This window comes from Lissotriton helveticus, chromosome 1_1, assembly GCF_964261635.1.
Source record: "Lissotriton helveticus chromosome 1_1, aLisHel1.1, whole genome shotgun sequence".
NCBI lineage: Eukaryota > Metazoa > Chordata > Amphibia > Caudata > Salamandridae > Lissotriton > Lissotriton helveticus.
Genome location: NC_136057.1, coordinates 1,045,932,550 through 1,046,004,638, shown reverse-complemented (window position 1 = coordinate 1,046,004,638; position 72,089 = coordinate 1,045,932,550). Strand labels below are relative to the sequence as shown.

Sequence of the window (72,089 nt, the reverse complement as noted above, 5' to 3'; positions counted from 1 at the left end):
CAGGGCCGGCTTTAACACTGGTGGTGCCCTGTGCAACATGTGTTGTTGGCACCCCCCTATGACCACCACTGACACGGATTCCCTCACTAGCACCCTTTAACAGTACCCCTCAAGTCTCCGTAACCCCTGTCTCTCAGATTAATTTAGTTTTATAGCACCACTCATACCAGTGTAAGGTGAGAATTTATAACGTAAAACCATTGTTAGGGGTTCTCTTTAATAACAAGAATTGTTTTCTACCCAAATGAACCCTTTTAGGAAGATTAGGATAATGAAAGACTGGGCAAAAAAACATAAAGCTCTAACAAATACCTTGCAGTTTGCATGCAGTTATTTGATGACAGTTAAAAGATCAATGTTTATATTAGGATTTTGACTTATGAACTACAAGTAACACAATGATCTCTCTTCCAGAAGCAGTAACAAACTGACCTATTTACATTATATGCACTTTGTGTCTCCATGGTACACATTCTCTGTAGCGGGTATTTTAACCCTCTGTGCTACCTTATGATGAGCCCTAACTTCCACTAGACAAACCGCTGTTTCTTTCCAGGAAGACAATTAAACACTGGAGTTATCTTGACATTTTAATTGATGCCTGAAAATTGCTGGAGGCAAGAAACGCAGCAGCAGGTGGTTTTAAAACGATAATATACTTGCAGAAATGACGCCTCCAACACCAAGTTAGTGCTCAGTGTGGTTGCACCGATTGCACCACCGTAGAGCCGGCCCTGGTTGATAGATATTTGACTGGTCAGAGGTTGAGTGTTACCCCCTCCAGTGTTCTAGCTCTAGTTTATCTGTACCAGGGTACTTGGAATGTGTGAATTGGTACTGCTAGCCCTGAAAATATCCCATGCAATCAATGATTCTCTATTTGCTCATTTCAGAGGAACACAGAGCAATACTTCCTTTTTCATTTTGAGTACAAGGGCCTTTTTTTTAGTTATTTCTCAGCTATGGTAAAAACATTTTACCCATAAAAAGAATAATAATAAAGTAAAAAAACGAAAATAAGCATGTTATATTCTTTTGTTTGACTTTATGTTCCAATACGAGGTTTGTGTGTCAGCCTCTGGGACATTCTATTTAAGTCGAAAGAAATATTTTCTTTTGATTTTCCATTTAACAAGATTAATTGTTGGCACTCCAAGAATCTAGTTCGCCTCTTGTGTAATGTTCTGCATCTAGTCACTTATTGTTTTAATTGAACCTCATCTTCCTCCCTCCAGTTTCGGTCTGGACTACTTACTTTTTGAACAAATTGACAGGTTACTAAACCTGTAGTATTTAACATTTTCCATAATTATTATATTTCCACTGCATATTCATTTTTATTGATTTATTTGAGTTTTATTTATCGCTGCCTAGACCCAGAGGTATCAGAGCGCTTTACATAAGGATCCACAAAATTACATCAGTTACAAGTTACATCAGTTACAAGAAAACATTTCAAGAGCGTCCTAAGACTAAATAAATGGAGCTTAGAAGGGTAAGGGGGTGGGCTAAAGGTGTAGGAGGGAGAAAGGATGGAGATAGGATGGATGGAGAGATGAAGGAGCGTCTGCCCAAAGTCTGGCTGGGTAGGTGACAGCCGACAGGGGAAGTCCACAGCCGATCTCCACTATAGCTATCAGGTAGCTCCACTGGGCATCAGTGAAGCGGCTAGGTCTCAATGAGAAAAGAATTAGGGAGCAAAGAGGATGGATAAATGGAGCGCAAAGGAGAAAGTGGGTGGAGTAAAGGGGTAGGAGGTCAGAGTACGATGGAGAGATGAAGTAAGGTCTGCCCAATTTTCGGCTGGGTAGGTGACGGCCGAAGGGGTAGTCCACAGCCCATATGCTCTATAGCTATCAAGTAGCTCCACCAGGCATCGGCCAAAAAGCTAGGTCTCCACCGTCAGAGGTAGGTTCACAGATTCGGTGTCCTGTGGGGTAGGCCGGATGGGGGATGTGTTCGAGGTCTGGTCTAAGTCTGTTTTTTTTCTCAGAGGAGTAGCACGATGTGGTAGGGAACACTGTGGCAGCCATCTTCGGTTCAGGCGAGGGATTAACAGGTAGCAACAGGGAGACATTAAAAACTTGCTTGCCAAAAGATCATGGTGGCCCTCATGCCCCTCATTACAGACCGGACCTTGGAGAGCATTCATAGAAAACCAAAAGTATGTGGCAGCAGCTCAGTGTGTGAAACACGGACACGCTCGAAATATGTAAATTAGATGGGAGTCATCGCCATTTAAAGATTGGCAATTATGGAGAAGCAACCTCCACAGTGGCATACACCGACACACGCAACCTCATCTATTTATCAAAAGTCGGCATTGGGCTGGAGATCTAGCAACAATGGGCAATTTTAAGGCATGCTCGGTTCACCGCGCATAAAATCCCAGGCTCGGGGTGCCCCGTAGACTTAGTTAAAGGCGCTATTTTAGGGTCAGGCAGCTCGAGGTGTAACACCGTTGCGGTACATTCTATTGTTTTAAGCAAAGACAAAATTACAGATCTTACTGTATGAAGGTCGGTATTGCTTGACGCTTGCTTAGCGTACCAACATATTGGTCTGTACAGGAGCCCTGGATGGCACTGCTCCCGGCCTATTGTCTCCGATAGAAGTCTCGGCTTGCTTTAGGCGCCATATTGGGTCATGGGTGCTCGAAATCATTGCGGCTCATTTTTTGGTTTTCCGCCATCCCAGAACAGCGAAGTCGAGTTCTAGAAAGGCTGCAGATGTTCCGGTTGCGGAATTCGCTCTCCAGGTGGGTTTGATGCGGCGAAACACCGCTACGGATGTTGAGGCGCGGCTACACCACGGAGCATCGGCTTCAAACGGCCATCATGGCCTATGGCTCTTTATGATCCCTAAGACTGTCTACGACTTCTAACATGAAGAAATCTAGTTTATCTGCCTACTTTTGTACAGGACATCATAGATGTGGCTGTGTATTCCATATTTTCTGACAAATTCCTAGATGATCTGGCTTCCCCATCAAGGAGTAAATCCTGGTGCTAGCACTAGACACCTTTGCTGTTCAGGCTCTTCTTGGGCTATATTCTTTAGTAGGAGATTCTAACTCAATTGCAGAGAGACGGGATATTATTTGCTCTTCTTCACTAAAGAAGTAGTTGTTAAACTCAGAGACAAAGTTATCTGAGACAGATGCTGCTCAAGATGGATTGTTTTTTCACAATATGCTTTTCAATGCCATAGAAACACAACAAGATGATGGACCAAGTGCTGAAACATTTGACACCCAGTCAAGAGATCTGAGTTGGATCCATTGTTCTGTTGCTCACTATGCCACCTCAGTTTGACCCAGCCATATGCAAATCAGTCTTGACCCAGCTCCTCATGGGAACAGTTCAGCTCGTACTGCCAAGTCAGGTCCTCCCTGGACTGGAAACAAACATTCTTGGACTAGTTTCGGGGTATTAACCCTTATCAGCCAGGCAAGAGGCATTACATTTGCTTCATCAATCTAAGTTTTTTTTTAATGCCACAAGATTGCTAGCATGTACTCCAATACAGCCTTTACTTGGAATGGAGTCTTCCTGGCTGGATCAGTCTATTGGCATCTGGGCTAGCCCCCATTCTGTGCTATCTAAATCACATTCCCTGGCTATATAAAGATGAGCTCTTTGTGGTGATGGGTAATATGCCCCTCCCTCAAGAGCCGTTATGGTCCCCTTAGGAAAGGAAAATGGCCTCATGCCTGTCCTATGCTCACTTTTGGACACTGTAGAGAAGAGAAGACATACACATTCTGCACTAAAACCTCCTGATTTTTTCTAAAAAGAACAAATTTATCTTTTTATTTATTTTATTTATTTTTAGAGTTTTGTATAGCGCGAACAAGACCCGTGGGTATCAGAGCGCTTAACATCGAGGTAGGTTACACAATTGACAGTCCAATATCCCATCTAAAAACAAACAGATATAAGGTAATAGGCACTATGGCTATAAGGGTGCCTAAATAAATCTATTCAACACATGTGCAGTTAGTAATAAAGGTGAGAGAGGCCTAGTACATAAACACGATCCATATCAGTAGAAAAGGTAGACCTTGCAAGACCCCAATTGCATGAGGACAAGGGGTTGCGGTTACTTGGTAACCCGGACTCATTGAGTACTGTTGCTTAGGAATGGATTAACCCTCTCAGCACACTACATCACATTACATCGCGGTAGGTTACACATTGACAGTCAGATATCAATTCCAACAACCACAGATATAAAGTAGAAAAAGTTGTGGCTATAAGGGATGCCTGAATAAATATATTCCAATCACATGTGCAATTAGTAATAAAAGGTGAGAAAGGCCTAGCTTATAACACAGTCAATATCAATTGATAGGTGAGGTAGAAGTTATATAGTTTGGCTATGAAAAACAACCTATTGCGATTCCTTGATTAACCCGGAATCAATGAGTTCTATTGCTTAGAAGCGAATTGAGCCATCTCAGCACATTACATCACATAACATCACTGTAGGTTACATATTGGCAGTCAAATATCACTTCTCAATATCAATTCTAAAAACCAACAGATATGAGGTGAAAGAGGCTGTGGCTATAAGGGTGCCCAAATAGGTATATTCCAAAACATAAGAGTAATTAGTAATAGAAGGTGATAAAGGCCTAGCTTATACGCGATCCATATCAGTAGATAAGATGAGGTAGAGGTTATATAGTTTGGTTATGAAAACATCACTTGGTTTACATTGTGGTATCAATCAGGGTACAGCCGAGGCTTGCGAGTGGTGTCAGTCTCTTGACAGTGTTAGTATTCATGAAGGGGGACCACTCTTCAGCTGGTGTAGTAGTTCTTATCCGCGATCCGTCGGCTTCCCTATGCCAAGTATTTACTCATCATATGGCTTTTCAATTCCCGTTTGAATGTTGCAATATTTTGTATCTTCCTGATACTTGGAGGGAGTGAGTTCCAAACTCTGGGGGCAGCTCCAGTGAATGCTCGATCATAGGTCTTTTTCTTTCGAAAAAAGGCCGGCCTCAGCAGCAGCTCCTTGGCGCTTCTCGTTGGTCTGTTTCCTCCTGATAGCTTTATTTTCTTGCTTAGGTATCCTGGTGTGTTATAGTGCACCGCTTTGTGAGTAATACATGCTGTCTTCATTTGTATTCTGGCCTCAAAGGGTAGCCAGTTTAGTACTTTCAGGTGAGGAGATATATGATCAAATTTCCTCGATCCCGTGATAAGTCTTGCCGCAGCATTGAGGCAGGCTTTTAGTGGTGCTGTAGATGTTTTAGGTAGACCAGTTAGTGTAGAGCAGCCATATTCGATCCTGGATATGACTAAGGACTGTATAGCCAATTTCAAGTCTGCTTCTGAAATGAATGGTTTTAATTTTCTTAAGTAGCTCAGATGGAAGCGGGCATTTTTCGCCATTGAATTAATGTGAGCTTTCATGTCGAGGTTCTCATCTAATATGATTCCTAATGATTTCGCTGAGTTAACTAGGGTTGGTGTGCAGTTAAGTGCAGTCACCAATTTGGTCCATTCCTTTACTTCCGGGTGGCTCCTTGGGGGTGCAATTAACATGAATTCTGTTTTCTGGGCATTTAATTTCAGATGATTCGTCGTTAACCATTGCATAGCCATCTTTAGTGTCTTATTCATTAGATCTATGTCATCAAGGGAGGCGATCTTTAAATATATTTGCGTGTCGTCAGCATACATGTGGTAGGATATCGTTGATTTCCGAAATATGTCTGTAAGAGGTTCGACATATAAGTTGAATAAATCTGGGGATAGTGTTGAGCCTTGCGGGACCCCAATTGCATTAGGACAAGGGGTTGAAATTGCTTGGTTAACCCGGAATCGTTGTGTTCTGTTGCTTAGGAACGATTTGAACCATCTCAGCACGTTACCGGCCAATCCCATCCTGTCCTGTAGCCTGGACAGTAGTGTTTCGTGGTTTACCGTGTCAAAAGCGGATGACAGATCTAGGAGAATCAATAGGCATGCTTGATTTTGATCTAGAGCTTGTAGCGCGTCATCCACAATATGCAGGATCGCTGTTTCTGTGCTGTGCCCTGCTCTGAACCCTGATTGGCATTCGTCTAGTAGGGAGAACTTGGTGATGTGTTGCTTCAATTGGCTCTGCACGCATTTCTCAATTAGTTTGGCCAGTAAAGGGATGTTGGTTACTGGTCGATAGTTATTCGGATCTGATGCGTCCGCTGTCGGTTTTTTGATTATTGGCGCTACTTGTCCTGTTTTTAGGCAGTCGGGGAGGATCCCTTGTGTAAGTGAAGCGTTTATTAATTTGGATTAATCTTAAAGTAATTCTGTGTATAGTATGCAGAATTATGAAAATCTTGGCTATTGTGCAGAGATCCTCTCTACACATTCTGTGGAAGAATTGTTAAATGAGTATAAAGACAAGTTTTCAAATCCATTTGAATCCTTATAGCTATCTAATGGACAACAGAGTTCGGGTAGGAAGCATGGAGTTCCATACCATAGTTCTCTTAATCAGTAACTAGGAACCAGTTCAATTTATCATGATGCATGTAAAGACATATGTTTATCAGACCTCCAGATACAGCAGAGATGTCTGCATTTAGATTGTTGGTCTTTTACAGATTAGCTATTCCACTGGGATTATTAGGATCTTGTTTCCTTTTCCTGTGATATCCTCTGACATGCACATTTGGTAAAGTCAATGGATTTAGATGAACAAGCCTGAACACAAATTTAGTTCAAGAGTTTGATCATAAATTATTAAAATGATAAATTGTTCCCCAAGTACAGTTCAACACAATTGACTATGCAACTGCATTTGAAGGTATACTTCAAAAAGCACTTAGTGGGTCATTTAGGATTCAACAGGTTGGGAGTACTGTCATAAGCTGCTGTATGTCAGAATATCAATATCAAAATATTGTGCCCTCAATTGTGCTTGCAAAAATATCACTTAACTGGAGTAGCTTTTTTGTTCTTAAATCCAGTGAGATTATATTTTTTTAAGGATATTTAGGACAGTATGTTTTTGCTATTGATATTTAGGTCATAATGTTCATGTACCACACTACATAAGCTGATCATACCCCCACCCTAATTAACTTGCCTCCACTGGGCTTCTGCCAGCTTTTCTGCCAACACAGTCTCAGATGGGTCTGTCATTGGAAACCCTTGACCTGTCAGACCGTCTGCCACTGGGCTGCCAGGTAATGGCAACAGTAACCTTGCCCTCTTCAGAGGCGGTTGAGCAGCAATTTTTCCTGCCTCGGTCCGCCACTTGAAAAATGGTGGTGTTTGCATTGAAAAGCAAGAATGGCCTCCTTATGCATGGAGGAAGATCAGGGACGTGGCCTTTTTTCCTTCAGAGATAAAGTCTTCTGCTTTAGGAATTTGTTCCACTAAAGCAAAAAGGTATGTAGAGAGGGGCCACAAATATTACGCTCCATCACGAATCTTTTCTGCTTTCAATGCATCCCCTCACCAGAGAATGCTCTGAAGGCAGTGAGATCCTGGTCAGGAAGATCAACTTTCCATCAGGGGAGCAGGAATTAGGGTCTCCACTGACATGACTACAGAGTCACTTTATCTAATGAAGAGATGGACAATGTTCCCAGTTGAGTAAAAGAATCTGCTGTACACCACAACAACTTCATTGGGCCAATGAGAAGCTGACTCATCGAAGAGTAGCAAAGATGGAAGGAGCGAGCACACCCACCTGCATCCAGGTTTGTCAGTGTCTTAGAAAATCACTTTGACTGCTGGAGCAGGACTAGAACCTTAAATTAGAAGGTGTACAGTCCAGTAGTTAGTCACTTCTCTTTTGAGACTGAACAAATACCCTTTTCCAGTTGAAGAGAATGGGCCAAGGGTTTTGTTTGTGCGAAGAGCCCTGCAACACCACAGAATGACTCCCCTGACCTATTGGGGATTCAATTCATCACATAGCAGAGAGACTGAGAGAAGGTGTTATGCTGACCTTTATTTAGATTTGTCAGTAGCTGCAACAAATTCATTTTGGCCATTAGAGTGGTGTGACGGTGGTGTGGGCATAGTGTTCAAATTAGTCAAATTGCATTCCCTTCATGTTGTCTGCCGATGTCGTGGGCAAGCCAACTGGTGCTATTGACCAATACCATTGGTACTTTCATTTGATTTTGAGAATCCTTGTCATGATGAGAATAAGGTATAAAGGGCCATATGTAGGTAAATCAAGAATACCGAATCCTTAATACCGAATTTTACCGATTCGGTATTAAGAAGTCGGTAAACGCGATGTAGATAAAAAATCGGTAAACATTACCGATTCGTTAAAATTCGGCAATAAATACCGAATGTGAACGAATCGCAAAAAAATTTAAATACCGAAATACAAATATCGAATCGGAGTTACAGAATACATTACCGAATCGGTAAATACCGAATCGGTAATTAAAAAAATCATAATTCGTTGAATCAGCCAATCCTGTTTCACCCAATTACCTCCCAAACAGGAAGTGGCCACACCCAGGCAGCTGCACAGGACCTGGAACTCACTGTGAGGAAGGCAGGCAGGCAGGTGAGCTGAGGAGCCAGCAGCAACAGAGCCTCACAGCTACAAACAAGAAAAAAAAACAAGATAACAAGCATTGAAATGGCAAGCCGGGACAGGGAGAAGGAGGGAAGTGAGAGAAAAAGAAAACTGAAGTTCAGTGACAAGGAGCTGGAGGTACTGATCCAGGATGTCAGCCAAGACCATCACAGGCTTTTTGGAGCGCAGTCCCACCAAGTGCCCGAGTCACAGAAGAGGCAAATCTGGAGTGGCATTCGGGACAAAATCAATGCCATAGGTGTGACCCAGCGCAGCATAGAGGATATCAGGAAGAGGTGGTACGACCTCAGGAAGACTGCAAAAGTAAGGATGGCAGAGAGACAGAGGCAGGCTGCCAAAACAGGTAGAGGAAAGAACCGAGCACCAGCACCAACACCACTTGAACAGATGGTGGAGTCCACCATCCAGCCGGAGAGTGTGAGTGGCGTGGGAGACGCAGACAGCTCCGCCAGTGCAGCAAAGAAACAAGGTAAGAAGCATGCCCAGCATGCTGTGCTACCCCCTCCCCCAACCCCAATCTCCATAGTGGCATAGGGGCTCCCACTCCACTCCATGTCTTACTCATTACCTGCAATGCATTATGGATGATGCAGTCAGAGGGAACTGATGTATAGGACAGTCAGGCTAGCAAACACAATAGCATGGTAAAGTAATTGGCTACGTCAGGACAATCACTGTGCTCTGTAGGCATGATGTTTAATGTAATTCTATTGCAGACAGAGCAGTGAGTATATCTACATTTGTGTCATTACAGGTGAGTCATCTCGCAGTGCTGCTGAGGGCAGCAGATCAAAGTCAGCCAGGCCAGAGGGGAGGCAACATGAGGATGAGAACATGCCTGCAGGGACCACAAGCTCCGCGCCATCACTGCCATCAAATCATCCACCACAGCCATCACCACAGCGCCAGGGAAGGCCGCCATCCCCTCTCACCCAGTCCCCACTGCGACGATCACCAACACCACCACCACCACAGTCAGGCAGGAGGCATGCCGTGGCCGCCCTCCAGCAGATGGAGGAGTCGTCAGAGGAGGGCACAGTGGGTGAACAAAGTCCAATCCATGAGGGAGCCAACAGGGAGAGGGCTGGTACTCCATCCGAGGGCGCCCACAGTTCACCCCGACGCCGCAGGGCAAGGCCAGACAGTCCTGAAGCATCCGAGCAGGGTGAAAATGTGTTTGCTGGACTTGAAGGCAACATGCTGAAGGTCCAGCGCCTGCAATGGAGGGAGATGAAATCAATGCACAGGGAGGTGGCACACATCAACAAGCACATGCACAGGATGGAAAAGGGCATCAGTGCACTGGGAGACAACTTGTGTGCGGGAAAGGAGAGAGTAGCAACCTCTGTGGGCAACCTCTGCAGCCAGCTGGAGCAGGACCGTCTTGGCAGGCGCAGGGAGAGGCAGTGGCCTATACCAAGTCCGTGAACCGGCTGGTCACTGCAACATCACTGATGTGTCGCAGGTCCATCGCCATGCAGGAGGAGATGGCGCATTGCAGCAGGGATGTGGCCAGGGGGATGGTGTCTATGACCTCAGCTTTAGAGCTCCTGCAGAATGCAAAGGCGGCCACAATGGAAGGGGGGGGGGGGCAGTGAGGAGGCTACCAGCCGTGGTAGCATTACGCCCTCACCCACCGAGTGCAGGAGGCGCAGTGAACGCCACGGGGGTGCACAGGAACAGTCCGACACAACAGACAGTGTTGCTAGGGAACGTGCACGTGCAGCGCGTGGACGCAGGAAGTAGAGACCTATGCCTATTGGCATACATAAGATGGGTGATGTAACCCATGTCCGATTGGACACTGATCACAATACTGGAGGTGTGCTTAATAAACACCTCAACATATAACTGTTACTGGCTCTGTCTCGTTACTCACTCAGAAATAGTTTGACGTAATCTCTGCCCGTCTCTGTCTCCCATCATGTTAATTTGTAACACCAGCTGCGCAGGGTTCTGGCTGAGGGTTGTCCTCGTCCTCATCCTCTGAGTCAGTTAGTTCCACTGCTGTTCCTTTTTTTGTGGCCAGATTGTGTAGCATTGCACATGTAGCAATTATCTTGCAACATTTGATGGGGCTGTACAGACGTGCACCTCCAGTTTTGTGGAGGCAACGGAATCTGCTTTTAAGCAAACCAAATGTGCGCTCCACCACGTTGCATGTGCTCCTATGTGCCACATTCTATCTCCTCTCCCTTGGGGTGGTTGGGTTGAGATATGGTGTGAGTAGATAAGGCCGGAGGGCATATGCGCTGTCACCTATGTACAGAAGAAAGTGCCATTAATTTGTGTGACCAACAGCTTGAGCCAGGGTGTACATCAGGGTGTGTCACATTGACTTACCCAGTAGGTATCTGTCTTCAAATTCACCAGCAAGCAGACGTGTATGGATGCCACTGTTCCGGAAGATGTACGAGTCGTGGCTACTCCCGGGGAATTTGGCCACGATGTCTGTTATAATGTACTTGGCATTACATATCACCTGCACATTGATGGAGTAGGTGGATTTGCGGTTTCTGTAGATGTGTTCACTTGCTGCAGGTGGGCAGATGTGTATATGGGTCCCATCGACGCAGCCAATTACGTGTGAGAACTGCGCAAGTTGGTAGTACTCCAGCTTGGTCCTCTGCAGCTCCGCCTGTGTACTGGGGAAGGTGATGTAATGTTCCATTCTGTCCATCATGGCATCCAGGAAGGTGTTGAGGAAACGGGATAGACAGCTCTGTGACACACCACCCACTGCGGCTATCACACCCTGGAAACTTCCTGATGCAAGGAGGTACAGGCAACAGAGTACCTGGACATGGGTGGGGATTGCGTGCGCCCTTGGTGTCTGATGCTCCAGATAGGGTTTGAAGTCCCGTATTAGGTCAAGGATGGTGTGTGTGTGCAGTCTGTACCTTTCATGGATTTCAGGTTCAGTCAATTGGAACAATGTGATGCGTAGTCTGTACACCCGCTCTTCCCGTCTCCAGATCCTCACTCCTGCTGCTCTCAAGCGTAGCCGCCTTGCTATGAGGTAGAGGCCCGCCATTGTGTTCACACAGATGCATTTTGGGCCTGTTTTTATGCACTGCACCTGATTACCACCTGTTCAGGAAAAGTGGTAAATACCGATTCGTTATTCCCGAATTTGGTCACATTCGGTAATAACGAGGTTTGATACATCGCATTTTTGGGGTTTTTACCGAATCGTTATTTCCGATTCTATATTCATTGTTTCGGTATTCTCCGATCGGTCAATAAGGAATCGGTAAATATTTACCGATTCGTCATTATCGATTCTATTCGGTATTACGTACATCTCACATGGCTAAATACCGGTCGGTAACGCCGAAATCAACCCGTTTTCGGTTTTACCGACCGGTATTTGGCCACCTACATATGGCCCTATGTGTTTTTTCAGGATGTATGACCAGATTGCAGGTAGGAGTCCCGCAGGGCTCCTCACTAAGTCCAACTCTGTTTAATCTATACATGTCACTGCTAGCTTCATTGACAGGGCGCCAAAATAATCTCCTCTGCCAATGAAACGCAGTTGATCTTTACATGTAACAAAGGCTCAGATTTCAATGGGGATGTAATTAGATTCTGCCTCACAGAGGTTTTTAGATGGCTGAAAGAAAATCAGCTTAAGTGCAATCCCGACAAAACAGAGTGTCTCTCTCAGCCAACCTGCAGTGAGCAATTGGAGCCAGTGGTGGCCTGTGGTTCGCTCCCCTCCCAGCACAGTCCAATTCACAGTCAAGAACATGGGTATCTACATCGAAAATGAGGTTCAGGCTCTAGTGGGCACCTGTTTTGGCCTACTGCGGATGCTGAAGACATTTTTACTGCTTCTTCCCAGGGATTCCAGGAAGATACTGGTACAGGCGGTGATCACATCAAGATTGGACTATGCCAATGTCCTCTCTATGGGACTACTGGAATAACTTCTCCAACGTCTCTAAGTAGTGCAAAACTCCGCAGCAAGGGCGAATCTCAAACTGAAACGAAGGTCACATATGACCCCTCATCTTAAGTCCTTACACTGGCTCCCAGTGAGGGAACTGATAAAATTCAAGGCCATGGTTATTTTTTTCAAAGCTTACTTTAGCGTGGGCACCACCTACCTTAGGAAACAAGTTCACCGATACTCACCTACTAGAGCACTAAGGTCATCCTCTGCAGACCTGGCCTGCATTCCCAAACTCGTCTGGTACACAGAGGGGGCAGATCCTTCGGCTCCTTAGGAGCCCATGCTTTTTAACCAACTGCTGGCAGCTCTCAGAGCAGAAACAATTCTCCTGCTCTTCAAAGAACAGTTAAAGACATGGCTTTTTAAGAGCTAAACCTTCTGGGTAAACAGCCATGTCTGAACTGTTGGCACTGGGACACTCCAGCCAGAGTAGTTGCGTGCTATATAAATACTGGACATTCATTGGTTCATAAAGCACAGAGTGGTCACTAGATGACTGACACAGACTGGTGGTGACTCCCACAGGTTAATTTTGCCTGCGCTAAGCAACATTAGCGGGCCTTAACTTTTCTTCCCATTGTGTCTATCAATCAATCAATCAAGCATTTATAAAGCACGCTACATACCAGTAAGGGTTCCAAGGCGCTGGGGGAGGGGGGAGCTGCAGCTAGTGGTCGAAGAGCAAGGTCTTGAGTAGTCTCCTGAAGGTCTGAGGGTCTTCCGTCTGCCGAAGGTGGAGAGGGAGGGAGTTCCATGTCTTGGCGGCGCGCTAGGAGAAGGACCTGCCTCCGGAGTTGGTCCTGTGGATGCGTGGGACGGCGGCCAGGGAGAGGTCGGCAGGGCGGAGTCTTCTGTTGGGTGCGTAGAATGACAGTCGGTTGTTGAGGTATGACGGCCGGTGTTGTGAAGGGCCTTGTGTGCGTGGGTGAGGAGCTTGACGGTGTTTCTTTTGTCGATGGGGAGCCAGTGTAGGTTTCTCAGGTGGGGGGTGATGTGGTCTCGGCAGGGGATGTCGAGGATTATGCGTGCCGAGGCGTTCTGGATTCTTTCGAGTCTACTGAGGAGTTTGGCAGGGGCTCTGGCGTAGAGTGCGTTGCCGTAGTCGAGCCTGCTGATGATGAGGGCGTGTGTGACAGTCTTTCGTGTGTCGGTAGGGATCCATCTGTATATCTTGTAGAGCATGCGGAGGGTGTAGAAGCAGGTTGAGGAGACAGCATTGATCTGGTTGGTCATGGGGACTTTCGAGTTCAGGATGACTCCCAGGTTGCGTGCGTGGTTGGTAGGTGTAGGGGCGGTGCCCAGGGAGGTGGGCCACCAGGAGTCGTCCCAGGCTGAGGGGTTGGGTCCGAGGATGAGGATCTCTGTCTTGTCTGTGTTGAGTTTGAGCCAGCTTTCTTCCATCCAGTCGGTGACCGCCTTCATGCCTCGTGGAGGTTGGCTTTGGCGGTGCGGTGTGTGTTGGTGAGGGAGAGGATCAACTGGGTGTCATCGGCGTAGGAAATAATGTTGAAGTCGTGGAGTCTGGCGATGCGTGCGAGCGGGGCCATGTAGACGTTGAAGAGCGTCGGGCTGAGGGATGATCCTTGTGGGACACCGCAGATCGTCTTGGTGACTCTGGAGTGGAACGGGGGGAGGCGCACTCTTTGGGTTCTGTCGGAGAGGAAGGAGGTGATCTAGTCCAGGGCCTTGTCGCGGATCCCTGCGTCGAAGAGGTGTTTGCGCAGTGTGTGATGTCAGTCCGTGTCGAAGGCCGCGGAAAGGTCGAGGAGGATGAGGGCCGCCGTCTCCACGTTGTCGAGCAGGAGTCTAATGTCGTCTGTGGCGGCGATGAGGGCGGTCTCGGTGCTGTGGTTCTTGCGGAAGCCTGACTGGGAGGGGTCGAGGATGTTGTTGTCTTCCAGGTAGCATGTTAGCTGGGTGTTGAAGATCTTTTCAATGACTTTAGCTGGGAACGGAAGAAGGGAGATGGGCCGAAAGTTCTTAAGGTCGCTCGGGTCTGCCTTGGGTTTCTTTAGTAGGGCTTTGATTTCGGCGTGTTTCCAGCTGTCAGGGAAGGTCGCGGTCTTGAAAGAGAGGTTGATGATGTTGCATAGGTGGGGTGCGATGGAGCTGTCGGCCTTGTTGATGATGTGGTAGGGGAGAGGGTCGGAAGGGGTGCCTGAGTGGATGGAGCTCATGGTTTTGCTGGTGTCTTCGGTGGTTACGCTGGCCCAGACAGTGAGGTGGTCGTGGTTGGAAGGTATCGGTGGGGCCGGGCTGGTGAGGTTGGCGGGGTCCGTCTGTGGATTGAAGCTGTCGTGAATGTCTGTAATCTTGCGGTGGAAGAAGGCAGCGAGGGTGTCGCACAGGGCTTGTGATGGGGGTATGTCGTTGGTGCAGGAGCTGGGGTTTGAGAGTTCCTTTACGATGTTGAAGAGCTCCTTGCTAGTGTGTGCGTTGTTGTCTAGGCGGTTCTCGAAGGCGGGTTTCTTGGTGGTCCTGATGAGGTGGTGGTAATTGCGGATGGCGTCTTTGAGGGCAGCGTGGCTGTCGGGTGTTTCCTCCTTGTGCCAGGTGTTTTCCAGTCTCCGGCAGCTGTGTTTGGAGGCTAGGAGCTCTGGGTTGAACCAGCTGGCTCTTTGACTGGTATCTCTGGAGGCGAGTTGTCTTGTTGGGGCTAAGGCATTGGCGCAGTCTTCCATCCAGAGTCTGAGGGTGCGGGCCCCTTCCTCGGGGTCGGTGGGGTTGGTCGGGGGGTTGAGTGCGAGGTGTGTTTGCAGCAGTTCCTTGGTGATTTTGCTCCAGTGGCATCCACGGATCTGTAGGGTGCGGTGGTGTGAGACGGGTTTCTGGAAGGTGAAGTGGACGCATCGGTGGTCGGTCCAGGTGAGTTCGGAGGTGTGGCTGAAGACAACGTGGGGACTGGAGGAGAAGATAGCATCGAGCGTGTGTCTGGCGATGTGGGTAGGTGTCGTGACGATCTGCGTCAGTCCGAGGGAGGTGAGGTTGTCGATCAGGGTGGTGGAGTTGCTGTTGTTGTTGTTTTCCAGGTGGTAGTTCAAGTCGCCGAGGAGGATGTAGTCGGTGGACGTCAGTGCGTGTGCGCTGATGACGTGGGCGATGGAGTTGAAGAATTGGAGGCGGGGTCCTGGTGGTCGGTAGACGAGGATGCCTCTCAGGGTGGTCTTGGGGTCCGTGTGGATCTGGAAGTGCATGTGTTCGGCGGTGCTGAGGGTGTCGGCGGTGGGTGTGGAGACCCTGATGGTGTCCTTGTGGATGATGGCGATTCCTCCGCCGACGCCATTGGTGCGGTCCCTGCGGGTGATCTTGTATCCATCGGGGATGGCCACTGCGATGTCTGGGGCGGAGGTTTCGTTCATCCAGGTCTCGGTCAGGAAGGTGATGTCAGGCGATGTGGAGTCGAGCAGGTCCCAGAGCTCGACGGCGTGTTTGATGCAGAGCGGGTGTTGAGCAGGATGCATCGGAGCTGGTTGGGTTCCGTAGTGGCGAGTGTCTCGGCAACTACGATGCAGGAGAAGCTGCAGTTCCGGCAGGTGAAGGGGCCATGGGTGCGCTTTGGGGCGGCCTTGTGGCAGCTGGAGGGTCGTCCGGGGTTGAGTGCGATGAGGGTGTTGGCGTCATACCGGACGCGGGCTGCCTGGATGCTGCGTGGTCCAGGGGTCGTGGTGCTGGGCGCGGTCCAGGCGCGGACGGGCGCAGACGGGCTTGCTTTAGGCTGCGCGCGGCGCCATAAATGTGGGAGTGTGGTGGGCGTCACAGCTGGGAGGCGAGGGGCGGAGGTGGCCGGCAAATCAGGAGCAGGGGGCGGGGCCACAGGCGAGTCAGCGGTGGGAAAGAGAGCGGGGCACGAGGGAGGGGGCGGGGGAATAGAGGCGGAGAGTGGGGCAAGGGCAGCGAAAACGGGCACAGCGTCCCGGGCATCAGCGGGATGAGCAGGCAGAGGCGGGAGAGCCACTGGAACTGGCAGGCGGCAGCGGTGGGTCACAGAAAGTCTCAACAGGAGGCAATCAGCGGCGGCGAGCTGTAGCGGGAGGGGGAGCGACCAACCAACTGGTCAAGTGTCGCCTTGACCAGGCTTGATGGACAATTAAGGTCTGGTAGAACAGATAAATATTTCACCCCAGCCAGTCATATCAAATTGGGGACAGACCGAGTAGAGAATGGAATCCTCACCCCAAATACACCTGGTTTTTGGACTTATGAAAGAAATGTACTGCCATCTTGGAAGCCAGTTTTGTTACACCTAATTGACAAACTGCCAAGCTAGAACCACACATGATAATTTTTAGTTACTGGTGGTAGTCATTGATTCAGAAACTTTAATGGTTTTGGACCAGATCAATCTCACTGATAAGAACATGAGAATGTGGTTGTGGCTCAATCACAGATAAATTAAGCATGATTCCAAATATTTTACATTCTTTACTCCTGAAGAGTAGGCATAATAAAGGGATTAATGCAGAAGAGGTTTCTATGTGCAATTGAACCAAGCAGAATATTATGTGAAGCACAACACTTGCACAAGAACTAGCTTTGCCCCTTAATAAGCTTTCGGTATTGTAAGGTTTCCCTGTCAACAGAGGTGGGTGATTTTCAAAGAAAAAATTAAGAATATTGAATAAAATGCCTAAAGATGAAAAAGTGGTTTATTACATCCAGGATATAGTTTGTATTAGAGTCTGGCATGCCTGACACCCTTTTCGTCATCTCAAATATTGACTGGAAATGCCATACTTTCCAAATGTCCTCAGCATAATGTCCAATTAGGGTGATCATCCACTCTACTGCTAAACTCGTTGCTGGTACCATAATATATGATTGTGTCATCCGTGTGAGTTCAAATTCACACTTGCTTCTGCTAGAAACCAGAATTGTTTTTTTAAGTGGCTTGAACTACCTACAATGCCAAACACAGTTGAAATCTGATCATCTACGCTCCACCATCTGGTTATCAGACCCCAATAAAAATCTGAAAAGTATCCTAAAATATACCTTGGGGATGAAAAAAATGTATTTCCCGATTTCTGGTGTTGACACTTCCACCTGGAACACCCTCACAGTGTAGATCAGAGCCTAAGAGATTTTGTTGATCTTTAGGAAAATACTCCAAACCCAAGTTTATCACTTTTATCTAAACTAGACTTTCTGGCCTTTATGTTCTTGTCAGTTTCCCATATGTGCAATCTCTGTTATTTGTTAACCCGCTATATATATTACTGCTGACCCTTTTTACCTCGTCTCCATTCCTACCACCACTGTCAGGGAACCTGTTTAGATCTATTGCCTTTCTTCTTCTTTTGAATCCAAGGTATTACCTTACACTTTTGATTGTTCCCTGCCTGGACAGTTTCAATCTAGTATGTTGTCTACTTTGTTTTATCTAGTTTTTTGTAAGTGATGCTTACTTACACATTTGTTTACTATAAAGTGTGCTGATATCACTGGGTGGAGTGTCCTATATATCAATGCACATAAAAAAAAGAAATTAGTGCAAAGTTAAAGGCCGAGTGACAGGGGAATCAATCTGTTAACTGCAATGTTGGATCTTAACCTAAGACAGCTAAAAGTGTGATTTCTGCCTCCCTCCTCTAGACAATTTCTTAAGTGTATGTGTACATGCGGAGCAACACTAGATAACACTTTTGTTAGATGTGACTTATTTCATGAAGTGGAATATGTTTTTGCAGTGGTCAGTTTCAAAAGCTGGTTCTTCTGGTGTCTCAAATTTCTCAGTTGGAGATTTTGGGAATTGTGTCAATCTCAAGACTGTTGCCAGGTTGCATAAACCTTGGGTGCAAGATCCAATAGGATACTCTTTTATATCTCTCACCACTCCCAACAGTGAACACAAATACAGGAATATGAGAAACAGTGATACAAGCGGGGAAAGAGAAATGGGATAAGAGAGAAAACAGAGATAGAGACTCAGATCTCTCGGATTTTGACATACAGGCTTCAGTTATGCGAAAGAAGTTTTTAGAACGTGGGTATCCACATAGGCTCATTAGAAGCTCATACAAGAGAGCGCGCTTCTTTGATCGCGATGCCTTATTGACCCCCAAGGAGAAAATGATAAAGGATCAACTAGTCTGTGTAACCACACACTCGACATTAAATGAGCGCGTGCGACAGATAATTAATGCCAGTTGGCATGTATTGAACTGCAATCCCACTTCGAACAGCAAGCTTCCAAAACCGTTGTTTGCTTACAAAAGAAATAGAAACCTAAAAGATAAGATTGTCCACTCTAGATTTAATTCCAAATCCCAGAACAAAGGCTTGAATCAAAGATCTTTACTGAATAATCTCCCATTACGCGGAACCATAAAATGCTCCTCCTGTAAGTCCTGCAACAATATTATCAGCGGTGAACATTTCACCCACAATGGCTTCAAAACAAGAGCAAACGATATCTGGAATTGTAAAACCACGAATGTGGTTTACTTTATAAGATGTACATGCGGCTTAGGCTACGTCGGCGAAACCGGCAGGTCCATCCAGGTACGCCTAACTGAACACAGGTCTGCGGTGAGAACCCAAAAACTAACAGCGCCCCTAGTAAAACACCTCCTTGAAAACAATCACAAACCTGAAGACTTCCAATGGCGCATCCTGGAAAAGATAAGAACACCTGATAGCAAAGGAGGATGCGCCATTAGGAAGAAAAGGGAAGTTTTCTGGATTTTTGTTTTTAATACATTCAAGAAAGGGTTGAATTGTGACATTCCGTGGGAGAACGCGATTATATAGAGATGTATTAAACTTATAGTATTTTGTCATATTAAATGACTTAGGGTTCTGTTATGGAAGACGTCATCTCTGAGGAAATTAATACCCCTCTATAAATACCAATATTCAATACTGAGTATTTTGACCACCTAGAATAGATGATAAAACTCCAATTGCCAGTTGAGTGGGCCACCTGACTTTTTCGTATTATAATATATTATTATTATTATTAGTCTTTGATAAGATCTTTTTCATAAATCTTTTCCACTAGTCTATTCAAATTATCCGACCGGTGCCGCAATGATTTGAAAAGATTGGATTTTTATTTTTGTCAGATGGCCGTTTGCTTTAAATATAATCGAGGATGGACCGATATATGAAAAAACATATTGGCGTCGTAAGAACTAGGAACAATAATAAAAAATAGATTTATAGGTCGAATAGAAAGTAATGAAATTGACAGACCTGTACATAGAAGGTCTGTATTAGTCAGACTTCCCTTAGCACAAGCCGATCTAGTGAACTGCGGCTTTAAATATATAAATTATTGGTTCTAAGATCCTATTTGTTGAGGTGCTCACGTGGGCGATTTGAACGCAGAATGCGGGAACCATTTAAGAAGGTCCGCCCCAAGCGTACAGATGATATTAGATGCAACGGTCGGGAGACGCCAGTCATATTATCCTGCAGCTCCGCGGCCCCAAACAGTCCAGCCCCTTGATTATCGTTTTAAAGGTAAGAAGAGTGATGGAACCTATAGAATAACTCGTAGTAGATACAGGTTCGTCGAGCAGTCGAGTAACAATAATATTAAGAAATATACTTTATTGTGTCTCTATAGGGAATACTGGTAAAAATCCATATCAAAGGACATACCAGTTTGGAAAGTCAAGTGTAAGAATTATCGACTGTATATGTATATAATATAACACCAGTGAGAATTCACAAGTCACTGTGTCGGTGGATGGTTTTCACAAAATAGAGGAAAACTCTTTTTCTTAAAAACCCCTCACTCATCACCTAGTGATGACATGCTTCATCATCGGGGTCCACCCTAATGACCTAGCGTCATCAGGGTGTGCTTCAACACCTGATTGCAGTGGAGCAGGTTGTGAGTGGTGGTGCGTGAAAAATGAAAAAAATCAGTGAGTTAAAAATTGTCCTGGTTTGAACTTGTAAAATAAAGATTTTTTATTGGCAAGCAACTGGACAATATTAAAATCGTGGCGAGATAAAATAGGGCAACAATGAGCCCGTGTATCTCTATAATTAATAGGGTCTATGTGTTAGGTCTACATGTTTCAACCTTAATGGTTAAGGTTAACCAGGTTTTCGTCAGGACCATACAACCAAGTGGTGGACGGTCTGCGTCCCCTAAAAGACGCACCCAATCCTACCACATGGGACCACTGGATGGCGAAAATGCGCCCGTGGTGTAAGCTCGCTCCACACTGGGTGATCTAAAAAATCAAAAAACCTGTAAAAGAAAATACCGACATTTGTCAAAGTATTGAACATATTTACAAGCCTGTAACGTAGTGCAGTGCTTCAACGTTGTGTCAGCATGCTGTCACACCCAGTTACATGGTGAATTCAGTGGTAGCATCATACGTCTAGCGTTACCAGTGTTGGGCTCTACTCCAGCATACTTCTAGAGGAGGGAAGTGCAGGTGCGAAATGTGGGACAGTGTAGATTACCCACAACTTTCACACAGAGGGAATATCGTAATTTTCTCTATTCACAACTCACACGTGGTTCATAAAATGGTCACCGCGTGTTACATCCTCGCATACCGACTAGTTGGTGCGAGACTATATCCAATTCGATCGTGCATGCATTGTCAAAGAGAAACTGTACAACACAAAGTAAGACACACACAACATAGACACAAGACAGACAGAAAGTATATATAACCAAGGCTCACTCTCAATGGAGTGTTCAGGGACTTCATGGGACGGGGGAGGTTACCCTCTTTAAAACGTATTCTGAAAGAGAGTGATATTATTAAGAGGTAGATAAATGCGGGTAAGGAATATCATCCAACTCGTGTCCTGGGCGCGTTCGTTTTTGGCGCTAGTTGAAAAAAAGACACGCCCGCAGGAAAACGGGTACTTTTACTCACAGTTAGTTGCCGAGGTATTCAGTTTGTAACCTACTGCCTGCACCGCCCCGCTAGTACTGGGCTGGGTGAAGGCGCGAGTGAAATAGAGTGTCGGCGCTTCCGTGATGGGCGTGGTTGAGCCGCGATCACGTGCGCGGAAGGCCGACAGGGATACTAGGACGGTGGCCGCATAGCCTCAAATGGTTGCAGTTAAGGCGAGAGATCGAATCTCGTGTTGGGTAGTTGGGGTAAATCCCAGGCTAAGAGGTACAATATTCCAAAATTCCAAAATTATTAAATACTTAAAAGATCATAAGGAGTATTTCAGAAATTGTGTACAAAGACCTGAATGGCTGATGAAATATTGGTAATCGCATCCTAGATAGCCATATTAAAGGGGGGTTCTGAGATAGAACTGGGGTGTATATTGCCAGAAGACCCCGACAGAAGACCAATGTTATGATTTAGGCGTGGTCATACTAACCAGAACGGACCATGACTAGTTAAAATTACAAGAGTGCTACAGTCATGTTTATGGACAACTCATTAGATGGTTAGGAATAGGCTGAATATTGCTCAAAGGGTAGTGGGTAGGCTTACAGTATTGAGGCCCAAGGGACATTATCATTAAGGCCCGTGATATGAGTGGAAAGTCGGTACACCCAACGTTGTTCTTTCTCATGTAGGATCTTGTGAGAGTTGGGTCCGTTTGGAATCTGCTCAATGACAGTCCATCTCATGTCATTTGGAGTGTGATTTGCATCCAGGAAATGGTCAGTCAACTTGGTGGCATTTTTTCTGCAGCGTATTGTGCTACGATGCTCACAAATACGTTGTTTGACCTTTCTGGTCGTCATACCAACGTAGTTCTTTCCGCAGATGCATGTGATCATGTACACAACGTTGGTGCTATTACAATTCGTGTGTTTACGCTGTTCCCACACTCTGCCTTCTTCAAGATTCAGTGTTTTCGTGTTCTCTGTCAGATGGCATACACTGCAATCCCCACATTTGTAGTGCCCAATAATTGGTGGCAAGTTCCACATTTCAGTAATGCTAGGGTTAGAGATGATCGTTGCATTCTTTGGTCTTGTGTTGACAAGGCTGTCTTTTAGACTTGGTGCTTTTTTATAAGAAAAAAGTGGTTTGTCCCATTTCAATGCGCCTGTGCTGAGGATCTGCCAATGTTTTTTGATGCTCTTGCTCACATTGTTTGAAACGGAATTGTACGTTGTAACACAAGTGAGGGGAATAGAATCATTCCGGGACATGTTTTCTTCAAGTAGAGAATCACGAGGCTGATTCCTTGCTCTTTTTTGGCACTTCTCAATTATTCTGTTTGGATACCCACGTTGTTTCAGTTTGCACGTGAGGTCTTTAGCTTGAAGTTTATAATCTGATAGTTTGCTGCAATTTCGCCGTAGTCTCAGATATTGGCCATATGGCAGGTTTTCTCTGAGTGGACGGGGATGGAAACTCTCGTACCTAAGTAGATTGTTCTTGGCAGTGGGCTTAAAATGTGTTTTGGTTGTTAATTCCTGCCCCTCTTTCTTAATTTCTATGTCCAGAAAGACCATCTGTCGTTTGTCAAACGTGTGAGTGAACTTGAGGTGTGGATCTCGAGTATTAATCCAGATGGTAAAGTCTCTGAGTGTTTCCTCAGGTCCTTGCCAGATTACCATGACGTCGTCGATATAACGACGCCAAAACTTGATGTGATCTCTGTAGGGGTTCTCTTGTGTAAGGATGTGCCTTTCTTCAAAGTTATGGACATATAGCCCGGCTATACTAGGAGCAAAGACACTGCCCATAGACGTACCACCGATTTGGAGGTACAGGGAGCCTTCGTACTCAAAATAGTTCCTTTTGAGTGCGAGCATGGCACACTGTAGGATAAACGCCTTTGGTGTCTGGTGTTCCCAACTGTTATTTTCCAGAACGCTTTTAAGGACATCCAGGGTGGCATCTTGAGGAATACTCGTATAAAGGCTCTCAATGTCAAAACTGAGTAGGATGGTTTCATCGTCTACTTGTACATTGTTCAGGAGTGTCAGCAGGTTTTTTGTATCTCTGAGGTACGTTGGGGTAGTTTGTACGATCGGTTTCAGAAAAAAGTCGCAAAACCGAGAGAGGGGTTCCAAGAGTGAACCGATCCCTGACACGATCGGTCTTCCTGGCGGTGGGATTTTACCTTTGTGCATCTTTGGCAAAGTATAGAAATACGGGATTTTCCCTTCCGTTTTACAGAGGTAGTCCGCTTCCTGTTTAGAGATTGCACCAGAGGCCTCAGTTGTCTCAACGAGTTCCAAAATTTCTGCTCTCAATTCCTCAGTCGGATCTCTTGATAGGGGTTGGTAGCTCTTGATGTCACTGAGTAGCCTCCTGCATTCAGTGTCATAATCACTCTTATTCATGACAACAAGGCCACCGCCCTTGTCAGCTGGTTTTATTATGACTGAGGCGTCATTCTTCAATTGCAAAATTGCGTCGCATTCTGCCCTGCTATTGTTTTCAAATTGTCTGGGTTCCCTCATTTCTTCAATGTCTTTGAACACGGCCTGTTCAAATGTGTGGATTTCCACAGGGATAGTGTGTGGAGGTGGTGTGAACTTTGACTTAATTTTAAGGCCTGTTTCGTTGGGTGTTTCGTCATTTTCACTGCTAGGGTGTTTTTCAAAGAATGCTTTGAGTTTCAATTTCCGAAAGAAATTGGCCAGTTCGCAATGTAGTTTGAATTTGTCCAAATGTCTCGTGGGTACAAAGCCCAGGCCCTTGTTCAGCACTTTAGTTTCAGTTGTAGTGAGACTCCTTGAGGAAAGGTTGGTGACTAGTTCGTCTTGTTGCTTGGTCCTGGTTTGCTCACTCCTGCTCTGCTCCTCGTATTGTTGCCCACTGGGTCCTCGTCTTCCCACTGTACATTGTTTCCGGTTCTCTTCCGACCTCTGCCGCGCCTGCCTCTGTTCTGAAAAGGAGGGCGGTACTGGCTGGGTGGAAAGAAGTGCGGTTGGAATGGTGGTTGCCATCCATACATGGGGAATGATTGATCTGGCATGAATGGTGTCGGGAAAGGAGGTTGGTTGTATTGTGGCCATTGATAATGTCCTCTAAATCCTCCTCTTTGTCTTTGTCTTTGGTTTCCATTCCCTGAACTACCACTATTGCTGGAGCTGTTGGACGTGTTGCTGGATGCATCAGAGTCTTGATCTGGTCCTGTGGAAGCTTTGTAGTCAGCATCAGAATAGGGATAGGCCTTTACAAAGGAAAAGCGTTTAAGATCCTTCTGGAACTTCTGTACCTTTTGTTGGGTAAGGTTGTCCCTATATTCATTCATCTCTTTGTTGAGATCATCTAGTTTCTTTTTATATCCCGTGATGCTAGTTTTTATCTGTGCTTCAGTCACCTGTATTTCGATCTGGATTTTTTCAGAGAGGCGTAGGGCAGTCTTGAGGATCAGCATGATCCAATCATGGGTACAGTGCCATGCTATACGTGCCCAGTCTCTTCGGAACTCATGATCGTCCAGAAAGATACGAGGGGCATTAGATACTAGTAAGCCTTTAGGTGCCATTTGGTTTGTCACATATTCCTTTAATATAGTGCCGTGTAGAATAGTTCTTATTCTGTTCTTTTTCATTTCCGTCAATTTGTCCCAGTCTGATGTCTGGGATATTGTACTGCTTATGTTTGCATCCGCAAACGCCGCAAGATTGCCCATGATAGAGTCAATTTCATCAGTCGAGAATGTTAAGCCTTGAGTGTCTGCCATGGTCAATAGTTGTGTCGCCCTCTCCGTATAGACAGTAAAAAGGACAGTGCTGCTATTTAATAACTCTCACAGCTGTGCGCTGCCAAGATATACAGAAACAATGGAGAGAGCAAGGGTTATGTTCACCAGAGTGAACGGGGAGTACTCCTGTACCCCTGGATACAATAGTAGAAAAAACAAAAATGAAGGAGTACCACCAGTGAGAATTCACAAGTCACTGTGTCGGTGGATGGTTTTCACAAAATAGAGGAAAACTCTTTTTCTTAAAAACCCCTCACTCATCACCTAGTGATGACATGCTTCATCATCGGGGTCCACCCTAATGACCTAGCGTCATCAGGGTGTGCTTCAACACCTGATTGCAGTGGAGCAGGTTGTGAGTGGTGGTGCGTGAAAAATGAAAAAAATCAGTGAGTTAAAAATTGTCCTGGTTTGAACTTGTAAAATAAAGATTTTTTATTGGCAAGCAACTGGACAATATTAAAATCGTGGCGAGATAAAATAGGGCAACAATGAGCCCGTGTATCTCTATAATTAATAGGGTCTATGTGTTAGGTCTACATGTTTCAACCTTAATGGTTAAGGTTAACCAGGTTTTCGTCAGGACCATACAACCAAGTGGTGGACGGTCTGCGTCCCCTAAAAGACGCACCCAATCCTACCACATGGGACCACTGGATGGCGAAAATGCGCCCGTGGTGTAAGCTCGCTCCACACTGGGTGAGCTAAAAAATCAAAAAACCTGTAAAAGAAAATACCGACATTTGTCAAAGTATTGAACATATTTACAAGCCTGTAACGTAGTGCAGTGCTTCAACGTTGTGTCAGCATGCTGTCACACCCAGTTACATGGTGAATTCAGTGGTAGCATCATACGTCTAGCGTTACCAGTGTTGGGCTCTACTCCAGCATACTTCTAGAGGAGGGAAGTGCAGGTGCGAAATGTGGGACAGTGTAGATTACCCACAACTTTCACACAGAGGGAATATCGTAATTTTCTCTATTCACAACTCACACGTGGTTCATAAAATGGTCACCGTGTGTTACATCCTCGCATACCGACTAGTTGGTGCGAGACTATATCCAATTCGATCGTGCATGCATTGTCAAAGAGAAACTGTACAACACAAAGTAAGACACACACAACATAGACACAAGACAGACAGAAAGTATATATAACCAAGGCTCACTCTCAATGGAGTGTTCAGGGACTTCATGGGACGGGGGAGGTTACCCTCTTTAAAACGTATTCTGAAAGAGAGTGATATTATTAAGAGGTAGATAAATGCGGGTAAGGAATATCATCCAACTCGTGTCCTGGGCGCGTTCGTTTTTGGCGCTAGTTGAAAAAAAGACACGCCCGCAGGAAAACGGGTACTTTTACTCACAGTTAGTTGCCGAGGTATTCAGTTTGTAACCTACTGCCTGCACCGCCCCGCTAGTACTGGGCTGGGTGAAGGCGCGAGTGAAATAGAGTGTCGGCGCTTCCGTGATGGGCGTGGTTGAGCCGCGATCACGTGCGCGGAAGGCCGACAGGGATACTAGGACGGTGGCCGCATAGCCTCAAATGGTTGCAGTTAAGGCGAGAGATCGAATCTCGTGTTGGGTAGTTGGGGTAAATCCCAGGCTAGGAGGTACAATATTCCAAAATTCCAAAATTATTAAATACTTAAAAGATCATAAGGAGTATTTCAGAAATTGTGTACAAAGACCTGAATGGCTGATGAAATATTGGTAATCGCATCCTAGATAGCCATATTAAAGGGGGGTTCTGAGATAGAACTGGGGTGTATATTGCCAGAAGACCCCGACAGAAGACCAATGTTATGATTTAGGCGTGGTCATACTAACCAGAACGGACCATGACTAGTTAAAATTACAAGAGTGCTACAGTCATGTTTATGGACAACTCATTAGATGGTTAGGAATAGGCTGAATATTGCTCAAAGGGTAGTGGGTAGGCTTACAGTATTGAGGCCCAAGGGACATTATCATTAAGGCCCGTGATATGAGTGGAAAGTCGGTACACCCAACGTTGTTCTTTCTCATGTAGGATCTTGTGAGAGTTGGGTCCGTTTGGAATCTGCTCAATGACAGTCCATCTCATGTCATTTGGAGTGTGATTTGCATCCAGGAAATGGTCAGTCAACTTGGTGGCATTTTTTCTGCAGCGTATTGTGCTACGATGCTCACAAATACGTTGTTTGACCTTTCTGGTCGTCATACCAACGTAGTTCTTTCCGCAGATGCATGTGATCATGTACACAACGTTGGTGCTATTACAATTCGTGTGTTTACGCTGTTCCCACACTCTGCCTTCTTCAAGATTCAGTGTTTTCGTGTTCTCTGTCAGATGGCATACACTGCAATCCCCACATTTGTAGTGCCCAATAATTGGTGGCAAGTTCCACATTTCAGTAATGCTAGGGTTAGAGATGATCGTTGCATTCTTTGGTCTTGTGTTGACAAGGCTGTCTTTTAGACTTGGTGCTTTTTTATAAGAAAAAAGTGGTTTGTCCCATTTCAATGCGCCTGTGCTGAGGATCTGCCAATGTTTTTTGATGCTCTTGCTCACATTGTTTGAAACGGAATTGTACGTTGTAACACAAGTGAGGGGAATAGAATCATTCCGGGACATGCTTTCTTCAAGTAGAGAATCACGAGGCTGATTCCTTGCTCTTTTTTGGCACTTCTCAATTATTCTGTTTGGATACCCACGTTGTTTCAGTTTGCACGTGAGGTCTTTAGCTTGAAGTTTATAATCTGATAGTTTGCTGCAATTTCGCCGTAGTCTCAGATATTGGCCATATGGCAGGTTTTCTCTGAGTGGACGGGGATGGAAACTCTCGTACCTAAGTAGATTGTTCTTGGCAGTGGGCTTAAAATGTGTTTTGGTTGTTAATTCCTGCCCCTCTTTCTTAATTTCTATGTCCAGAAAGACCATCTGTCGTTTGTCAAACGTGTGAGTGAACTTGAGGTGTGGATCTCGAGTATTAATCCAGATGGTAAAGTCTCTGAGTGTTTCCTCAGGTCCTTGCCAGATTACCATGACGTCGTCGATATAACGACGCCAAAACTTGATGTGATCTCTGTAGGGGTTCTCTTGTGTAAGGATGTGCCTTTCTTCAAAGTTATGGACATATAGCCCGGCTATACTAGGAGCAAAGACACTGCCCATAGACGTACCACCGATTTGGAGGTACAGGGAGCCTTCGTACTCAAAATAGTTCCTTTTGAGTGCGAGCATGGCACACTGTAGGATAAACGCCTTTGGTGTCTGGTGTTCCCAACTGTTATTTTCCAGAACGCTTTTAAGGACATCCAGGGTGGCATCTTGAGGAATACTCGTATAAAGGCTCTCAATGTCAAAACTGAGTAGGATGGTTTCATCGTCTACTTGTACATTGTTCAGGAGTGTCAGCAGGTTTTTTGTATCTCTGAGGTACGTTGGGGTAGTTTGTACGATCGGTTTCAGAAAAAAGTCGCAAAACCGAGAGAGGGGTTCCAAGAGTGAACCGATCCCTGACACGATCGGTCTTCCTGGCGGTGGGATTTTACCTTTGTGCATCTTTGGCAAAGTATAGAAATACGGGATTTTCCCTTCCGTTTTACAGAGGTAGTCCGCTTCCTGTTTAGAGATTGCACCAGAGGCCTCAGTTGTCTCAACGAGTTCCAAAATTTCTGCTCTCAATTCCTCAGTCGGATCTCTTGATAGGGGTTGGTAGCTCTTGATGTCACTGAGTAGCCTCCTGCATTCAGTGTCATAATCACTCTTATTCATGACAACAAGGCCACCGCCCTTGTCAGCTGGTTTTATTATGACTGAGGCGTCATTCTTCAATTGCAAAATTGCGTCGCATTCTGCCCTGCTATTGTTTTCAAATTGTCTGGGTTCCCTCATTTCTTCAATGTCTTTGAACACGGCCTGTTCAAATGTGTGGATTTCCACAGGGATAGTGTGTGGAGGTGGTGTGAACTTTGACTTAATTTTAAGGCCTGTTTCGTTGGGTGTTTCGTCATTTTCACTGCTAGGGTGTTTTTCAAAGAATGCTTTGAGTTTCAATTTCCGAAAGAAATTGGCCAGTTCGCAATGTAGTTTGAATTTGTCCAAATGTCTCGTGGGTACAAAGCCCAGGCCCTTGTTCAGCACTTTAGTTTCAGTTGTAGTGAGACTCCTTGAGGAAAGGTTGGTGACTAGTTCGTCTTGTTGCTTGGTCCTGGTTTGCTCACTCCTGCTCTGCTCCTCGTATTGTTGCCCACTGGGTCCTCGTCTTCCCACTGTACATTGTTTCCGGTTCTCTTCCGACCTCTGCCGCGCCTGCCTCTGTTCTGAAAAGGAGGGCGGTACTGGCTGGGTGGAAAGAAGTGCGGTTGGAATGGTGGTTGCCATCCATACATGGGGAATGATTGATCTGGCATGAATGGTGTCGGGAAAGGAGGTTGGTTGTATTGTGGCCATTGATAATGTCCTCTAAATCCTCCTCTTTGTCTTTGTCTTTGGTTTCCATTCCCTGAACTACCACTATTGCTGGAGCTGTTGGACGTGTTGCTGGATGCATCAGAGTCTTGATCTGGTCCTGTGGAAGCTTTGTAGTCAGCATCAGAATAGGGATAGGCCTTTACAAAGGAAAAGCGTTTAAGATCCTTCTGGAACTTCTGTACCTTTTGTTGGGTAAGGTTGTCCCTATATTCATTCATCTCTTTGTTGAGATCATCTAGTTTCTTTTTATATCCCGTGATGCTAGTTTTTATCTGTGCTTCAGTCACCTGTATTTCGATCTGGATTTTTTCAGAGAGGCGTAGGGCAGTCTTGAGGATCAGCATGATCCAATCATGGGTACAGTGCCATGCTATACGTGCCCAGTCTCTTCGGAACTCATGATCGTCCAGAAAGATACGAGGGGCATTAGATACTAGTAAGCCTTTAGGTGCCATTTGGTTTGTCACATATTCCTTTAATATAGTGCCGTGTAGAATAGTTCTTATTCTGTTCTTTTTCATTTCCGTCAATTTGTCCCAGTCTGATGTCTGGGATATTGTACTGCTTATGTTTGCATCTGCAAACGCCGCAAGATTGCCCATGATAGAGTCAATTTCATCAGTCGAGAATGTTAAGCCTTGAGTGTCTGCCATGGTCAATAGTTGTGTCGCCCTCTCCGTATAGACAGTAAAAAGGACAGTGCTGCTATTTAATAACTCTCACAGCTGTGCGCTGCCAAGATATACAGAAACAATGGAGAGAGCAAGGGTTATGTTCACCAGAGTGAACGGGGAGTACTCCTGTACCCCTGGATACAATAGTAGAAAAAACAAAAATGAAGGAGTACCACCAGTGAGAATTCACAAGTCACTGTGTCGGTGGATGGTTTTCACAAAATAGAGGAAAACTCTTTTTCTTAAAAACCCCTCACTCATCACCTAGTGATGACATGCTTCATCATCGGGGTCCACCCTAATGACCTAGCGTCATCAGGGTGTGCTTCAACACCTGATTGCAGTGGAGCAGGTTGTGAGTGGTGGTGCGTGAAAAATGAAAAAAATCAGTGAGTTAAAAATTGTCCTGGTTTGAACTTGTAAAATAAAGATTTTTTATTGGCAAGCAACTGGACAATATTAAAATCGTGGCGAGATAAAATAGGGCAACAATGAGCCCGTGTATCTCTATAATTAATAGGGTCTATGTGTTAGGTCTACATGTTTCAACCTTAATGGTTATGGTTAACCAGGTTTTCGTCAGGACCATACAACCAAGTGGTGGACGGTCTGCGTCCCCTAAAAGACGCACCCAATCCTACCACATGGGACCACTGGATGGCGAAAATGCGCCCGTGGTGTAAGCTCGCTCCACACTGGGTGAGCTAAAAAATCAAAAAACCTGTAAAAGAAAATACCGACATTTGTCAAAGTATTGAACATATTTACAAGCCTGTAACGTAGTGCAGTGCTTCAACGTTGTGTCAGCATGCTGTCACACCCAGTTACATGGTGAATTCAGTGGTAGCATCATACGTCTAGCGTTACCAGTGTTGGGCTCTACTCCAGCATACTTCTAGAGGAGGGAAGTGCAGGTGCGAAATGTGGGACAGTGTAGATTACCCACAACTTTCACACAGAGGGAATATCGTAATTTTCTCTATTCACAACTCACACGTGGTTCATAAAATGGTCACCGCGTGTTACATCCTCGCATACCGACTAGTTGGTGCGAGACTATATCCAATTCGATCGTGCATGCATTGTCAAAGAGAAACTGTACAACACAAAGTAAGACACACACAACATAGACACAAGACAGGACAAATTGACGGAAATGAAAAAGAACAGAATAAGAACTATTCTACACGGCACTATATTAAAGGAATATGTGACAAACCAAATGGCACCTAAAGGCTTACTAGTATCTAATGCCCCTCGTATCTTTCTGGACGATCATGAGTTCCGAAGAGACTGGGCACGTATAGCATGGCACTGTACCCATGATTGGATCATGCTGATCCTCAAGACTGCCCTACGCCTCTCTGAAAAAATCCAGATCGAAATACAGGTGACTGAAGCACAGATAAAAACTAGCATCACGGGATATAAAAAGAAACTAGATGATCTCAACAAAGAGATGAATGAATATAGGGACAACCTTACCCAACAAAAGGTACAGAAGTTCCAGAAGGATCTTAAACGCTTTTCCTTTGTAAAGGCCTATCCCTATTCTGATGCTGACTACAAAGCTTCCACAGGACCAGATCAAGACTCTGATGCATCCAGCAACACGTCCAACAGCTCCAGCAATAGTGGTAGTTCAGGGAATGGAAACCAAAGACAAAGACAAAGAGGAGGATTTAGAGGACATTATCAATGGCCACAATACAACCAACCTCCTTTCCCGACACCATTCATGCCAGATCAATCATTCCCCATGTATGGATGGCAACCACCATTCCAACCGCACTTCTTTCCACCCAGCCAGTACCGCCCTCCTTTTCAGAACAGAGGCAGGCGCGGCAGAGGTCGGAAGAGAACCGGAAACAATGTACAGTGGGAAGACGAGGACCCAGTGGGCAACAATACGAGGAGCAGAGCAGGAGTGAGCAAACCAGGACCAAGCAACAAGACGAACTAGTCACCAACCTTTCCTCAAGGAGTCTCACTACAACTGAAACTAAAGTGCTGAACAAGGGCCTGGGCTTTGTACCCACGAGACATTTGGACAAATTCAAACTACATTGCGAACTGGCCAATTTCTTTCGGAAATTGAAACTCAAAGCATTCTTTGGAAAACACCCTAGCAGTGAAAATGACGAAACACCCAACGAAACAGGCCTTAAAATTAAGTCAAAGTTCACACCACCTCCACACACTATCCCTGTGGAAATCCACACATTTGAACAGGCCGTGTTCAAAGACATTGAAGAAATGAGGGAACCCAGACAATTTGAAAACAATAGCAGGGCAGAATGCGACGCAATTTTGCAATTGAAGAATGACGCCTCAGTCATAATAAAACCAGCTGACAAGGGCGGTGGCCTTGTTGTCATGAATAAGAGTGATTATGACACTGAATGCAGGAGGCTACTCAGTGACATCAAGAGCTACCAACCCCTATCAAGAGATCCGACTGAGGAATTGAGAGCAGAAATTTTGGAACTCGTTGAGACAACTGAGGCCTCTGGTGCAATCTCTAAACAGGAAGCGGACTACCTCTGTAAAACGGAAGGGAAAATCCCGTATTTCTATACTTTGCCAAAGATGCACAAAGGTAAAATCCCACCGCCAGGAAGACCGATCGTGTCAGGGATCGGTTCACTCTTGGAACCCCTCTCTCGGTTTTGCGACTTTTTTCTGAAACCGATCGTACAAACTACCCCAACGTACCTCAGAGATACAAAAAACCTGCTGACACTCCTGAACAATGTACAAGTAGACGATGAAACCATCCTACTCAGTTTTGACATTGAGAGCCTTTATACGAGTATTCCTCAAGATGCCACCCTGGATGTCCTTAAAAGCGTTCTGGAAAATAACAGTTGGGAACACCAGACACCAAAGGCGTTTATCCTACAGTGTGCCATGCTCGCACTCAAAAGGAACTATTTTGAGTACGAAGGCTCCCTGTACCTCCAAATCGGTGGTACGTTTATGGGCAGTGTCTTTGCTCCTAGTATAGCCGGGCTATATGTCCATAACTTTGAAGAAAGGCACATCCTTACACAAGAGAACCCCTACAGAGATCACATCAAGTTTTGGCGTCGTTATATCGACGACGTCATGGTAATCTGGCAAGGACCTGAGGAAACACTCAGAGACTTTACCATCTGGATTAATACTCGAGATCCACACCTCAAGTTCACTCACACGTTTGACAAACGACAGATGGTCTTTCTGGACATAGAAATTAAGAAAGAGGGGCAGGAATTAACAACCAAAACACATTTTAAGCCCACTGCCAAGAACAATCTACTTAGGTACGAGAGTTTCCATCCCCGTCCACTCAGAGAAAACCTGCCATATGGCCAATATCTGAGACTACGGCGAAATTGCAGCAAACTATCAGATTATAAACTTCAAGCTAAAGACCTCACGTGCAAACTGAAACAACGTGGGTATCCAAACAGAATAATTGAGAAGTGCCAAAAAAGAGCAAGGAATCAGCCTCGTGATTCTCTACTTGAAGAAAACATGTCCCGGAATGATTCTATTCCCCTCACTTGTGTTACAACGTACAATTCCGTTTCAAACAATGTGAGCAAGAGCATCAAAAAACATTGGCAGATCCTCAGCACAGGCGCATTGAAATGGGACAAACCACTTTTTTCTTATAAAAAAGCACCAAGTCTAAAAGACAGCCTTGTCAACACAAGACCAAAGAATGCAACGATCATCTCTAACCCTAGCATTACTGAAATGTGGAACTTGCCACCAATTATTGGGCACTACAAATGTGGGGATTGCAGTGTATGCCATCTGACAGAGAACACGAAAACACTGAATCTTGAAGAAGGCAGAGTGTGGGAACAGCGTAAACACACGAATTGTAATAGCACCAACGTTGTGTACATGATCACATGCATCTGCGGAAAGAACTACGTTGGTATGACGACCAGAAAGGTCAAACAACGTATTTGTGAGCATCGTAGCACAATACGCTGCAGAAAAAATGCCACCAAGTTGACTGACCATTTCCTGGATGCAAATCACACTCCAAATGACATGAGATGGACTGTCATTGAGCAGATTCCAAACGGACCCAACTCTCACAAGATCCTACATGAGAAAGAACAACGTTGGGTGTACCGACTTTCCACTCATATCACGGGCCTTAATGATAATGTCCCTTGGGCCTCAATACTGTAAGCCTACCCACTACCCTTTGAGCAATATTCAGCCTATTCCTAACCATCTAATGAGTTGTCCATAAACATGACTGTAGCACTCTTGTAATTTTAACTAGTCATGGTCCGTTCTGGTTAGTATGACCACGCCTAAATCATAACATTGGTCTTCTGTCGGGGTCTTCTGGCAATATACACCCCAGTTCTATCTCAGAACCCCCCTTTAATATGGCTATCTAGGATGCGATTACCAATATTTCATCAGCCATTCAGGTCTTTGTACACAATTTCTGAAATACTCCTTATGATCTTTTAAGTATTTAATAATTTTGGAATTTTGGAATATTGTACCTCCTAGCCTGGGATTTACCCCAACTACCCAACACGAGATTCGATCTCTCGCCTTAACTGCAACCATTTGAGGCTATGCGGCCACCGTCCTAGTATCCCTGTCGGCCTTCCGCGCACGTGATCGCGGCTCAACCACGCCCATCACGGAAGCGCCGACACTCTATTTCACTCGCGCCTTCACCCAGCCCAGTACTAGCGGGGCGGTGCAGGCAGTAGGTTACAAACTGAATACCTCGGCAACTAACTGTGAGTAAAAGTACCCGTTTTCCTGCGGGCGTGTCTTTTTTTCAACTAGCGCCAAAATAACGCGCCCAGGACACGAGTTGGATGATATTCCTTACCCGCATTTATCTACCTCTTAATAATATCACTCTCTTTCAGAATACGTTTTAAAGAGGGTAACCTCCCCCGTCCCATGAAGTCCCTGAACACTCCATTGAGAGTGAGCCTTGGTTATATATACTTTCTGTCTGTCTTGTGTCTATGTTGTGTGTGTCTTACTTTGTGTTGTACAGTTTCTCTTTGACAATGCATGCACGATCGAATTGGATATAGTCTCGCACCAACTAGTCGGTATGCGAGGATGTAACACGCGGTGACCATTTTATGAACCACGTGTGAGTTGTGAATAGAGAAAATTACGATATTCCCTCTGTGTGAAAGTTGTGGGTAATCTACACTGTCCCACATTTCGCACCTGCACTTCCCTCCTCTAGAAGTATGCTGGAGTAGAGCCCAACACTGGTAACGCTAGACGTATGATGCTACCACTGAATTCACCATGTAACTGGGTGTGACAGCATGCTGACACAACGTTGAAGCACTGCACTACGTTACAGGCTTGTAAATATGTTCAATACTTTGACAAATGTCGGTATTTTCTTTTACAGGTTTTTTGATTTTTTAGCTCACCCAGTGTGGAGCGAGCTTACACCACGGGCGCATTTTCGCCATCCAGTGGTCCCATGTGGTAGGATTGGGTGCGTCTTTTAGGGGACGCAGACCGTCCACCACTTGGTTGTATGGTCCTGACGAAAACCTGGTTAACCTTAACCATTAAGGTTGAAACATGTAGACCTAACACATAGACCCTATTAATTATAGAGATACACGGGCTCATTGTTGCCCTATTTTATCTCGCCACGATTTTATTATTGTCCATTTGCTTGCCAATAAAAAATCTTTATTTTACAAGTTCAAACCAGGACAATTTTTAACTCACTGATTTTTTTCATTTTTCACGCACCACCACTCACAACCTGCTCCACTGCAATCAGGTGTTGAAGCACACCCTGATGACGCTAGGTCATTAGGGTGGACCCCGATGATGAAGCATGTCATCACTAGGTGATGAGTGAGGGGTTTTTAAGAAAAAGAGTTTTCCTCTATTTTGTGAAAACCATCCACCGACACAGTGACTTGTGAATTCTCACTGGTGGTACTCCTTCATTTTTGTTTTTTCTACTATTGTATCCAGGGGTACAGGAGTACTCCCCGTTCACTCTGGTGAACATAACCCTTGCTCTCTCCATTGTTTCTGTATATCTTGGCAGCGCACAGCTGTGAGAGTTATTAAATAGCAGCACTGTCCTTTTTACTGTCTATACGGAGAGGGCGACACAACTATTGACCATGGCAGACACTCAAGGCTTAACATTCTCGACTGATGAAATTGACTCTATCATGGGCAATCTTGCGGCGTTTGCGGATGCAAACATAAGCAGTACAATATCCCAGACATCAGACTGGGACAAATTGACGGAAATGAAAAAGAACAGAATAAGAACTATTCTACACGGCACTATATTAAAGGAATATGTGACAAACCAAATGGCACCTAAAGGCTTACTAGTATCTAATGCCCCTCGTATCTTTCTGGACGATCATGAGTTCCGAAGAGACTGGGCACGTATAGCATGGCACTGTACCCATGATTGGATCATGCTGATCCTCAAGACTGCCCTACGCCTCTCTGAAAAAATCCAGATCGAAATACAGGTGACTGAAGCACAGATAAAAACTAGCATCACGGGATATAAAAAGAAACTAGATGATCTCAACAAAGAGATGAATGAATATAGGGACAACCTTACCCAACAAAAGGTACAGAAGTTCCAGAAGGATCTTAAACGCTTTTCCTTTGTAAAGGCCTATCCCTATTCTGATGCTGACTACAAAGCTTCCACAGGACCAGATCAAGACTCTGATGCATCCAGCAACACGTCCAACAGCTCCAGCAATAGTGGTAGTTCAGGGAATGGAAACCAAAGACAAAGACAAAGAGGAGGATTTAGAGGACATTATCAATGGCCACAATACAACCAACCTCCTTTCCCGACACCATTCATGCCAGATCAATCATTCCCCATGTATGGATGGCAACCACCATTCCAACCGCACTTCTTTCCACCCAGCCAGTACCGCCCTCCTTTTCAGAACAGAGGCAGGCGCGGCAGAGGTCGGAAGAGAACCGGAAACAATGTACAGTGGGAAGACGAGGACCCAGTGGGCAACAATACGAGGAGCAGAGCAGGAGTGAGCAAACCAGGACCAAGCAACAAGACGAACTAGTCACCAACCTTTCCTCAAGGAGTCTCACTACAACTGAAACTAAAGTGCTGAACAAGGGCCTGGGCTTTGTACCCACGAGACATTTGGACAAATTCAAACTACATTGCGAACTGGCCAATTTCTTTCGGAAATTGAAACTCAAAGCATTCTTTGAAAAACACCCTAGCAGTGAAAATGACGAAACACCCAACGAAACAGGCCTTAAAATTAAGTCAAAGTTCACACCACCTCCACACACTATCCCTGTGGAAATCCACACATTTGAACAGGCCGTGTTCAAAGACATTGAAGAAATGAGGGAACCCAGACAATTTGAAAACAATAGCAGGGCAGAATGCGACGCAATTTTGCAATTGAAGAATGACGCCTCAGTCATAATAAAACCAGCTGACAAGGGCGGTGGCCTTGTTGTCATGAATAAGAGTGATTATGACACTGAATGCAGGAGGCTACTCAGTGACATCAAGAGCTACCAACCCCTATCAAGAGATCCGACTGAGGAATTGAGAGCAGAAATTTTGGAACTCGTTGAGACAACTGAGGCCTCTGGTGCAATCTCTAAACAGGAAGCGGACTACCTCTGTAAAACGGAAGGGAAAATCCCGTATTTCTATACTTTGCCAAAGATGCACAAAGGTAAAATCCCACCGCCAGGAAGACCGATCGTGTCAGGGATCGGTTCACTCTTGGAACCCCTCTCTCGGTTTTGCGACTTTTTTCTGAAACCGATCGTACAAACTACCCCAACGTACCTCAGAGATACAAAAAACCTGCTGACACTCCTGAACAATGTACAAGTAGACGATGAAACCATCCTACTCAGTTTTGACATTGAGAGCCTTTATACGAGTATTCCTCAAGATGCCACCCTGGATGTCCTTAAAAGCGTTCTGGAAAATAACAGTTGGGAACACCAGACACCAAAGGCGTTTATCCTACAGTGTGCCATGCTCGCACTCAAAAGGAACTATTTTGAGTACGAAGGCTCCCTGTACCTCCAAATCGGTGGTACGTCTATGGGCAGTGTCTTTGCTCCTAGTATAGCCGGGCTATATGTCCATAACTTTGAAGAAAGGCACATCCTTACACAAGAGAACCCCTACAGAGATCACATCAAGTTTTGGCGTCGTTATATCGACGACGTCATGGTAATCTGGCAAGGACCTGAGGAAACACTCAGAGACTTTACCATCTGGATTAATACTCGAGATCCACACCTCAAGTTCACTCACACGTTTGACAAACGACAGATGGTCTTTCTGGACATAGAAATTAAGAAAGAGGGGCAGGAATTAACAACCAAAACACATTTTAAGCCCACTGCCAAGAACAATCTACTTAGGTACGAGAGTTTCCATCCCCGTCCACTCAGAGAAAACCTGCCATATGGCCAATATCTGAGACTACGGCGAAATTGCAGCAAACTATCAGATTATAAACTTCAAGCTAAAGACCTCACGTGCAAACTGAAACAACGTGGGTATCCAAACAGAATAATTGAGAAGTGCCAAAAAAGAGCAAGGAATCAGCCTCGTGATTCTCTACTTGAAGAAAACATGTCCCGGAATGATTCTATTCCCCTCACTTGTGTTACAACGTACAATTCCGTTTCAAACAATGTGAGCAAGAGCATCAAAAAACATTGGCAGATCCTCAGCACAGGCGCATTGAAATGGGACAAACCACTTTTTTCTTATAAAAAAGCACCAAGTCTAAAAGACAGCCTTGTCAACACAAGACCAAAGAATGCAACGATCATCTCTAACCCTAGCATTACTGAAATGTGGAACTTGCCACCAATTATTGGGCACTACAAATGTGGGGATTGCAGTGTATGCCATCTGACAGAGAACACGAAAACACTGAATCTTGAAGAAGGCAGAGTGTGGGAACAGCGTAAACACACGAATTGTAATAGCACCAACGTTGTGTACATGATCACATGCATCTGCGGAAAGAACTACGTTGGTATGACGACCAGAAAGGTCAAACAACGTATTTGTGAGCATCGTAGCACAATACGCTGCAGAAAAAATGCCACCAAGTTGACTGACCATTTCCTGGATGCAAATCACACTCCAAATGACATGAGATGGACTGTCATTGAGCAGATTCCAAACGGACCCAACTCTCACAAGATCCTACATGAGAAAGAACAACGTTGGGTGTACCGACTTTCCACTCATATCACGGGCCTTAATGATAATGTCCCTTGGGCCTCAATACTGTAAGCCTACCCACTACCCTTTGAGCAATATTCAGCCTATTCCTAACCATCTAATGAGTTGTCCATAAACATGACTGTAGCACTCTTGTAATTTTAACTAGTCATGGTCCGTTCTGGTTAGTATGACCACGCCTAAATCATAACATTGGTCTTCTGTCGGGGTCTTCTGGCAATATACACCCCAGTTCTATCTCAGAACCCCCCTTTAATATGGCTATCTAGGATGCGATTACCAATATTTCATCAGCCATTCAGGTCTTTGTACACAATTTCTGAAATACTCCTTATGATCTTTTAAGTATTTAATAATTTTGGAATTTTGGAATATTGTACCTCCTAGCCTGGGATTTACCCCAACTACCCAACACGAGATTCGATCTCTCGCCTTAACTGCAACCATTTGAGGCTATGCGGCCACCGTCCTAGTATCCCTGTCGGCCTTCCGCGCACGTGATCGCGGCTCAACCACGCCCATCACGGAAGCGCCGACACTCTATTTCACTCGCGCCTTCACCCAGCCCAGTACTAGCGGGGCGGTGCAGGCAGTAGGTTACAAACTGAATACCTCGGCAACTAACTGTGAGTAAAAGTACCCGTTTTCCTGCGGGCGTGTCTTTTTTTCAACTAGCGCCAAAAACTAACGCGCCCAGGACACGAGTTGGATGATATTCCTTACCCGCATTTATCTACCTCTTAATAATATCACTCTCTTTCAGAATACGTTTTAAAGAGGGTAACCTCCCCCGTCCCATGAAGTCCCTGAACACTCCATTGAGAGTGAGCCTTGGTTATATATACTTTCTGTCTGTCTTGTGTCTATGTTGTGTGTGTCTTACTTTGTGTTGTACAGTTTCTCTTTGACAATGCATGCACGATCGAATTGGATATAGTCTCGCACCAACTAGTCGGTATGCGAGGATGTAACACGCGGTGACCATTTTATGAACCACGTGTGAGTTGTGAATAGAGAAAATTACGATATTCCCTCTGTGTGAAAGTTGTGGGTAATCTACACTGTCCCACATTTCGCACCTGCACTTCCCTCCTCTAGAAGTATGCTGGAGTAGAGCCCAACACTGGTAACGCTAGACGTATGATGCTACCACTGAATTCACCATGTAACTGGGTGTGACAGCATGCTGACACAACGTTGAAGCACTGCACTACGTTACAGGCTTGTAAATATGTTCAATACTTTGACAAATGTCGGTATTTTCTTTTACAGGTTTTTTGATTTTTTAGCTCACCCAGTGTGGAGCGAGCTTACACCACGGGCGCATTTTCGCCATCCAGTGGTCCCATGTGGTAGGATTGGGTGCGTCTTTTAGGGGACGCAGACCGTCCACCACTTGGTTGTATGGTCCTGACGAAAACCTGGTTAACCTTAACCATTAAGGTTGAAACATGTAGACCTAACACATAGACCCTATTAATTATAGAGATACACGGGCTCATTGTTGCCCTATTTTATCTTGCCACGATTTTAATATTGTCCAGTTGCTTGCCAATAAAAAATCTTTATTTTACAAGTTCAAACCAGGACAATTTTTAACTCACTGATTTTTTTCATTTTTCACGCACCACCACTCACAACCTGCTCCACTGCAATCAGGTGTTGAAGCACACCCTGATGACGCTAGGTCATTAGGGTGGACCCCGATGATGAAGCATGTCATCACTAGGTGATGAGTGAGGGGTTTTTAAGAAAAAGAGTTTTCCTCTATTTTGTGAAAACCATCCACCGACACAGTGACTTGTGAATTCTCACTGGTGGTACTCCTTCATTTTTGTTTTTTCTACTATTGTATCCAGGGGTACAGGAGTACTCCCCGTTCACTCTGGTGAACATAACCCTTGCTCTCTCCATTGTTTCTGTATATCTTGGCAGCGCACAGCTGTGAGAGTTATTAAATAGCAGCACTGTCCTTTTTACTGTCTATACGGAGAGGGCGACACAACTATTGACCATGGCAGACACTCAAGGCTTAACATTCTCGACTGATGAAATTGACTCTATCATGGGCAATCTTGCGGCGTTTGCGGATGCAAACATAAGCAGTACAATATCCCAGACATCAGACTGGGACAAATTGACGGAAATGAAAAAGAACAGAATAAGAACTATTCTACACGGCACTATATTAAAGGAATATGTGACAAACCAAATGGCACCTAAAGGCTTACTAGTATCTAATGCCCCTCGTATCTTTCTGGACGATCATGAGTTCCGAAGAGACTGGGCACGTATAGCATGGCACTGTACCCATGATTGGATCATGCTGATCCTCAAGACTGCCCTACGCCTCTCTGAAAAAATCCAGATCGAAATACAGGTGACTGAAGCACAGATAAAAACTAGCATCACGGGATATAAAAAGAAACTAGATGATCTCAACAAAGAGATGAATGAATATAGGGACAACCTTACCCAACAAAAGGTACAGAAGTTCCAGAAGGATCTTAAACGCTTTTCCTTTGTAAAGGCCTATCCCTATTCTGATGCTGACTACAAAGCTTCCACAGGACCAGATCAAGACTCTGATGCATCCAGCAACACGTCCAACAGCTCCAGCAATAGTGGTAGTTCAGGGAATGGAAACCAAAGACAAAGACAAAGAGGAGGATTTAGAGGACATTATCAATGGCCACAATACAACCAACCTCCTTTCCCGACACCATTCATGCCAGATCAATCATTCCCCATGTATGGATGGCAACCACCATTCCAACCGCACTTCTTTCCACCCAGCCAGTACCGCCCTCCTTTTCAGAACAGAGGCAGGCGCGGCAGAGGTCGGAAGAGAACCGGAAACAATGTACAGTGGGAAGACGAGGACCCAGTGGGCAACAATACGAGGAGCAGAGCAGGAGTGAGCAAACCAGGACCAAGCAACAAGACGAACTAGTCACCAACCTTTCCTCAAGGAGTCTCACTACAACTGAAACTAAAGTGCTGAACAAGGGCCTGGGCTTTGTACCCACGAGACATTTGGACAAATTCAAACTACATTGCGAACTGGCCAATTTCTTTCGGAAATTGAAACTCAAAGCATTCTTTGAAAAACACCCTAGCAGTGAAAATGACGAAACACCCAACGAAACAGGCCTTAAAATTAAGTCAAAGTTCACACCACCTCCACACACTATCCCTGTGGAAATCCACACATTTGAACAGGCCGTGTTCAAAGACATTGAAGAAATGAGGGAACCCAGACAATTTGAAAACAATAGCAGGGCAGAATGCGACGCAATTTTGCAATTGAAGAATGACGCCTCAGTCATAATAAAACCAGCTGACAAGGGCGGTGGCCTTGTTGTCATGAATAAGAGTGATTATGACACTGAATGCAGGAGGCTACTCAGTGACATCAAGAGCTACCAACCCCTATCAAGAGATCCGACTGAGGAATTGAGAGCAGAAATTTTGGAACTCGTTGAGACAACTGAGGCCTCTGGTGCAATCTCTAAACAGGAAGCGGACTACCTCTGTAAAACGGAAGGGAAAATCCCGTATTTCTATACTTTGCCAAAGATGCACAAAGGTAAAATCCCACCGCCAGGAAGACCGATCGTGTCAGGGATCGGTTCACTCTTGGAACCCCTCTCTCGGTTTTGCGACTTTTTTCTGAAACCGATCGTACAAACTACCCCAACGTACCTCAGAGATACAAAAAACCTGCTGACACTCCTGAACAATGTACAAGTAGACGATGAAACCATCCTACTCAGTTTTGACATTGAGAGCCTTTATACGAGTATTCCTCAAGATGCCACCCTGGATGTCCTTAAAAGCGTTCTGGAAAATAACAGTTGGGAACACCAGACACCAAAGGCGTTTATCCTACAGTGTGCCATGCTCGCACTCAAAAGGAACTATTTTGAGTACGAAGGCTCCCTGTACCTCCAAATCGGTGGTACGTCTATGGGCAGTGTCTTTGCTCCTAGTATAGCCGGGCTATATGTCCATAACTTTGAAGAAAGGCACATCCTTACACAAGAGAACCCCTACAGAGATCACATCAAGTTTTGGCGTCGTTATATCGACGACGTCATGGTAATCTGGCAAGGACCTGAGGAAACACTCAGAGACTTTACCATCTGGATTAATACTCGAGATCCACACCTCAAGTTCACTCACACGTTTGACAAACGACAGATGGTCTTTCTGGACATAGAAATTAAGAAAGAGGGGCAGGAATTAACAACCAAAACACATTTTAAGCCCACTGCCAAGAACAATCTACTTAGGTACGAGAGTTTCCATCCCCGTCCACTCAGAGAAAACCTGCCATATGGCCAATATCTGAGACTACGGCGAAATTGCAGCAAACTATCAGATTATAAACTTCAAGCTAAAGACCTCACGTGCAAACTGAAACAACGTGGGTATCCAAACAGAATAATTGAGAAGTGCCAAAAAAGAGCAAGGAATCAGCCTCGTGATTCTCTACTTGAAGAAAACATGTCCCGGAATGATTCTATTCCCCTCACTTGTGTTACAACGTACAATTCCGTTTCAAACAATGTGAGCAAGAGCATCAAAAAACATTGGCAGATCCTCAGCACAGGCGCATTGAAATGGGACAAACCACTTTTTTCTTATAAAAAAGCACCAAGTCTAAAAGACAGCCTTGTCAACACAAGACCAAAGAATGCAACGATCATCTCTAACCCTAGCATTACTGAAATGTGGAACTTGCCACCAATTATTGGGCACTACAAATGTGGGGATTGCAGTGTATGCCATCTGACAGAGAACACGAAAACACTGAATCTTGAAGAAGGCAGAGTGTGGGAACAGCGTAAACACACGAATTGTAATAGCACCAACGTTGTGTACATGATCACATGCATCTGCGGAAAGAACTACGTTGGTATGACGACCAGAAAGGTCAAACAACGTATTTGTGAGCATCGTAGCACAATACGCTGCAGAAAAAATGCCACCAAGTTGACTGACCATTTCCTGGATGCAAATCACACTCCAAATGACATGAGATGGACTGTCATTGAGCAGATTCCAAACGGACCCAACTCTCACAAGATCCTACATGAGAAAGAACAACGTTGGGTGTACCGACTTTCCACTCATATCACGGGCCTTAATGATAATGTCCCTTGGGCCTCAATACTGTAAGCCTACCCACTACCCTTTGAGCAATATTCAGCCTATTCCTAACCATCTAATGAGTTGTCCATAAACATGACTGTAGCACTCTTGTAATTTTAACTAGTCATGGTCCGTTCTGGTTAGTATGACCACGCCTAAATCATAACATTGGTCTTCTGTCGGGGTCTTCTGGCAATATACACCCCAGTTCTATCTCAGAACCCCCCTTTAATATGGCTATCTAGGATGCGATTACCAATATTTCATCAGCCATTCAGGTCTTTGTACACAATTTCTGAAATACTCCTTATGATCTTTTAAGTATTTAATAATTTTGGAATTTTGGAATATTGTACCTCCTAGCCTGGGATTTACCCCAACTACCCAACACGAGATTCGATCTCTCGCCTTAACTGCAACCATTTGAGGCTATGCGGCCACCGTCCTAGTATCCCTGTCGGCCTTCCGCGCACGTGATCGCGGCTCAACCACGCCCATCACGGAAGCGCCGACACTCTATTTCACTCGCGCCTTCACCCAGCCCAGTACTAGCGGGGCGGTGCAGGCAGTAGGTTACAAACTGAATACCTCGGCAACTAACTGTGAGTAAAAGTACCCGTTTTCCTGCGGGCGTGTCTTTTTTTCAACTAGCGCCAAAAACTAACGCGCCCAGGACACGAGTTGGATGATATTCCTTACCCGCATTTATCTACCTCTTAATAATATCACTCTCTTTCAGAATACGTTTTAAAGAGGGTAACCTCCCCCGTCCTATGAAGTCCCTGAACACTCCATTGAGAGTGAGCCTTGGTTATATATACTTTCTGTCTGTCTTGTGTCTATGTTGTGTGTGTCTTACTTTGTGTTGTACAGTTTCTCTTTGACAATGCATGCACGATCGAATTGGATATAGTCTCGCACCAACTAGTCGGTATGCGAGGATGTAACACGCGGTGACCATTTTATGAACCACGTGTGAGTTGTGAATAGAGAAAATTACGATATTCCCTCTGTGTGAAAGTTGTGGGTAATCTACACTGTCCCACATTTCGCACCTGCACTTCCCTCCTCTAGAAGTATGCTGGAGTAGAGCCCAACACTGGTAACGCTAGACGTATGATGCTACCACTGAATTCACCATGTAACTGGGTGTGACAGCATGCTGACACAACGTTGAAGCACTGCACTACGTTACAGGCTTGTAAATATGTTCAATACTTTGACAAATGTCGGTATTTTCTTTTACAGGTTTTTTGATTTTTTAGCTCACCCAGTGTGGAGCGAGCTTACACCACGGGCGCATTTTCGCCATCCAGTGGTCCCATGTGGTAGGATTGGGTGCGTCTTTTAGGGGACGCAGACCGTCCACCACTTGGTTGTATGGTCCTGACGAAAACCTGGTTAACCTTAACCATTAAGGTTGAAACATGTAGACCTAACACATAGACCCTATTAATTATAGAGATACACGGGCTCATTGTTGCCCTATTTTATCTCGCCACGATTTTAATATTGTCCAGTTGCTTGCCAATAAAAAATCTTTATTTTACAAGTTCAAACCAGGACAATTTTTAACTCACTGATTTTTTTCATTTTTCACGCACCACCACTCACAACCTGCTCCACTGCAATCAGGTGTTGAAGCACACCCTGATGACGCTAGGTCATTAGGGTGGACCCCGATGATGAAGCATGTCATCACTAGGTGATGAGTGAGGGGTTTTTAAGAAAAAGAGTTTTCCTCTATTTTGTGAAAACCATCCACCGACACAGTGACTTGTGAATTCTCACTGGTGGTACTCCTTCATTTTTGTTTTTTCTACTATTGTATCCAGGGGTACAGGAGTACTCCCCGTTCACTCTGGTGAACATAACCCTTGCTCTCTCCATTGTTTCTGTATATGTATATAATATACCAGGAACGTGTATTGAATCCGGTCAACATTACCGGCAAAGAAATACTGCTTAATTAACACAAAGAAATGTGAGTATAAACAGCTCTCCGTAAAATTAAAATAAGCTTTATAATTTTCAGTTCCGCTACAAATTTAACACTGTGTTCCTTATACCAGCAGTTGACAACATTTAAAGAATTTTTTATAAAAAACATTGAAGAATATATCTATGATGGACTCTTTAATCGTCTCAAGAGTTTAACTAGGTAAGCGATACATTCATCGATATGCAGTTCAAGGTGCATTTAGCATCGATAGGGCCAAAGGAGAGTTTTCTGCCGAGTCAATCCCTGGCTATTTGTTATATTATCTAATGTCTCTTCTGTGACTTCTTGGTTACATTTATCCTAATACCGGTGAAATATATAGAAAATATAAAGAGTTAGCGCCAAGTAACCACCCATGAGAAATCGGTTCAACTGAAGATGTTCCCTGTACAGCTAATCAATGGGCTTTTTTGAAGTAGGAGTCAACTAGACCTATCGGTTGCTTATTTTTGTGTCCGTTCCTAAATATTTGAATATTACAACTTTCCCTTCATTTGAATCTGCAGAGTTTAGATGTATATGGTCCCTTGATGACAAACAGACTAGACAATAAGGGAACCCAAGGTATCCATACTATCTGAATAATCAAGTTTTGAATCGAGTAAGTACACTATTTCAAAGATAGGTAAACACCAATAACAAGAAATGACTATTTTGATTAAAATAATAAACAATGAAGGCACTATCAGGAGATATGTACTTAACTATAAGATATATAAAACTGTATTATTTCATGCATTGATCCTTTCACATGAAATCCCATTAATAACTGCTCATAATATTTAATATAAGATTACCCAGGCTCCCTACTTTCCGTTTTTTCCCCCCCTTTCCCTCATCTAGCAACTGCTCAAATATTAATAGACAATACTATTCTGTGTTTCTTTATCGTATTTATTAGTTGTTGTATATCGATAGCTACAGACCAATGAGGATAGGAAAATATGTACGATAGTATTAAGTTTTGAATGTTAAATTGATAAGTCTGATAGATCTTTAAGGAATTCTTTTAGATAAACTTGATACTAAATGTGACATGTATGTATTGATTAAAAAATTTTGTGAGTTTGAAGCCAAGTCGAAACTAGGTTTAATAACTGGAAGATAACTAGAATAAAATGCCTGCTCATAAATGTTCTCTCTTTTTTATATATATTTCAGCGTAGTTGTGTGGCTCCTGAAGAAGGCGTTTGTTGGAACGCCAAAACGCGCGTCGAGACACTGTATTATGTCATGCCACTTTTTTAATGAAATGTTTTGAAAGATTATATTCTGTTTTGTCAATATTTCAAGTTATGTTTTAATTTAATGCCATAGAAGAAATATGATTGCTTATCATTTATTGTGAATTTAGATGTATGTAATAGGTAGTTGTTGTTATTTTTAGTTTAAATATTTATGTCTAGGACTTGGTTTTTAACTTTCGTATTGTGTGGATATAATGATTATGTATATGGCCCTTTTTTAATTAAAAATATTCACTAAGTGAAAAATATTTGTCTGATCAGTTCATAAATGTTAGAAATCTATTCTCCTGTTTTGACTAATGACCTTCCTCTGTAGCTATCTAAATTTATGAGAGTATTCCAACAGATCAGATCTCCATTACTCCATCCTGTCACTTTTTTTTGTCAAGAAGGTCCGCTAGATGTAGTGGATCCTTGTAGGACAAAGATATATCTTAAGTAACTTGTCATTAAAGTGGTAGGTGTAACTGTAAATCTGAATGCATATACCTAACCACTATCTCTGTGTAATCAACTTTCTGTATCAAACTTTCAATTTCTGAAAACTAGACATGCATCAAATAAATATATCAACTAGACATGTGTCCTAGCATTTCTTGCTCTGCTTTGAATAACTGGAGTCAAGCTATCCTGGCTGATGAAGGCTAAAAGCCCGAAACCGGTCATAGAATGCATGTTTTCAGTCCAGGGGGACCTGGCCTGGCAGTTTGGGCGGACTGTTCCCATTGGGCGCAAGGTCAAGACTGATTTGCATATGTCTGGGTCCAAACTGGAATGGCATGGTTGTAGTGTGTTTATCTAGGTACCTATATTGATACTCCTATTTCTGACCCTTGTCCGGTTATTAATTCACTAATGTCCATACACCGGCACAGAAACCCGTCTTCAGATTAGGTCATAGCGCATGCTGTCACATTAAGCAAGCACTATCCCTTCAGCCCCCTAGAGAAGCACACCGAGTTCTCAAAACAAATCAAACCTCCAACAGACCTGGGAAATCCCCCGCAGCTATTGTTTTGATTTCGCTCGAGAACTCCTGCAAAGAATGTAAGAACGACCAGTCCTTATGACATTCTTGCTGACGTCTTATGTCCATCCTTACGTCAAACACGGCACCTTTCAGGTATAAATATACCGACGCTGCCCTAAGCTAAGACACGGTGGTGACGAGCTTGGAGCAGCGCTACTTGCCGGAGAGCCCAGCTGATGCAGAAAAGCCCACGGACGCTGCCCCTCCCTTTTGACGCGCTGAGAGAGACGCTGCCTTTTCTCCTGCCGAGAAATCCAGCCTCCGGCGTTTCCAGCCGCCCTCGCGGGTAACTGGGATATCGAGTCCTGTGACAGAGATACCAACCCTCCAGCCTTCTAAATCCCAGGTACTGAACTGACTAACCCCTTACAGAGAATTCTTGAGTCAGATTCTTGGCAAAACAAACTTAACTTAAGCTGCTACTTACTTACTCCCTCCCAAGTATTAGGCTTAGGTCAGGTACACCGGGGTAGGCATAGTTAGAAGCACCAGTTGAGTACGATTAGTCAATGTATTAATGTATGTATATCTTTTATCCATTTTAAGTATCATATGGCTAAGAAACCATATAAATGCTTTTACAGTTTTATTTTATAATTCTGTTTTTACTGTATGCACTTTACTTAACTATAAGTATTGCAATAATAGCGATTCATTTCTCTTGTATGAGAAAAGAGACTGATCAATAAATAACATCTTTTTATTGAAGCACGCCCATCTCTTATTTCTCTACAAACTGGTGAAACTAAGAATGCACGTACTGACTGAGTAAAATAGTTGTCTTTTGTTTTCACACGACTCTGGAGATATACTCTTGATTAGGGGAGAGCAAAGTTGTCATGTTCTATGGTTGTCAGAAACTAAATCCCTTCTTGTCTATCCAGGGAGGTTAAACTCCTCCTTGCCTATTCGAGAAAGTTTCTAGTGAACTCTGAGCTAGCTGGCACACATAACTTTAAGTCTAATATCGTCAGTAGAAGACCTAGTTAACCACAGTCCTACGTCTATACTATTGAAGATATTATTCCAATGCGCAGAGCCTATTGGGATAACAGGAACTACACTACATGGCGCCCAACGGTTTGGATAGGCGATAAATCTAACGCAAGACATTAGAGTAACTCAGTCGTGCTTTTTCACACAGACCCTTTTTTCCATAAAACTCGAAAGACGTCTGGAGTGGGTGAAAGGTTAAATCCGCCAAACTTAGTAGGAGGAGACTCCTATGTATGGTTTTTGGTTTATTCAACGTTGAAGGATACAGTGTTCCAAAACATTGTGCATCTAATCTTTGTTTCTTTGAAAACCTGATCTGCAACAAAAACCCTTCTTGACAGTAAAATGTCAGAAACTGAAGTAGAAAGGGAGACAGCTAGAATAGCAGCTCAACTCCTAGAGGAAGACACAAGTCTCCTACAGCAAGACCCGGGTGCAATACTCATCCCGGTCAGCATAAGAAAAACTATAACTTTAAAACTTATAGAAAATGGACTAACACCGAGAGGTGGTACAGTCATATTCGTAATTGAGGCACACGAATATCGGCAGGCAGAGGTATTCTATTCATGGATAAATTTTCCAGCAGCAAACGCTGTAACAAAAGAGTTCCATTATTACAAGATAGAGGAACCTCCGGATGAGTACACCCCTTTCGAGGAGGTGGAAATACCACTCAAATACCAAGAGCACCTGCTCTGGTTTAAAGGCGCCCTAAAACATAATGATCACATCACCAGGCTCGGTCCACTAGGTAGACCAGGAGCGACGTGGCCGGTTCTAGCCGGATACACACCACATCCAGACATTGGGAAAATGTCAATACCAGAACTTTTAACACAGTTAAAACAACTGATTAAAATACACAGACAACTAGTCCAATATGTAATGCGGACTTCAACAGTCCAACCAGCTATTAAAATTCCACAGCTGACCCCTCATCAGGGGAACACAAATAAAATCACACCACAGAACATACAGTCCTGTCTAGGTAAAGTACCCATTAAACGGGAACAAATTCCATTCTGGTTAGCACAGAAAATCAGTCAAATAGAGGCGGTATTTCCAGATACCACACCTGTGGAGAAACACAGAATTCTGACTATCTGTCTCCCAATGGGGATCGCACCACATGTGGAGGACTGTGACACTTGGGGTACAGTCTTTGCTTCCATTTACACAAAAACACATGGTGTTCCGTCCATGGCGGTAATACCAGAGGTGCTAAAACAGATTCAAATTGAATACGGTCCAGAACCTGCTTTAACTCTGGGTATGAAATTACTGAAAGACTTCAAGCAGGTCTCGGCAATATTACTAGCAAACATAAAAGGGGAAGCAGCAAATGTGGCGATCCGCCAAAGATTGAAGGAAACAGACATAGCAGACCAACCATTTGAACTTGCCAGAATCATAGAAAAATCCTATGAAGAAATAGGAAGAGATAGTTTGGGTGGGAAACCAGTGAAACCCCAACTAATAGAAAATCCTGAAAAGGTATTTATTAAAAATAATCTAAACACTTCAAAAAAGAACTGGGATGGAAATAAACAATCCACTCCCAAAGAAAAAAGATTCCAGTCCAGAGGAAGGTCTCCTCGGCGGAGAGAAAGATCTCCAGACCAAGGAAACAAGTCTCCCCAGAGGGAGCCCTCTAAGAAAAAATACAACCTTAGAAATAGGGATAATTTGAAGAAACCTGATAGATATCAAGATATTGATACACGTCCCTCTCGATCTTTTCAGACTTCCTCGCAGAAATCGGAAAGAAGAGGACGGTCAGAACACAGGGAAGAGCACGTCAAGTCCAAAGACAAAGAACCTGCTCATCAAAGTAAAAAGTTACAATTTCCAAAGAAGAAGGTAGCCAGCATTAAAATAATCAAACATGCCGAGGATCCTGAGGACTCAGCTGAAAAACGGAGAGCGGGCTCAGACAATGCTAGACAGCGCAGCAGAAGTGAGCATAGCTCGCAAGATCCTGATGAATCATCTGGAGACAATGGACACGACTGAGTACATTCAGGTGGAAACTGCAGATACCAGAGTTAGCAAACCTCATAAAATATATGAAATAACTTTACGTATAGAGGGAGATAAGACTAGGAAAATAAGGGGTCTATTTTGGGATAATCTCTCCACGGGCTATGACATCCTTCTAGCTGAAAAAGATTGGCCACCAGAGTTTGTCAGGGAGTGCCCTCATGGCGAAGAAATGATTATGCCTGCCTTCTCAAATCATATTCCAATTCATAAAAAATATACACTTGCAAGAAAGTGGGCAGTAGCCCAGGATCCTGCATTATATAAAAATCATGTGGGATGGGATGAGGACTCTCCTCCTCACAAGATCCAGTTAAAATCTCAACCAACTGCACAGAGGCAGTACCCAATTAAGCAAGAAGCTAAAAAACAGGTCAGGGAGATCTTAGATCAACTTGAATACCAGGGGGTGATTGAAACATGCACCTCACAAATGAACAATCCTTTGTTTCCTGTCTCCAAACCAGATGATTCATATCGTCTAGTTTTGGACTACAGACACCTTAACTCATGCTGCAAAACGTTTGCAGTACAAAACTCACACAGTGCATCACTAATGAATAGCATAGTGCGCAAAAAATACAAAACAACATTAGACATCTCTAATGGATTCTTTTGTCAAAATATAGCACCAGAAAGCAGATATTTGACCGCTTTCTCAATAAATGGCTCGCAGAAAATTTCTGTCGTTTGCCCCAAGGGTTCAAGAACAGCCCAGGATTATTCTCAGCGAGGGTAACAGAGTTACTACAAATGTATGATGATGAGGCATTATCTTATGTCGATGACATCTATCTAACAGACGATGACTTGGATACTCACTTGAAAAGAGTGAACACCATAATACTTGGGTTCGCAGCAGAGGGTTATAAATTCAACTTCAAAAAGTCAAGAATTGCCCATCTGACTGTCCTATTTTTAGGATATGAATTATCAAGTGAAGGCAAAAGCCTGGCTAAAGATTTCCTAGAGAAATGTGCTGTAATCCAAGCACCTAGAACACTAAAAAACTTACAATCAATTCTAGGTTTCCTAAATTTCGGAAGAACTTACATTATAAATTATGCAGAGAGGGTTAAACCTCTCTATGATTCAATAAAACCAGATTTTAAAAGAATCAACTGGACTCAAAAACACACAGAAATTTTGAGATCTTTACAAACAGACATGTTAGTTAAAACAAAACTGCAAACACGCGATAACACACGCAACCTTGTAATCCGAGTCATCCCAGGAAGATGCGGATTCACATACCTAACCTCTAATGAGGGAGAAAAGGTACCAATAGCATACAAAACACATTTGTACACAGAAGCTGAAAAAACATTCAGCATTAAGGAAAACATTGTTCACGCGGTTCAAACAGCTGTAGCAAGAGAAAGATACCAAGCTGACGGCAGACAGATTACTGTCAGAACAGCAGAATCAGCCTTTGAGGCATTAACAACCCCATGTAATTTACCTACTATGGCACTAAATCCAAGATGGATACAATGGGAAGATTCTCTTGCTACAGACAGAGTGAAATACTATTTTGATCCAGAGTTGACAAAATTAAAAAATCTAGAATATGAAAGAGAATATCCTCTGCCAATCGACATTCTGCCCGTACGACAGTACGCCTGTGTGATACATACAGACGGACATGCTCAGCCCTCAGTTTGGGGAGAACAAGCTTATAACGCCACATGCGAAATTACGAAAGACGTGTGGCGCGGAGGCAAATTAAAACCTATTTTCAAAAACACACTCAGTGGAAAATAATTCAGAACAACAAACTGACATAATAGCATTAAAAATGGCGCTAGATAATGCGGATCGCGAATTCCCGACACTTATAGTGTGCGATTCATATTACAGCGTCAAATCATACAATAACGACTTGCAGAAATGGGTTGAAAACGGGTACAAAGATGACACAGGTGCAACAATAAAGCAAAAATCGCTTTGGGAACAAATAGTTCTTTTAAAGAAAGAACTACCAAAGACTCACGTGATGCACTCACTGAGTCATCAGCGTGATGGGGTTCACGTTGCAGGGAATTCATTGGCTGAGACAGCCAAAGCGGAAGCAACTAAATTGGCTCCCGTAGCTACAAAAAAGCGTTCAGTAAAATACATTGACGGGGAAACAATGCTGGCGGTAAAAACGTCATCAACAGGCGACTGCTCAGTGCTACCCCTCATTTATCCACTCAATTATACGTACATAATCGATGCAAACTCCGTTCCTTTTGCTCGAATCCCTGGAGTGGGGGATAGAGTGATTCCAAACATGGACAGGAGAGGCTTGTTAATAGCAGACGCACATATGGGTGAGGGTCTTAGACATCTTAAACTTAAGGATTCTCTAGAAGAATTACAATCAACATATTGGTGGCCAGGAATGAGCCTGCAACATTACATATTTGCAAAAAATTGTCAAGACTACAACAGAGATCGCAGTGGTGAACGAAACGGTGTATTCCCATGGCTTTTCGCTCAATAAAAGATTAGGCTATCGACATAAAATAGCCAGTATGAATAATGCGTCATATTAACATGGAGAGACTATTTTCACTTAAAATGTAAACCCCAGCTCTCGGCTGACGTCTGAACTGTTATACGAACATTTGTGAGTCTATAATGGCATATACGCAATTTGCATGCTACATTCTGACCAGGGTCCTGCTTTTAGCTCTCGAGCTTATAAGGAGGACATGACCAGCATGGGCATAGCATTGCGGTACTCTTGTCACCTCTTTCCTGAGGGAAACGGGATGGTGTAAAGAAAAAACCAGGGCATAGAGCAATCTATAACAGCAAAGGTATTAGGTTCAGGAGCTGGGTGGGTCAAACATTTAATAAGTGTCCAACGTAGTCTTAATAATCTGCCAAGAAATTCTCTGAGAGGTCTCAGTCCGTGCGAACTATTGTTTGGGACTAGAATGTTAATCCAGGACCTTGATAGTCAAACTTCAGTGGTTAAAGAAAAATGCTTTGATATCAAAGATCGTTTGGCTATTTTACAGGACTTAAACGAAACAAGAAAAGACCTGAGCAACATAAAGTTGAAACAGCAGCCAATAACCACTGAAGAGAAACCACCTGTCCCAGCAAGGCCTGTCTGGATTCCAAAAATCGGGGATCTGGTCAGAGAAAAGATCGCGGTGAAGAAGGAATTTGGGCCTTCTTACAGAAAAGCAGTTCCTGTCTTGTCTGTCAACTGGACAAGATCAGTAGTACTACCGCCCCTTGCTGGTAAAAAGGAGAACCGAGTTGTATCCATCGACCTGGTTAAACCACAATCATGTGGTCAATAACAAGTAGTAGGCCAAGTGGACTCCCAAGAAGTAGTAGAACACCAAAGTTTGCTACAAACACAGAGGTTCAAACTGAAAGACTAATCACAATTGATAAACCTACAGTAAAACAAGAAGGACTATGCAACAAAGCCATGGAACTTAAACCGCTTGAAACCCAAATTAAAATATTAAATCAAGAAACACCAGTCTATAATGATGTAACCACAGACTATGCTAATGAAACAAAGAAAATTCCAAAAACAAAAAGGAATCCAGAAGCAATTGAAACAATTGACAGAACAGCATCAGGCTACTTCATCAACTTCGATGATTTTTCTGAAGATCTGAGTGAACCAGAGGAACAGCGGACAACAAAAACCTTTAAAGATAAAGCAAAGGAACTCTTTCATCAACTAAAAGAAACCTATCTGATTTCTCCATGGATTGAACTTTGGGTGGCACTAGGAGTATTCATCCTCATACTTTGGCTCATCATGGTACTATGCTTGGGACATTTCATTGAGGGAAAATATGCTACAATGGACACAGCAAGTCAGAACATCAACTTGGTCCTGAAACCACACAAGTCTTCACACATAGAGAAAAGAGAACTTTCTTCAGTAAACTTCACAGCCAATCCTATACCCGGTGGGGTAGCATGGGACAAAACTGATTACGAAATATATGGTCCGGTTGAGCTCCTGAAGTATCCTCATCAATTCAAGATTTCATTAAGTGACTTTGTAAAACCAAGCACATTTGCTGATGATTGGGACTTTGAAAGTATTAATGATATGATGTCTGATCTAGTAATGTCAGCTAAATTTACAGAACATGACTATTTGCAAGGTTCATCTAATTCTGATCAAATGTTTTGTTACAACCATTATGGTAACCATTATCTGCATAAATCTACTCAACCTAGAAATGTTTTAAATTTTAACCAATGGGAACACTGTGCAACTCCACCAAAAGGCAGTTCAAAGACATATTTTGATAAATATTCATACTTTTCAGGGTTCAACACAAGTAATGCAGAATCATTTTATTTCAAATTGTTAAATAAGACAGGAGTGAAAACCATGCTTACAAACACAAAATTGATATATTCAGACTCATTTTTTTTAAAAATGAATACATTCGGTTTTGATTTCTGGAACAATAACATTGAAACGAAAACGATCTGGGGCACAAAAGATTGGCAAGTGCAAGGTATAGAATCATTATTTAGAGCCTGCATGATCCCAGAACAAATTATATTTTTGAATGATACAATTCAACAGACATTATGTCTTGGCCTAGCCAAAATTAAAGACTTAAATAAACCGTCTATTCCAAAACCAACACCTAACAGTAATAGCACTACGGAGGTTGAGATAGACATATCCCATATTTTAAACCAAAACAGAACACATGCTGATTGGAAACAATGGTTGATCTGGCCCACAGACACAAATAACTGTCAAGACAGATTCCTGAACAAAATACAGGGGTTCACATTGACCAGGCCAGACCCAAGATACTCCCAGAGACAACATCCAGGGATTGTAACTACTTATAGTGTGGGGAAACTCTGCCTTCAATGGCTACATACATCCACACTGTCAGAAATTAAGCAACACTTAACTTTACTTAAAGAAGGTGCTGACTTGCGTGATTTCATCATGGGACCACGCAAACAGCGTCTAAAACGTTTCATAGCGGCCTCTATATGCGCCTTACAACGAAGCCTGGAAAGTAACTCAAATTGACACAGCAGAAAAAATACGGGAAATTGACCGTGTTAATTTGGAAAAATCACTTTCTGTTGTGGACAATGGGTTAATGACTCTGTCTTCCAGAATATATTCACTGGACAGTATTGTATCTTCTGCAATCGATATAATAGAACAAGACTTACTGATGTTGCAACACGGTCGTCTCAATTGCGTTCTATTGTACAGCTTGGCTGGACGTTACAAAATCTGCGTTCAGGCTATGTGCCTTGGCGTTTAATCAACACAACGTCACTATTTAATATCTTTAACCTTACTGATAAACAAATCAGTTTGGCACAAAAGGGTGCTGACTATACAATTCTGAGCATTGAAAAACTTGAGAGATTACCATTAACAATGTCAGAACGACCTGTCATTGAATGGATAATACATGGGATAATAAATATTCCGATAACAACTTTCCAGTTTCAATACTGCCAAAAATATATACAGGCAGGCCAGTATGAAAGGTTGGGTAAAGAATACATTAAGTCCACATGGAACTTGCCCTATACTCACACATGTGTCAGTAACAACGGACAGAGTGTATTCCTTAGTGGTAATAATTGTGAAAAATCACTCAGTGGCATACTTCTGTGTCAGGGTATTAGTTTGCATGGGGCCTGTGAAGGGACTTCAAATAACCTTTCATGTCACCAGTTAGGCACACCTGCAACACAAATAGAACCATTCTTTAGAAGACTTTCGAACGGGAGTTACATTCTAATTGTAGATCACAGATGTTGTGGCTTGCTGCCAGGAAAACCTTATCTCGTAAGCGTGACTTCCAGGGTCATGTGCTGTGAAAGAGTATTGTTCCCGAATGATGCTCCAGACAGGGAGGGAAGGTTATGGCCCAGTTTAAAAATCTCTTTCATTCGAATTGATACTTTAAGCAGAATGAAGACTGTGCTCCTACAGACGCCAACCCAGTTGACGTCATCAAAAGAAACGTATGATCTCCAAGTTGCAAGGACAATGGCAGAGATTCATTCAATGTTATCAACAAATTGCCCCCTACACTTCTCAGAAATGCTGAACGAAATCTTAAATATTTCTGATACGAGTGGTATCGCAAGTGTATTTAAGACAGTTTTTTCAGGCGCTTTAACCCCATTCAAAGCGATCCTGGGTATTTTTCCAAATTTTGTCCATTCCATCTTTGGCGGACTTCCACTCCTGTTGGGACTCGTAGCAGGCATTTTATTCTTGCTACTCTTGCTTTGTTATGGCAAGCCATGTCACAGACAAGACTCCAGTAACAATGGAAGAAACGATCCTAGCTATCCGCTACCGGGACCGCATAACTAAAGTCCTTGGCTTAGCCCGGCTACGAGATCTGAATATGACCTGGTTTCTTTCATTCAGACCCATCTGGCAGAATTGTGTTATGCCTGTATTAAGGTGCATGCTATGCGGCGAAGAATGTGTGTTGGACACCTGTCTTACACTACAATCAGACGTACCATTGGATGCAGATACTTTGTTGGGTCCAGTAAAGGCTCATGCATTGTGCTGTCCCCAGCGGCTACCTATCCTGATGACGGCATTCGTGGAAACTTCACCACTACGATTGAAGGGTAGTGAAGTACAAGATGAAGGCAGCATCGACCAGGTACGACCTTCTGTAAGCAGTTCTGATCAAACCATCAGTGAAAGCAATCATGCGCGTGACTGCATGGTAGCGACATTTTCTAACCTAGTCGAACTTTCACCAGAAGCTGTAGACTGTTTTTTCGAGAATCTGTCTGAGATGATGTTTTCACCGGAACAGAGAGAATGATTTTAAACAAACTTGCACAAGGCGTTCCCTGAACTCTGAATTTGGCCTTCAGTCTTTTGAAAACAAAGTGACTGTGAACTATTTTTTCTCTTCTCCCCTGAATAGCGAAAACTTTTTTCCAATTCCAAAATATTTACCTTTTTGGCACTTATCTTCTGCTTAAAGTAAAACTATTCTTAGAGAACAGAACTTCTATTCTTAGGAATACTAGAGACATTACATTACCTCAACCTCTAGTTTATATGCAATTCATTGTGTTTATATGTGATGAGATGGTCTCGCAATGTTTTTCTGTATCAAGAGCCATTTCATGTGTAATTTCGCAAATCATTCATGCCGATATAAAATGTGCATCTCCTTATTGAATGATTATACTGCTTGAATGCATACAGTACCTATACTCATTTCGTGCATTTCGCATACACCATTTTTCAAATACGAAAATGTTTTTGGGATGGTCCGGTATACACATGCACTGTTAGTTATGTTTACTATTGCTTAGGTTAGTAAATATGTACATAAATTCGTGAAGTGGGTGTAGTGTGTTTATCTAGGTACCTATATTGATACTCCTATTTCTGACCCTTGTCCGGTTATTAATTCACTAATGTCCATACACCGGCACAGAAACCCGTCTTCAGATTAGGTCATAGCGCATGCTGTCACATTAAGCAAGCACTATCCCTTCAGCCCCCTAGAGAAGCACACCGAGTTCTCAAAACAAATCAAAAACCTCCAACAGACCTGGGAAATCCCCCGCAGCTATTGTTTTGATTTCGCTCGAGAACTCCTGCAAAGAATGTAAGAACGACCAGTCCTTATGACATTCTTGCTGACGTCTTATGTCCATCCTTACGTCAAACACGGCACCTTTCAGGTATAAATATACCAACGCTGCCCTAAGCTAAGACACGGTGGTGACGAGCTTGGAGCAGCGCTACTTGCCGGAGAGCCCAGCTGATGCAGAAAAGCCCACGGACGCTGCCCCTCCCTTTTGACGCTCTGAGAGAGACGCTGCCTTTTCTCCTGCCGAGAAATCCAGCCTCCGGCGTTTCCAGCCGCCCTCGCGGGTAACTGGGATATCGAGTCCTGTGACAGAGATACCAACCCTCCAGCCTTCTAAATCCCAGGTACTGAACTGACTAACCCCTTACAGAGAATTCTTGAGTCAGATTCTTGGCAAAACAAACTTAACTTAAACTGCTACTTACTTACTCCCTCCAAAGTATTAGGCTTAGGTCAGGTACACCGGGGTAGGCGTAGTTAGAAGCACCAGTTGAGTACGATTAGTCAATGTATATATGTATGTATATCTTTTATCCATTTTAAGTATCATATGGCTAAGAAACCATATAAATGCTTTTACAGTATTATTTTATAATTCTGTTTTTACTGTATGCACTTTACTTAACTATAAGTATTGCAATAATAGCGATTCATTTCTCTTGTATGAGAAAAGAGACTGATCAATAAATAACATCTTTTTATTGAAGCACGCCCATCTCTTATTTCTCTACAAACTGGTGAAACTAAGAATGCACGTACTGACTGAGTAAAATAGTTGTCTTTTGTTTTCACACGACTCTGGAGATATACTCTTGATTAGGGGAGAGCAAAGTTGTCATGTTCTATGGTTGTCAGAAACTAAATCCCTTCTTGTCTATCCAGGGAGATTAAACTCCTCCTTGCCTATTCGAGAAAGTTTCTAGTGAACTCTGAGCTAGCTGGCACACATAACTTTAAGTCTAATATCGTCAGTAGAAGACCTAGTTAACCACAGTCCTACGTCTATACTATTGAAGATATTATTCCAATGCGCAGAGCCTATTGGGATAATAGGAACTACACTACATGGTGAGCAGAAAAACGATGGATTTAGGCCCAGATCTCTGTACTGGGGTAATTGTATGACATTGTTCTGCATTCTGTCCATCAATTGTTCTTTCTGCTTTGAATAACAACCTCAAGCTTGGTCGCTGTACACTGTTGTGAAGAAGAGTTATAGTTTCTTCTTGAATTTTGTAGCACTGCAAAATACGCAATACTCATTCATTAACTTAGGACAACTTCATTCTACGTAACAATTGCAGCTGCTATTAATATAGGGTTATAAAGAATTTTACTCTTTACTATAAAAGGACTAAGACTTTTCCAACTGCACTGAACGAAATGCAAGGACAATTTTTCCAAGGACAATTCAATTGTCCCAGAATGGACAACATACAATGTAACATGTCATGTTGCATGTGCAGACTCTGTGAACAATGTAGTAGAATAGTGCGAGAATCTCTGAATGTATTCTGTTGTAAATGTTTTGTTTTGCTTGTTTCTTATTGGTGAAAAAGCCTGTGAACCATGTACTCTTGTAGTGAACGTATGAACCATTTTTAAAGGTCTATAAAAGGATGTGGTTCAAATATACTGAAGAGAGACTCCTTCCCCACTCTTTGAAGGCAAGTCTATGCCTGATTACTTATTCCAGAGCATTTAAAGTTCTTGGGATTGTACCTACTATTGATTTGTATGCTTACTGAACTAACTAATTGACGGCACAGCTTATGCATTTCTGTAACTGTTTTTATTCAAGCAAATCTTTAAACTTTAGTCCTAGTCTATCGTTCTTTAAACAGAAATGCTTCCAGTATAAACTGCAGTTAAAAAGTAATTAATAGAGATGGTTCCAGCGGTGAGCGACAAAGTGCTGTAGGGAAAACACCGCTCAGGGTCCTGTCTTTGGCTGGTATATGGGGGCAAACCTGATACAGGTTTACACGTCAACAGATCTGGTAGCAGAGCTGATGGTTCTGACTGGACCCATCCAGCACTTATTAGACCTACCTCAATGAAGTTATTTGACTATAGAACCGACTACTGTACCTTCATGGCTCAGGCAGTTTTTAACCAAGATTTAAACTGACTCATCCCAACCGATCCTGTTTCTTGAGGCCTTGGGGAGCTGATTCAGTAACTCAAAGACAATGACATGAGTATCTATATGGACCATTGTCTGTGTAAGGGAATATGTGTAAAGAATGAGGCAAGGCAGTGCATATCTAGATTTGTAGTCTGCGATGGTGTGGCGGGATGCAGTGGATGGAGTTTGAGTTCAACTGCTATGTGGAATTAATTTTTGGATTTGTGGGGATGGTAATTGTTGTGTTCCTGATGATACTTTTTGACTTTTGATGACAGTAGTGTATAAATTGTTTCTGGCTTAAAGATGCTTGCAGCACAAAGTTGCAGAAAGGTATTTCAGTCAGTTTTTGGTCGAGATTTACTAAATTGTCTAATTGTCTTCTAAGGTAAGGTGTATTGTGAGGAGTTTGCAGTCATACCAGAATAGGGACATAATATTGCTGTAGTGAGATTGTATTAAATGAGGTCGGTAGTCACTCATTTCTTAGTGCACAGCAGTGAGCATGCCGATCACATCAAGTTCACACAGTTCTGCTGCATTGTGAATGGACCCCCATTATGGGTGGGACCAAAACACCTACAATTATAGGGCCCATCTCACAGCCAAGTAGATCCACCCCACAGAGACTAAATATAGCCCAATCAAAAACTGAGTTTGAGGAGATTGTGAAGGGTTATGTAGGCTTGGTTATCAACCCTACAGTGAGAATGAACTGCTTTACCTAAGTAAAAAGGCTGCAAAAGAACGCATGTAAGGGAATCGATTGAGAGCAGGAAGGAGTGGAGTGATGTGGAGAAATTTAGAGAACTGTGGTCAAGGAAGGAAAGGGCGAATGTAGAACAGAAACAGGGACCTCTGGGGATGAAAAGAGAGAGGTCACAGATGTAATAGTGTAGGAGTACCATGGTACACTCAAAGAGATTAGATAGTGACAATCTCAAAGGTCGTCTGGAGGGACTTGCTCTTTGAGATGACAGTACCGAAGGACTTGTGGGAGGAATGCAAGAGGGCTGTAAATTGGCTAATTCAAGAACCCCAGAGAGTAGCTAACAATAATGCCCTGTCACCATTAGTGAAGTCCAAGTATGAGGCAGTCAAACCCAACGTCCCCCAAAAGGAAATAAATTAGCTGATATGCCAATGAGAAAAAAGATAGCATTTCCTGAAAAAGAAGTCACAAATTAAGTAGACAGAAACCACAAAGTTAATCTTAGATTCCTTGGTCTACCCAAACAAACAAAGAATGACTATGACTCTTGTGTAGCCTTGTGTAGCCTTTCTAGAGTCCTGGATAATGCAAGTTCAAAACATTTACTTTAAAAGACAATTTGAGATTGAGAGGGCCCACAGAGTCTCAACTAGCCCTTCACAGTACCTCAAAACACCTTGTTCCATGATTTCCAGCCCTCTGAGATATGAACACACAGAGAAAATTCTAGGCCAGATATTTAGTGCTCGTCAAGCCCTTCCAACTGACTGTATCATTTTATGCTTAGCTTATTTCAGGAAATCAGGGAAGGGGCTGCAGCACCAGGTTCTTGGGGTATGGCGAACATTGTCATATTTTTTAAAAAGGGCAAAGATCCTACGAATTTAGGCTCATATAGGCCTATAATGCTGTTAAACAGTGATGCCAAGCTTTATTCTAAGATCTTCGCCTCACGTTTGAACTCTGTAATGCCTCACCTTGTCTCGGTTTGGCAGCACAGGTTTATACAAGGAAGGGGGACTGTAGATCACGTTACGACATCAATTACCCTCTTTGATGGTACAGAGATTGCTTCCAAACCTATGGGGGTAGCTTTTTTAGACGCGGAGAAGGCCTTCGATAGGGTGTCATAGAGCTTTTTATGGCAGACCCTTGAGGCTTATGGCCTAGAGGATTCATTTGTGAAAGCAATACAGGTCCTGTATTTCAACCCTATAGCAAGATTACGAATTATGGGGGAAGAGACGGCGCCATTCTCAATTGGTATGGGAACAAGACAGTGTTGCCCTGCCTCTCCCCTACTGTTCGCTCTTTACTTAGACCCCCTTCTGAGGCATCTGGAGGCCTCCTCAGAAATTATTCTGGCCATTTTACAAGGCGGGGACACCAAGCTATTGGCCTACGCCGATGATGTGGCTATTAGTTCATCTGACCCTGACTGCGCAATGTCTGTGGCTGAAAGTATTACTGAACATTTTGAGACTCAATTGTTTTTTTTGAATTGAATAAAGCTAAAACGCAGATCGTGACAAATAGATTTGTTACAATTATGGATAATAGAATTATAGAAAAAGTGGTCTACCTAGGCATTACCATTACGGCAAAGGTGGAAGATATAGTGAATGTAAATATCATCCCTATATTGGGGAAAATTAAGAATGATCTCCAAAGATGGGATCATCTGAAACTGTCAATAGTAGGGAGATGTAATCTCATTGAAATGATGATCCTGCCAAAACATTTGTATATTTTCTGTGCGATTCATTTGGAAATTCATAAGTTTAAACAAATAGAGAAGGAGATAGCTAGGTTCATCTGGTGCTACCAAAAGACCAGGAGAGCTAATATATTCCTATCCCTTCCTAGGGATAGAGGAGGATGGGTGTCCCGCATTTTAAGCTATATTATTTAGCGGCTTTATTCCAATATTACCGGCCTCTCATTGGAGTTAAGGAAAAGAATAGGGAGGATCCTGGTCATCTGCTGACAATATATGAGCTTCTGATAGGCGCCCGGGCCAACAGCGGTTTCTTGACATTCTATGAAGCAAGCTATTTTAAGAAAACTCACTTCAAGGTACTAATTGCTGCTTTTTGCAATTCGGCAGGCAAAAGGAAGAAACTTGGGGTAGGTAGGTTTAACTGTTATTCTTCCATAATTGGGAACGACCAACTGCAAAGGGCATTACAAGATACATGTTTGGCAAGGTGGGGAAAGGGTGGTTTATACAGGATAGGGGACCTATTAGCTGGGGATCATATAACTTCAATTGAAGTAGTTAGGGAAAGGTTTGGTGTTGGCCCCCAGGATTTTTTTTAAATTTCTACAGCTGAGAGATTTTCTGCTCAAAAAGGCTGGTGGTGAAGCAGGGTTTGGACACGTACCTTTGATTGAATTGTTAATTAGTAGTGCTGGATCCTCAATTGCACAAATATATAGATGCCTGCAGGAAGGAATACCAAACGATTTATTTAGGGTAATTTATTTAGCGTAATCTAGAATCGGCGGTCATCAGCCATTGAGCATATATATTGAGCATATATATCGAATATGGTGAGTGAAGTAAAGTTGTTTTTAACTTTAGTGATTAACCATTTTCCTTTATTATCATGGATGTTGTCCACAATTTCTGGATTAGCTTTTTTAGATATAAGGGTGATTACACCATTTTCTTTTTATTGGCAGCTGAGGAGGAGATGCTATGTATACCCTGATTGCACATAGAGCTGCATTATTGTGTCCTAGCTTTGTTTCTTGAAGAAGGATTATATCTCCCTTAAGATTGGTATAGTAGTCAAGAATTTTCTTGCTTTTTACAGTATGGTTAATACCTTTTGTTTTGAGGGAAAGTACTTTAAGTGAGTTGTTCTACATAAAGCTTATTGTTATTTGGGGCTGTAGAGTCTGAGCCAGTACACAGCGGGTGTGTTGGTATATCAAGAGTTGCAGAAGTTGGTTTCTGGTGTTTGAGAGCACGCATGTGTATGAAGAGGCATGTCCACTTCTTGTGACTATACTTACAATAGGAGTACAGACCATATCTAGGTAGGATCTTATTTGAGAATAGGGATTGTGGTGAGAATTGGAGTGCAAAGGTTATGTTTGTGTATTGCATGAGCTGGTGAGTGTTGGACAGTCGTTTATTTTTTGGGGCCATGACATCTTGGGGAAGAGAGGGTAGGTTATTAGTTGAAAATGGGATAGAGATAACCCACAGAAAAGGAAAAGAGAGCTATGTTTGAAATGAAAAGCCCATTAACCACCTATAATACACCCAATAAACACCTTCCGGGAGATGAAGGGAGGCGATGGAGGCTTCAGAGAGCCTGGTCGCTGAGGAAGAAGGGAGCTGGAGGTGCAGCAGACACTGCGAGGAGAGAACATGTGATAGCATTTAATTATCTTCAACCATTGTTGCAATATAAACACATTGTATTTGGAGTGTGTCTCACATGTGGGTATGAGTCCCAAACAATTAGAGGCATGCTGAATATGAGCACATGTTGAATGGGCTCACTCCACACTGCCCGCAACAGTACTTACTTGCTTTTCCTGCCGTCCAGCTGGGGTGGGACTTGGTTCTCCAGCCCTTACCACTCCTTAGGCGGAGAGAGGGAGGAGCCTCTCTCAACTTAATCTCTGGCAGATCCCCACAGTGCGGGGCACGTTAAACATGTTCACTCCATACTGCCCGCAACAGCAATTACTTGCTTTTCCTGCCAACCAGCTGGAGTGGTACTCGGTCCCCCAGCCCTCACCAATCTCGAGGCGGAGAGAGGGAAGAGCTTCTCTCCACTTAACCTCCGGCAGACTCCCGCAGCGTGGGATGGTCACGGGCATGCCTGGGCCAAGGGAGGGCCCGTCTGCACCTGTCAAGGACCAGAGGAGGCCGGGCTGGGTCCCTCCTCTTGGCCTTTGCTCTTGGGAACTATTTCACATCTGCACAAGGTTAATCACTTGGACCTGGTTTTCCCACGCTTCCAACTATATCTGATTACCTCCCAGGCTCTCAAGTCGGCACCCTGGTTACACATCGCAGCCAAGGCGCAGATAAAAGGTAGAAGTAGCCAGAGGTGGGCCGTAAGTGTTTCATCCTCCTTTCCTGTTTTTCCTTGGATTTGCCGCCCTACTACTGTCTGGGCCCCTTCCACAAGTACAAGCCTTACAGATTTTTGATCAGGGTTGGAATTAGGAACAGAGGCATCTTCGCATTTCTCAAATCTTTTGATCACAAATGGGGAATGCTTTAATAATGATAAACAACAAGCGCAGCCCCAGTTAATACCCCTCCCTTGCCGCAAACCTCAATTGATCGCATGCTCCAGAGGGCTATTGGGGTGGTGGCCATGGAGACTGAACTTACTGAATGGCGGCTGTCGCTAACCCCAGACATTTTTGGCACTGTAACTGACTTGGCCCCACCTTTAGCCAATAGTAATTTGGAACATACCCTGTTCCTGCAGTTTCCATGAAAGTACTAGACACTGAACCTAGAAATACAACAAAACCATCCCTGAGGAAGAGGAGTGGGAATTAGGACTTAGTAAAGCCTTGTAACCCCAAACAAGTTACAATGGTCGGGGCAAAGCGGAAAAAACTCAATGATGGGGCATTTGCAAGCCCAGAGTACCTGGAGCCAAAGCCTATCAGAGGGACACTCAGCTTGAGCTATAAAACAAATGTCTGTTTTGGCTGGTAAGGTAGCGCCACTTTTCTTATTCCTATGCATGTGAAATCCTTATGACCCGTAGATTAATTTGAGTGGACAAGAGGCCAAAAGATCTATGAGGGGACTGTGTAAAAATCAACTTTTAAAGTCCAAAGCTTGTACAGCATCTCTTGCAGATGAATCATTTTGTCCAGAATGTAGATACGGCAATAAGGTCGCTCCTGCTTACTTATTTTTAAATCCTAAGCTCTATGGTTCAATTCAGGGCTGGCAAAAGTCCAATGCAGTATGGGTGGTATCAAAGTAGACCTCCACACGGTCAGTTGAACCAACAACCAAGATATTTATTATTTAACATACCAGTGGCAAACAGATTTGGGGCCCTGGAAGAGATAGATTGACTTGTACTAAATACAAACTATGACCAGGTAACTATCTGCCAAAGGGATCTTTTGGAGAATGACATTCAGTCAAGTTTGAAGCATAAAATTAGTGTCTCACATGGGATAGGGTTGGAATATATGATGGTGCGAGCAAGCAAGACCCCAAGACAGGGTGAGAGGTGCTATAACGGAAAACACCCATGACCTGGAGCACACTTTGTGAATTCAATCCAGACTAACATGCCGGTCCATCAGAAACCCATTGCTCTGAAATAAATATATTATGGCACAAGAGGGAGATTATTCTAATCCTACAAACCAGCTTTTACAGACCAATACTGTAGGACATCCATAAAACCCCAGTTACGTAACTGACCAGGTGTCTTGGGGAGGAGTCCCTACTAGCCCACAGACAAAACACGACAGCAATAGGATTGTGAGTGCATGTTTGTCCAAGTCTAACACCAAGGTTGGCATTTCAGCTGTCCAATCTGGCTTGAAAAAGCTGAAGATACTGTCCTGGATTGTTGCGGGTCTTAAAAGTGAGCTGAGTGGTTCGAATTGGGGGACTTTGTAGATGCTCAAGACATTTGTATGTTCCAGGAAACGTGGGCGAAAGAGGAGGTGCCATGCATGGGATTCATGGCACACAGAAGAGCTGTCTCTTCCTGTGGCAATGAAAGACTTCCAGGGGCTTATGTACCTGGGTTGATTCCCACTTGGGCTGTCTGACTACCCAACTGGAGTCATCTCTGATGATATCCCGTGTATTCTGGTAACTTTTCCATTGAACCTTAAAATAGCATTGGTTACTGTCTATTCTAGGCCTGTGACGAACAGTTAAGAATCTTTGACCCTAGACCAATTAGATCGTTTTATTCCCAGGCTTCCTAGAAATGTCTAGGTGGTCATAGGATGAGATTTTAATTGTCAATTTGAGCCTTTGTATGACTCTAATGGTATGCTATCCTCTGATGAAGATTTCTGGGTTCTCGTCCATTTCTGAGGCGAATATTTCTACAATCAGGGCTTGGACACCACTGTCCCTTCAGATCAAGTTGATCTCCCTAAATCACTCCCTGAGAGCCTGTAATGGCTGAACCAAATCTGATTCTCCCAGGAACTACACCTTTATTAGGACTGGTCATTGTTCCATCCTGTTTTTCATCTTGGTGGAATACAGTATATGTGGTAAGGTCATTGATTTTGCTGTCCTTGACATGATAGTGACCATAATGCCTTAATCTCATAGCTGCAGTTGCCTGCCACTCAATTTCAAAGCATGTGATAGATTAACCCTTACCAATGACAGGTGGAACATTAGATGGTCATGGATTGATAAGTCAACGGAAAGATTGGCTTCCCTATATAAATCTACTATACCCATTATCCTGAAACTAGAAAAGCTTTGCCAGGGGATCGCTTCCGTACTGAGCCTAATGTTTGGGTGCCTTACCTATGGGTGCTTTTCAATGCCATACTACAAGGGATGGTACTCCCTGCAACCTTGACTGAAGCTGAGATTTTTCCTGTGCATTAAAAAGTATTGCTTCTAAGATCCGCTAACTATAGGCCAATCAGCCTGATTGATGTAACTCAAAAAATCTTTGCAGAAACCTTGTTGACCTGCCTCCAGATCTGGTTGGATGAACATAAGGTAATGAGTACACTGCAAGCTGGTTTTAGGAAAAAAACATCCACTACTGACCAAATATTTAGGCTAGAGTTCCTCTAGTGGAAAATGGTGCACTTGGAGGGGGTAGTCTGTATGTGGTCTTTATGAATTAAAAAAGTGCATTTGATTTGCTGCCCAGGGAAGCACTTTGGGTGGTACTAAGTGATCTTGGAGTCCCCTACTATCTTTTGAATCTGTTAAGGAGGCTCCACGAAGATAATTTCACCCAAATCAGGTATGGAGAGCATGGGGAACTCAGTTCACCTATCCCAGTCAACAGACAAGTTAGTAAGGGCTGTGTCCTTGCCCCTACCTTGGACTGTATTTATATTTATGGTTTGGTCAGTGCCTTGAGTGAGCTGAAGGATCTAGACGCTCCCAAGCTACCGCATAATATAGTGCCAGCAGTAATGTTTGCAGACAACACTCTTTTGCTCTCCAAGACACCAATGGGTATCCAGCGAATCTTTGACGGTTTTGGAGAGTTGTCCAGAAGAGGGGGCTGGAGATCAATCTACAGAAAACCAAATATATGGTCTTCAACCCTGCTAGTACAACCCGTCCTAACCCATGCATGAATGGCATCCAACTAGAAAATGTGTCTGTTTTTGACTATCTAGGGCTCACCCTAACAGAAAAAAATGATTGGGGGCCACAAATGGATAAAACAAGTCTTAAGCTTGCTCAGACCACAGGTGGTCTGGCCAAGCTCTATAGAAGTTCCTTTCACAAGCATGTAGGCCCTGCTTTAGAGATCTACAAAACCCAACTTAGGGGTGCTGCTTTGTATGGCACAGAACTTTGGGGGGTATCGTTCTCCAAAAACCATTATCAAGATTGAGAACAACTTTTTCAGGCAGCTCTTTGGCCTTCCAGTGAGTTCCCCACTTATTCCACTGCCCTTGGATTTAGGGGCAAGACCAATTGCAGAGGAAATTGGCTGTAGATCCCTAACATACTGGGGGCAAATATGGGTGACACCATGAATTGTCTGAGTATCATACAGAGATAAAGGAGGTCCTCAGGCTTCCTGGTACTGGGAAGCTGGTATGGTTTGCATATATTACGGCAGGTCTTTACAACCTAGGTAGGGAGAGTCTGTGGAGTAACCGGAAGGTAGCCTGCTCCCGAATATCATGTAACCAATTAGTTAGCAGCTACAGGGAAGGTGAACGCGCACAACTTCTTGGAGGCTCAGCCACTGTTCCTCTAAGAGACAACTTCTTAAAAGTCAAGGACACCTTTGAATTGGAGCCATGTCTAGACGGGATGAAACTGGCAGTAGCCAGGAAACTTTATTTACAGTTTAGGCATGGCTTGCTTCAGCTTCCTGCATGTACCAACAAATGGGATGGCAGCTCTGTCCTGCATTTCCCTGCATGCAGTAGTCTAGTGGACACTGAACTGCATGTCTTTTTCTTTTGTCCTGGGTATAAGAAAATAAGGCAAGAAAGGTTGATTCAATTGTGCAAGAATTTAGGTACGAGACGATGTGAAGAACCATTTAGACTTCTGAAATATAACACCCAGACACCAATTGTATATGCTGTATCATGTTTTTTAATCTCTTTGTGACGGGCGTGCAAGGTTTTCCTAGGAAATGAAAAATGAACTGAATGCCGATAGATTTTTTGTTATACATGTATAGCATCAATTTCATATAATCTTATTGAGTTTTCAGTATCTTATACTTGTTTTTATATATTGTGGTTTTCTTTTTACTGTTCTTCTATGATCCGCAGACCGATGCAAAGATATATATGATGATGATGAGTACATTTTAGCCCTTGAGAGACACAAGAGCAGTTCTATATGGTTCACATAAACATACAGAACAGCATGAACCTAGCTTAGTTACATTGCAGCATAGGCAGACATGGTGCTGAACAAACATTAGAGTAATGTGTATACTAACATACTCGTAGAGCAGGCAGCCTAGGTAGTTGTGAGCTAGATAAACTTCAGTTCAATATAGGCAAAACATGGTAATGAACAGGCATTAGCAAAGTAGAGCGAAATTGTATCTGTCAGCTCAATATAGGCAAAACAAGGTAGTGAACATACAATATCAAATTAGAACAATAAGGTGCCTGTCTTGGGATAGTTAGTCTTAAACTGCATTTGTAGCACTGTGTAGTTATTTATGACATATCTGATATAAAGTTTACATCAGTTACAGAGGTTAGCACAATAGATGTTAAGGTGTCAGTTGTTGGGGGCGTGGCCAGGCTACCGACCAAGATGGCCGGGTAGCTCTGAAGCTCCGCTATCCGACCCGACATCCTTGTCCTATCCTGCCACTATTTTAAGACATCCAGCCTACCAGCAGCAGATTCCGGCGGGGTCATCCTGACCTACCGGAATGCTGCTGAGCCCATGGTCGGGAGCTGTAGTGATCAGCGCTGCATAGGCGGAGGCTGGATCAGCGTGAGATTGGAGGCGAGGCCAGCACGTGCACGCTGGTCTGATCCGACTGTGCCTAGTCCACTGCCGTGAGGGAGCTGCAGAGCCTAGAGAACTGCTGTGTGGTTCATGTGTGCAGCCCTGTGTGAGACTGTAGCGCTTACCAGGGGTGCTAGGTTCAGGAAGGGACAAATAGCGGTGGTCAGACGATGTGGTGACCGCATATCGCCACTGGAGGGAGCCTGGCGATTGCGGAACTACATTCCCCAGAGGCCCAGCAGACACGGAAACGGAAGCGTTGGATTGACAAAAGCCTTCCGAGGTAACGGCTCGGGGCTTGTCAATCAGGACCTTGAGTGCGGTCTGGACGGAGCCTTGCCTGTATAGTCGGAGCGGATATCCAGGTACTTTGTTTTCCTTGAGCAGAACGAATTCTGCTTCCCAGCATTTCTCGAGACTGTTTTCTGCATTCTAGTCACGTTA

The 72,089-nt window shown here is 43.8% G+C and overlaps 3 long non-coding RNA genes across 3 annotated transcripts; 2 read left to right on the top strand and 1 right to left on the bottom strand.

Moving 5' to 3' along the window:
- Positions 1-25,219: 25,219 nt before the first annotated feature.
- Positions 25,220-26,564, bottom strand: LOC144772028 (uncharacterized). The gene is made up of 3 exons (XR_013599605.1): positions 26,512-26,564; positions 26,314-26,374; positions 25,220-25,865 (listed from the first exon to the last, which is right to left on the bottom strand). It is a non-coding gene; the product is annotated as an uncharacterized LOC144772028 (long non-coding RNA).
- Positions 26,565-34,993: 8,429 nt separating this feature from the next.
- LOC144772021 (uncharacterized) lies at positions 34,994-35,938 on the top strand. The gene is made up of 3 exons (XR_013599601.1): positions 34,994-35,046; positions 35,182-35,242; positions 35,691-35,938. It is a non-coding gene; the product is annotated as an uncharacterized LOC144772021 (long non-coding RNA).
- Positions 35,939-40,124: 4,186 nt separating this feature from the next.
- LOC144772013 (uncharacterized) lies at positions 40,125-41,040 on the top strand. The gene is made up of 3 exons (XR_013599596.1): positions 40,125-40,177; positions 40,315-40,375; positions 40,824-41,040. It is a non-coding gene; the product is annotated as an uncharacterized LOC144772013 (long non-coding RNA).
- The last annotated feature ends 31,049 nt before the right edge of the window (positions 41,041-72,089 follow it).